The sequence below is a fragment of the Schistocerca gregaria genome, chromosome 5, assembly GCF_023897955.1.
Source record: "Schistocerca gregaria isolate iqSchGreg1 chromosome 5, iqSchGreg1.2, whole genome shotgun sequence".
NCBI lineage: Eukaryota > Metazoa > Arthropoda > Insecta > Orthoptera > Acrididae > Schistocerca > Schistocerca gregaria.
In genome coordinates this window covers 67,723,593-67,795,681 of record NC_064924.1, presented here as the reverse complement: position 1 = coordinate 67,795,681, position 72,089 = coordinate 67,723,593, and positions in this window count along the sequence as shown.

Sequence of the window (72,089 nt, the reverse complement as noted above, 5' to 3'; positions counted from 1 at the left end):
AGAGGTTCGAACGTCATAAAAATACATCTCTGACATCAGAGGGTACAATAACAAAAGCGTATTTAAGTCGACTCCGAACGTTGCGATTATCGCTGAATCAATTCAGAAATGCGAGTTATGTGATACTTGCACAGCAAAACTTTGAAAACAGACTGAAATTAACGGTTTTTCAGAGTTTAGTAAAACACACAGATACTTGAATTTCTCTTGCAGTTTGGTACCATACGATTTTCCGTACATGCATAACCACCTAATTGCATGTTAATTGTGAAAAAGTAACACAGTTTTGTTTCATGTTCGCTAAGAGATTTATGTTAGAGTACAAGCTGTAACGCTGGCGTTCGTGGATTAACTCAGACCTCGCATTAAGCCTTTAACAGAGAAAATGGTCCTGCCATCAGAACAATGATCTACATGTCATTGTGTGCTATTTGAGAACAGTGATCTGTGTAGCTGCTCAAATTATTAATTATTTCCAGTTCCATCGTGGGTTATGAACAGGTAAGTATTTATAGCAATGAATTAAGGGTACAAAGACATATATGCTAATTTCACTCGTAAGTTTGAAAACATCAGCAGGAAGCTATAAATGTCAACTTCCGTTAGCAGAAATATGCCCTCAGGAGGACGATGTTTCCCCAAGGAAAGGGGGTTCACATCCAGCTTTCGATCATGCATATATACTATTGGGCATTAAAATTGCTACACCACGAAGATGACGTGCTACAGACGCAGAAATTTAACAGAAAGGAAGAAGATGCTGTGATATGCAAATGAATAGCTTTTCAGAGCATGCACACGTTAGGCGCCGGTCGCGACACTTACAACATGCTGACATGAGGAAAGTTTCCAACCGATTTCTCATACACAAGCAGTATTTGACCTGCGTTGCCTGGTTAAACGTTGTTGTGATGTCTCGTGTAAGGAGAGGAAATGCGTACCATCAGGTTTCCGACTTTGATAATGGTCGGATTGTAGCCTATCACGATTGCGGTTTGTCGTATCGCGATACTGCTGCTCGCGTCTGTCGAGATCGAATGACTGTTAGCAGAATATGGAATTGTAGGGGTTCGGGAGGTTATTTCGGAACGCCGTGCTGGATCCCAACGGCCTCGTATCACTAGCAGTCGAGATGACAGGCATCTTATCCGCATGGCTGTAACTGATCGTGCAACCACGTCTCGATCCCTGAGTCAACAGATGGGGACGTTTGCAAGACAATAACCATCTGCACGAACAGTTCGACGACGTTTGCAGCAGCACGGGCTATCAGCTCGGAGACCATGGCGGTTAGCCTTGACGCTGCGTCACAGACAGGAGCACCTGCGATGGTGTACTCAACGACGAACCTGAGTGCACAAATGGCGAACCGTCATTTTTTCGGATGAACCCAGGTTCTGTTTACAGCATCATAATGGTCACATCCGTGTTTGGCGATATCGCGGTGAACGCACATTGGAAGCGTGTATTCGTCATTGCCATACTGGCGTATCACCCAGCGTGATCTTATGGGGTGCCATTGGTTACACGTCTCGGTCACCTCTTGTTCGCAGTGACGGCACTTTGAACAGTGGACGTTACATTTCAGATGTGTTACGACCCGTGGCTCTACACTTCATTCGATCCCTGTGAAACCCTACATTTTAGCAGGATAATGCACGACCGCATGTTTCAGGTCCTGTACAGGCGTATCAAGGCCGTGGTTGTTCTGAGTACAGATTTTTCAGGATCTATGCAGCCAAATTGCGTGAAAACGTAATCACATGTCAGTTCTAGTATAATAATTTTGTTCCTCGAATACCCGTGTATCATCTGCATTTCTTCTTGGAGTAGCAATTTTAATGGCCAGTAGTTTGTATATACTTTCAGCTACTTCTGTATCAGAGTCAGATTCATTAACACAGGCCTCTTCAAACACAGGTAAGAGCCTACGCTACCTGCTAAAACTGTAGTAAAGGTCTCATCCTCTGGTTCACGTGACAATATTACCCAGGCTATCATCAGTTACTGCAGTAGTATTTAAAACGGCAGAGCTACATCACATGCATCAGAGTCTCTTCCAAATTTTGAATTTTCTGAATGCTCAAAATGGTTCAAATGGCTCCGAGCACTATGCGACTTAACTTCTGAGGTCATCAGTCGCCTAGACCTTAGAAGTACTTAAACCTAGCAAACCTAAGGACATCACACACATCCATGCCCGAGGCAGGATTCGAACCTGCGACCGTAGCGGTCAATCGGTTCCAGACTGTAGCGCCTAGAACCGCACGGCCCCTCCGGCCGGCCTGAATGCCCATCTGTAATCTGTTCCCAACAGTTCAGTACACATCAGCCAGAACTTCATCTGTCACAATACTGACACGTCCGTAAAGTCGTCCTGACAGACCTAGCTCATGAATGTCAGTATTCTTCCTTTAACTATAAAAAATCAATAAAAGTGAGTAAATGGCATGTCAGTTACAGTCGAGTGTGTACATAATCTGTTTTCATCATCTTACATAGTTTCAGTAATTATCCTGTATGTTTACTGTCGCTGGAGATAATTTATATCTCAGCAGCTAACATTTTAGAGATAATTTCTGAAACAGAAGTATTTGAAACGTTCATTCCTTACTGTAAGCAACGTTTCACAGCATATAATCAGTGCAGTATTGGATGTAATTAGGGACTGAATTGACGACAATCTATTTGTTCCCCTATACATTGCGGAAGAAAAGTAGCCATAAATATGCTTACACACTGCTCCCGTATTGACTTTATACTTCATAATGTAGGAAATGTTCCTGTGAACTAAGCGCACCGTCGTTTATATCTCAGAAGTCTAAATCCACACGTAACAAAGGCTAACTGAATAACACAAGCCACGCGGGAAAGCCGGGTGGTCTTAGGCGTCTTGTCACAGTCCGAACGACTCTCCTTGTCGGAGGTTCGAGTCCTCCCTAGGGCATGGGTGTGTATGTTGTCCATAGCGTAGGTCAGTTTAAGTTAGATTAAGTAGTGTCTAAGCTTAGGGACCGATGACCTAGGCAGTTTGATCCCCTTATTACTTACCACAAATTTGCAAACAACACAAGTCAGGTCTGAAGACTGGTGCGTCAAAGGCCATTACAAAATACTCGTATTTGTACCATTACTCATTTGTCACCTGATATATCACGCGTGCCGACTTATAACAATACAGGTGGTTTCATACTTATCACAAAATATCTTATGAATACAGTAATGCCAATCAAATCTATTGTCAGTGGTAAATGAAGCAAAATGAAAGGCATTTAAGGCTGGTGGTATATACTTTTACCACTGACACTTAGAGACCTAACTCGAACTAAATGGTTCAAATGGCTCTGAGCACTATGGGACTTAACATCTGAGGCCATCAGTCCCCTAGAACTTAGAACTACTTAAACGTAACTAACCTAAGGACATCACTCACATCCGTGCCCGAGTCTGGATTCGAACCTGCGACCATAGCGGTCACGTGGTTCGAGACTGAAGCGCCTAGAACTGCTCGGCCACAACGGCCGGCAACTCGAGCTAACTACAGGACATGCGAAACAATAAGGTTAATTCACTAAATCTAGATGCTAATCAGTAAATATCATACATTCAGAAACTGCATCTCATAATATAGTATTTTTGTTACTATTCTCCATTTGTGCTTTGGTGTGTGTGTGTGTGTGTGTGTGTGTGTGTGTGTGTGTGTGTGTAAAGGCAGTGCAAAGCGCAGAAAGTTGTTGATCGAGGTAAGCGAAGATAAGTTAACTGGGCGGGAATCAAGCAATATATATATATATATATATATATATATATATATATATATATATATATATATATTGGATGACAGCAATTCGTTGAGCAGAATAAGCACTGAAGCTCTAACCAAGCTAGATTAGCTCAGTTAAGCTGACAGTAAAAGAGTAAAAGTCAAAAAACCAGCAACCCAGTAACGTGAAATAACAGAGCTTTATATTCCTCGAATAAAATGGCTGAGTCGTTTATCATAGTTTTAACATTGGTGAAAATATACGATAATGGCAGCAACATTCCAGTGAACAGTGGTCTGCAAACGACCCATTTGCGAGGTAATTGCGAATATGTGGTCACGACCCGCGACTGAAATATAGCCGCAGTTAATACAAATGTAATCGAAATGTAAACTTTTTGATTAGGTTCAGATGTCAGAAATGAAAGTTCACATCACACAAGTGCGCCTTCTTTAAAGGAATTATGTACTATTTCGTATATCACTCGTTATAGTGTTCTGTACCACCTTGCATTTGGATTCAACACTGCACTGGAATCTCTTCTCCCAGACATTACCGAATCATTTCGTAAAATCTGACAACAGTGTGCTCCAGCTGAACTCTTTACTTTTACGATGACTCCTCAAACGAAAAAGAAAACAGAAGATTGAGGTCAGTTACAGGGAAAGATACAGCCGCTGTTCGACCTATCCATCTTAGACCGTACTTGCTCATCAGACGTCGTTCTGTATCAGAGAATTACCTGTTACGTGCCCTAGAAAGCATGTACCGAAGTCCTCATCTTTGCGGAAAGAGAACATCCTCAAACAGCAGTCCTGGAACTTCCGTTCACAGACGTCGGAGGTACCGCCGTCCAGCAAGTTTTCTTGATGGAATGCGTGGCCCAATGAGACGACAGCTTGGAACATATTTAGTGAGAAAATTTTCTTACGTAGTGACTCATCAAAGTATAGGTTACCTTCATGTACAATGAAATTTAAAAGAAGAAAACTTATAAATATCACGCCGTATGAATCTCATTTTGTAAATAACATGTTACTTGTTAATAGTTGACTGAGGTCTACTGAATTAGCTAAAAAATCTCTCTCGAGTTAATTTTCCTACGAGATATTGAGCTCTAAGAAAATACAGGTACAGTAACCTATGAACTATGATCTATTTTCAGTTGGCCAATCGTAAAGGTTTTCTTACTTTCACACAGAACAGCATTCAGTGTTAAGAGTTATCTCTTGCAGATCGCTACTTGTCAGTTTCATGTCCCACGGATAATTTATCACGATAAATCGTCGTTTTACGTTTTACGTTCGCGTCGCAAACTGGTTTGTATGTATGGCTACATGATTAACATTTACAATTAATTTTTTTAAATATACAAATGTAAAAAAGTAATTTCTATCCATCAACTTTTACACATTAAAACAACAGAAATTCTTCTACTTAATACGAGGAGTTGTGAAGGTGTAACTTTTTTAGTTTGTCCGCAAGTTTTGCTTTGGTGCCTGTCAGACATTTTGTATTACCGGGTAAGTGATCAAGAAACTTTGTTGCAGCGTTTTGCACCCCTTTTTGTGCTGAAAATAGCCTTAAAGTGGAATATTGAATATCATTTTTCCTTCAGGTACTGTTACTATGTACATCATTGTTCCGTTTGTACTGTAGAGGATTGTTTACAACAAACGTTATGGGCGAATAAATATAAAGTGAAGCAGTGTTCAGAATAACCAATCTTCAAACAGATGTCTACAAGATGATCGTGGGTCATCATCGCACGTTATTATTACAGCACTTTTTTGGTTAATGAAGACTTTATTTCTTACAAATGAGTTACCCCAGAATATACGGCATTATTGAATCAAAATGGGTACTTTTCAGACACAGAAACTTAAAAAACTTAGCCAAAAAGCGACAACAAAGTAACGATGACATACAACTGACACCATGGAACAAACCATTCAGGCCTGCCAACACTGCTAGGAACCTAGGCGTGTTCATAGACAAACATTCCCCCAAGATTTGCAATGATTCTAAGTTCAAATGTGGCTGGTCTAAATTGCTATACAATTTGCAAAATGGGTTTTTTTCCCGATTAAATTCTCATCAATGCAAACAGCTAAGAATTTTGGAGTTTCCATCCTATTTATTATTTCCTCAACATGTGTTACAGTTATCATTGGTGTAGTACTTCTAGATGTGCAGAACACAATATATTTGTCTTTTTCGACAAATGGCAGGAAATCAGATAGTGACACTTTTAAGAAAGAAATAAGTTTGCGGATGTATAGATTTAGCGTCATTTCTGTTTTATTGTCGATGAAGGGAAAGAGGGTAGAGGGTGCAGCCCAGTTCCGACAAACAGGAAATGCAATCCAAAAACAAAGGAAGTAGGTTACAGTACGCTTGTTCGCCCACTGTTTGAATACTGCTCAGCAGTGTGGGATCCGTACCAGATAGGGTTGATAGAAGAGATAGAGAAGGTTCAACGGAGAGCAGCGCGCTTCGTTACAGGATCATTTAGTAATCGCGAAAGCGTTACGGAGATGATAGATAAACTCCAGTGGAAGACTCTGCAGGAGAGACGCTCAGTAGCTCGGTACGGGCTTTTGTTAAAGTTTCGAGAACATACCTTCACCGAAGAGTCAAGCAGTATATTGCTCCCTCCTACTTATATCTTGCGAAGAGACCATGAGGATAAAATCAGAGAGATTAGAGCCCACACAGAAGCATACCGACAATCCTTCTTTCCACGAACAATACGAGACTGGAATAGAAGGGAGAACCGATAGAGGTACTCAAGGTACCCTCCGCGACACACCGTCAGATGGCTTGCGGAGTATGGATATAGACGTAGATGTAGAACAGTCTGCTGCTCTCTGATACCATCGAGGGGACCACAGATCCTGAAGTCTTAAAATGACACCACCAACGTCATCAAATGTCACACGTCCTACCCCGTAAGCTAGTGCGAAAAAATATGCAATTTAATCAAGGGCGGCTGTGTAAATTGCCATGAACAAACATTTTTTCCTCCCCTCTGCAGCCACATAATGGCGATGATGCTTTTGTCCACCACCAGGATGCGAAACTACTACTACCGAGTAGAGCATCACCGAACAGCTCCGATTGACATTACCACTTATTCTTACATATCCTTTGGTCTCCTTTTCAAATCCCCATGAATTCTCTCAGAAACTCCTGGCTGCCACCAGATTTTCTCAGAGACTCGGACATCGGCCGGCGGTGCCACACATACTGAACCGCCAAAGAAACTGGTACAGGCATGCCTATTCAGATACAGAGCTGCGTTCGGCAACGCCTACATAAGACGGCAGTTTATGAAGATCTGAGTTTAAGTGTGGTGTTATAATCCGCGCACGAGCTATCGGATACTGTATCTCCGAGGTAGCGATCAAGTGGAGATTTTCCCGTACGACTATGTCACGAGTGTACCGTCACTATCAGGAATCCGGTAAAACATCAGACCTCCGACATCGCTGCGGCCGGGGAAAGGTGCTGCAAGAAAGGAACCAACGACGACTGAATAGAATCGTTCAACGTGATATAAGTGCAATCCTTTCGCAAATTACTGCAGATTTCAATGCTGGGCTATCAACAAGACTCAGTGTGCGAACCGTTCAACGAAGTATCATCTATATGGGCTTTCGGAGCCGAAGGCCTACTCGTTTAGCCTTGATGACAGGTCGACACAGAGCTTTACGCCTCGCCTGGGCCAGTCACTTACCGACATCGGACTGTTGATGGCTGGAAACATGTTGCCTGGTCGGACGAGTCTCATTTCAGAATGTATCGAGCAGATGCACGTGTACGGGTATGGAGAAAACCGCATGAATCCATGATCGCCGCATGTCAGCAAGGGACTATTCAAGCTGGTGGAGGCTCTGTAATGGTGTGGGTTGTGTGCATTTCTATGGAATGCCTGATAGTCTAGATACGACTCTGACAAGTGACACGCACGTGAGAATCCTGTTTGATCACCTGTATCCAGTCATGTCCATTGTGCATTCCGACGGACTTCGGCAATCCCAGCAGGACAATCCAACATCCGAAACGTCCAGAATTACCACAGCGTGGCTCCAGGAACACTTTTCTGAGTTGGCGTCCTAACTCCCCAGACATGAACATTACTGAACATCTCTGGGATGCCTTGCAGAGAGCTGTTCAGAAGAGATCTCCATCCGCTCGTACATTTAAGCATTTATGGACAGCCCAGCAGGATTCATGCTGTCAGTTCCCTCCAGTACTACTTTAGACATTAGTCGAGTCCATATCACGTCGTGTTGCGGCACTTGTGAGTGCTCTCTGGGGTCCTACATCATATTAGGCAGGTGTACCAGTTTCTTTGGCTCTTCACTGTATTTGCAATAAGCAGTGAACACGTGATTACCGGCCAGAGACAAGCCTTCCTCCACCTAGTCATTTGGGGTGATAGTGTGACCTTAAGAGTGGGATACAGCTCCCTGCACAGTGACGACAGCTCAGAATCGTATTCAGTGAAGATGTCTACAACATTGGCACTGACTGCCATATAGATTACGACGTACACTGTGATCTTGGACTTCGGTGTTTTGCTGCAATTCTTTAAGCAATTTGGCTTTATTCACACACTTGCAGCATTTCACAGTGCTCATCTCTTCGTAACCACAGCCAGCCGCAGATCGGAATTTACTATGTCCTCTAGTAAATACATCTTTAAAACAAAATAGAACTATACTCCACGAAGAAATTATCTGAATGGGACGTAAATCTGTGGACATGATTTACACGTACAGACAAACAAAGAATTACAATTGCAGAAAAAATGGACAATTTATTCAACTGAAAGTGCTTCAGAAATTAAGCAAGTCAATAACCTGTTGGTCCACCTCTGCCCCTTGTGCAGAGAGCTAATCGACTTGGCATTGGCTGATGTAGTCGTTGGATGTCTTCCTGAGGGATATAGCACCAAATTCTATCCAACCGGCGCGTTAGATAGTCAGAGTTGCTTGGAGGGTCCTACCCCTAATGCTCCAAACGTTCTGAATTGGGGAGAGATTCGTCGACCTTGCTGGACAAGGGAGGAATTGGCATGCACGAAGACCAGCAGTAGAAAATCCCGCCGGGGGTGGACGAGATTACCTTGCAGAATTTTTAAGACCAGGATGGTTTGCTACGAAGAGCAACAAAACGGGGCCTAGAATATCGTTGACGTACAGCTGTGGTGTATGAGTGCAACGGTACAGCAGGTGACAAACAAAGAGGTCATGCTATTATGAAAGGGAACGGGTTGTTGGGCCGTATGATGGGCTACAGTCGAGTTGGCATCCCCACCACTGTCTGGGACGTCTCCAGACACATCCTCGCTGGTCGTCGAGGTTCAGTTCGATAACACCCTCCAAAACACGGGGAGAATCTCTACTGCTTGTCTTCCTGCTTCCCAAACACTACCATGGTTAGAAAGGTCACAGGATCTCTCCCCAATTGAGAACGTTTGAGCACTACGGATAGGGCTCTCTAAGGAACTCAGGATTTTGGCCGTCTAACGCACCAGTTCGACAGAATTTGGCGGGATACCCCTCAGGATGGCATCCGTCAACTCTGTCAGCCAATGCCAAGCCGAATAACTACTTGCATAAGCGTCAGAGATGGACCAACACGTTATTGACTAGCTCAATTTGTGAAGCTCTATCTATTGAATATATAGTCCAATTATCCTGAAATTGTGTTCGTTTATTTGTCTGTGTATGTACCTCAAGTGTCCAGATTTCCGTCTCTTTCGGACAATTTCCCCGTGGAGTGTCGTTTTTCCTTTTTCTTTTCCTTTTTTTCTTGGAGTATAGAATTTGTGAAATCTTTTTACGGGTGATGTCACTGATATAATTAACAGTACTTACGGCAGCGTCTTAATTCAATCGTCGTCCGATCGGCAAAATTTAAGGTATCGATACAACTGACAACTGTAAAATCCAATTGCGTATGTCGACAGAGGAAAGGCAGGCACCTAGCCGTGATGGGAGACGATTTTTGCTAGTGTATTATTACCTTTTTAGGCACCGAAAATCTCCTCTGTACCAGTAAACATGGATTCCAATTTAAACTGCTCCTCTATGAAACCCAGAAGGCAGTAGAGACCGCCGCTCAGGTCTTGACTTCTGGAAGTCATTCGATGTAGTTGCGCAGTAAAGCCTGATGGGTAGAATGCAAACGTATGGAATATTAGGCGAGGTCTGAGATTCGACTGAAAAGTTACTTGCAATTTAAAAACAGCACGTCTTTCTTTAAACTTGAAGTATCTCCAGACGTGGCCTAAGATTGTTTTACAAACCATTACTATTTCCGAAATAAATAAATGACCTTTAGGATAACGCAAGTGCTCGCTATTGTTGCTCAAGCCTAGAAAATAGCAGCGACATCTTGGAGCACCAGGACAGGAATTTCCAGATGATGCTCAACATAAAAGAAAGTAACACACATGATAGGGCAGAAGTATCGATTACTGCTCGATTGCAGAATTGTGAAATTATCCATTTAATATCTGGGATAATAGATAAGTATAGAGGGATTTAAAATGAAGTGATCGCATAAAAACAATCGCAGTTGAGGGATACTCCAGGCTGAAATTCGTTTTGGGATCTTCAGTATGTGTAATCCATCCAGCAAGCAGGTACCTTACAGAACATTAGAGCGATACTTGAGAGTGCTTCTCAGTCTTGAACGCACCAGGTAGCTTTATGAGGGTAAACAGAGTCCACCCTCCTGGCTGAGTAGTCATGGCGTCCGAAAGCTTTGCAGCGGGCTCCGGTTCGATTACCGGCCGGATCGGAGATTTTCTCCGCTCAGAGACATCATCATTTCATCACCGTCAACACGCAAATGGCCCGATGTGACTTGAACTGACAAAACTTGCATTCGACGATCGAACTTCCCCAGATGGACCTACCGGTGATCAGTGCCTTACGATCATTTTTTTAAGGAAAACAGAAGATTCAAAAGAACAACAACAAGTTCGTTTATATCAGTGGAAACGATACGAAGATGGTCATCCAAATCGATCAGCAGACGTCACAAGGGAGGCGCTATCCACCACTGAGAAGTTTAGTCACATTTACGCAAGCACACGTTCCCGAAAGAGTCAACCAATATATTGCTTCCTGTACGTATATCTCGCAAAAAAGACCATGAAGGTAAAGTTAGAGAGAGATTGGAGCTCACATGCAAACTTACTGTCTTCTTTCCGGCGCAGCTTTAGCGACGTGGAACAATGATAGTCGAATTACCCGCTGCCACACACCACAAAGTGCTAGTATAGTATCGAAGTAGATGTAAACGTAGATCAAATCGAATTTCTTCGAGTGCACGAAAAAGAAAATTTCACGTGATGTATTTTCGTAGCCGTGTGTCTGGGATTTTGCCGGTTTCAATAGACGGGGGACACCGTCTGCAGGTTCATGCCACAAGCACGACCTTCTTCCCACAGCTAAGCTCTTCCTCGCCTCTGAAATCTAGTTACGACCACTGATGGAAAAACATCTTTTTCATACCTCAAAGCAGCCACTGGTAGGTATTGGTTTTGCTGCACGTAACTTTTTTCCCGTCTTTTTCGCGGACAGTAGCATGTGAAATATTGAAATTGTGCCGCGCGTGCTCGCGACATATATGGCGGTATTTCTGTGGCTCCGTAGGACGACCTTTTTTTCCTTCTTTTTTTTTAGGCAGCAATGTTGTATTACAGGCAGAACGCTGCAGGCGATGCCTTTTTTTTGTAGAGTTAGCGCTTCCCGCACGGAAACAAACGCGTCCCGGACACAGTTCGTTTGTAGCGCTCGGGTCGCGTAAGCGCCTTTATGTAGCCGGAGGTAGGACTACAGAATGGGTATCGTGCTCGCAAAACGTAACTCTGTATAATATACCAGCCCTGGAATGCCGCCTGCGTGACAGTAGCTTATTTGCAAGGGCAACTAGGATGCAAACTAGCCAAAATTTACTTATTGTGCGTATAAAGTCCTATTCGAAAAACGCACGATTAAATTTGTGCGTGATTTGTGTGTGTACAGTGCGCAAATTTTGGTTCGCAGAGCTCAATCTCAGGCAGCAACAATGTCTCTAATGCTGCTGAGCATCGAATCCGGCTGTTTGAAACCAGTGCTCGGTCAAACGAGCAATGCTTGAGTTGAGAGCTAGCCTTTAGTCCCTTTCGCGATACTTAAACGACCTCTTATTACAACTCCCAAGTAAGAGACCAGAACCAACAATCAACTAGGGCAATCAAGCGAGACACCAGTTACCGATCTGCAAGGCTTAACATTATACATGCTTCACAACTCACGTAGATATGCGACATTGTTCCGCTTCGTATACGCTGAAGTGCAACCTTATTTGGAGACCAACAACTAAATGTGAAAAGTTTACCGCTTTAACTGAAGTGAGATGTAGCAGGCAATAGCTCCTCTACAATTCAAAATTCTCTTAAGGCTCCTGAACATTAATCGCACGTAATAATCACTGAGAGTTTAAAAAAGGAAAATCACTAAACAAACTTCGTCTCAAACTGAATACCACAAGGCCATATTTAAATTTAAAAAATCAACGACATCCATATAAAGTTAATCTCGAAGCCCACTGCAGAACGAAGGTAAAATAATCCCACTCAATTTCTGAATGAGCTGCAATATAATCACGAGGAAAGTCATTCTTTTACCACAGTCTAGCACGTACAGACGCAACACTCCTGTTTATTTTTGTTATACTCTGCGACAGCAGCGCATCAAATGGACAGAAGGCTACACTTCTGAATACGATATCGGATGAGTGGGAAGAGTATAGTTTATACTAATTTGTAACATAGTATTTAGAATAGGGATCGTATGTAATGTCATAAAAATCGAAACTAACTAATATCCGACACCACATATACGAAGCATGAAATCGTACATTACACGACATGTACAGGATACGTAATCTCTAGATATTTAGTGAAAAATGTCGTCTTCTTTTAAGAACAAAAAAGACTGGTAAACAATGGAAGACCTGATCTTTTGTGAGAAGAAGTGATACACCACACTTCCAATAAAATCTGTGAATGTCGAACGTAGAAAACTTATAGGAATGTATTACCTTGTGTTATTTAACGTTTCAAATAAGCCACCACACCTGTAGATCACAGACGTGATAGTAAAACGCCAAAAGCAAGGAAACTGTATCCCGACACAGAAGAAAATGATTCCGCTATCGTCCTTACGTCTGAGCCATAAACGACAAATATCTTCAACACATTCAATTTTGAAGAAAAAATAGTAAATTTTACGAAAAAAATTCTTGCTTTGGAAAATCGAGAGAAGTGTAAGAATGCACGAGCCATTAGTCTCTATAGAAAACTATTGAGTGTCAAGGCAAGTGGCCATCACAATAAGGACAACAACAGACATACCTGTTGGTGTTTCTCATTTATGAAACATGTTTTTATATTCTCTTGATTTCAGAGGTGTAAGCTGCAGTTATACACATATTCGAAAGTGTTTCTTCCGGAATAGGTTGTAACTGTCACTGAATTAGTGAGATTAGGTTGTTTTTACATTTATTTCGCGATCAGACATGTCGTTCGATAGTTTATTAATGTTGGGAACGCAAAAATATAATGACTACTTCCTTATGTACAGAAATAAATAAAAACACACGTTAATCTTACGGCTGCCTTCTCGACGCTAGGGGCTCTTGTGTCGTTCCAACTGCCAGACTGTAACAGGTTTCTCAGCAGCAAGTGTCGTGACTGTGTATGGTACGGCAGTGCTGTTACTTTTAGCGAAGACGCAACTTAAGTAAATGCAACCAAAGGCAAGCCTCTCTAACGGATATACTTACACGGAAATAAAGCCGCTTCTCATGAGTATTACTAATACCGATGGACTTTCACACGTTAAAATGACATTGGCTTATTATCAGCATACCAGACGTTATTGGTGCCAGGCTAAGCGCCGATGCACTTAAAATCACGAAAGTATTGAAAGAACAACCCGAGCAACGCTAACCACATCTTAACAAACGTCAGACATATTCCCGTCAAAGAAAAGTGCGCAAACACAACAAAGTATCATCAATACGATAAATTCTTAGTGCCTCTTCGTGTTTCATTAACAGCAGCTAACACCAGGAGGAAAACACATCGTCATTGAACTCGCAAACATCAACAGCTGGAGGCTAATCGAGGTAATAAACGATCTCTAAGTAGCCAATTCTTCATGGTACATCCACCAATAACAAAAATCTCAACCGTCGTAGCAACTCTCAAAGACAACAAGTGTGGAAGACTTCGTCCGGCTGATTGCGTCCGTTCGCAGGGCCGCCGTCGGTGCTCCCCGGTCTATCACTAGAGGGCACTGCCCGCTTACCCACTAGTGTACGCAACAGTTTGAAACAGCGGGTTTTTAAAGGCGAAAGAAAGGTTCGCGGTAAGGACCATACAGCACTGAACTTCAGTGAGAGACGCTTTTAATAGTTTCCGCTCTCTCGAAATTGACAGAAAACCCAAAGAGATTCTGGTCATATGTAAAGTACACCAGCATCAAGGCACAATCAATGCCTTCATTGCGCGTTAACAATGGTGAAGTTACAAATGAGAGTCCTACTACAGAAGAATTACTAAACACGGTTAACCGTAATACCTTGATAAAACAAGATGAAGTAAATATTCCATATTCCAAATCAAGAACAACTGCCAACATTAGTAACTTAGAAACAGATGTCCTCAGCGTAGCGAAGTAGCTTAAAACGCTTAATAAAGGCAACGGGTCCGATCCAACTTGCATATGAGTCAGGTTCTTTTTAAGTATTCTGATACGATAGATCCATACTTATCAATCATATACAACCGCCCGCTCGTTGAAAGATCCGTATGGAATGACTGAAAAGTTGCACAAGTCACCCCAATACCCAAGAAAGTAAATAACAGCAGTCTGCTGAACTATAGACATATGTCACTAACACAGATTTGTATTACGACTTTGGAATATGCATGTGTTCGAATATTACCTCGAAGAAAACGATTTACGGATAAATAGCCAAAACTAATTCAGAAAATGTTCTTGTGAAACACGACTAGCTCTTTATTGTCACGAATTAGTGATTGATATCGACAGGGGCTGTCAATTGATTCCGTATTGTTTGATTTCCACAAGACTCTTGACGTTGTTCCGCACAAGCGACTCCTAATCATATTGCGTCCTCATGGAGTATGGTCTCAGTTGTATGACTGAATTAATGATTTCCTTTTAGCAAGGTCGTAGTTAGTAATAACTGACGGAAAGTCATCGAGTGAAACGGAAGTAATATCTGACGTATTATAGGCCCTCTGTTGTTCCTCACCTACATAAATGATTTAGGAGACAATATGAAAAGCTCTCTTACACTTGATTGGCGACTCCATGCAGTGCTGTGTGCACTACGACCATATATGTTAAATTAAAAGGAGGGTCACAGCTGGCGTAATATTGATGTTTTATTGATAGCAGAATTGATTTTCGATCACATAGTGATCATCTTCAGTGCTGTGATGTACAAATTAAACTCAGACACTGCTATCAAGTTATCAGTAACCAAAACTGCGGCACTTATCAAAGCACATGCTCTGATAATTCTCTCTCGTATATCGTACGAATACGGCGTATTCATCAAACGTGCTATTGACATGTAAACAGCAATCGATGCTTTCGAAATACAACACTAATAGGAATGGAAAAACTAGTACATAGAATCAAGCGAATGTAAATGATGTATTCCTTCGAAGAACAAGTCGATATGCTCCTCATTTACGTAGAATGTCAACAAAATTCAGTGAGAGCTAGAGACCTATATGCTGCAAGATATGCTCAACTTACTCACCCTACACGTCTTACACTTGAATATCTACATCTACATCTACATGACTACTCTGCAATTCACATTTAAGTGCTTGGCAGAGGGTTCATCGAACCACAATCATACTATCTCTCTACTATTCCACTCCCGAACAGCGAGCGGGAAAAACGAACACCTAAACCTTTCTGTTCGAGCTCTGATTTCTCTTCTTTTATTTTGATGATCATTCCTACCTATGTTGGTTGGGCTCAACAAAATATTTTCGCATTCGGAAGGGAAAGTTGGTGACTGAAATTTCGTAAGAAGGTCTCGCCGCGACGAAAAATGTCTATGCTGTAATGACTTCCATCCCAACTCGCTTACCATATCTGCCACACTCTCTCCCCTATAACGCGATAATACAAAACGAGCTGCCCTTTTTTGCACCCTTTCGATGTCCTCCGTCAATCCCACCTGGTAAGGATCCCACACCGCGCAGCAATATTCTAACAGAGGACGAACGAGTGTAGTGTAAGCTGTCTCTTTAGTGGACTTGTTGCATCTGCTAAGTGTCCTGCCAATGAAACGCAGCCTTTGGCTCGCCTTCCCGACAATATTATCTATGTGGTCCTTCCAACTGAAGTTGTTCGTAATTTTAACACCCAGGTACTTAGTTGAATTGACAGCCTTGAGAATTGTACTATTTATCGAGTAATCGAATTCCAACGGATTTCTTTTGGAACTCATGTGGATCATCTCACACTTTTCGTTATTTAGCGTCAACTGCCACCTGACACACCATACAGCAATCTTTTCTAAATCGCTTTGCAGCTGATACTGGTCTTCGGATGACCTTACTAGACGGTAAATTACAGCATCATCTGCGAACAGTCTAAGAGAACTGCTCAGGTTGTCACCCAGGTCATTTATATAGATCAGGAACAGTAGAGGTCCCAGGACGCTTCCCTGGGGAACACCTGATATCACTTCAGTTTTACTCGATGATTTGCCGTCTATTACTACGAACTGCGACCTTCCTGACAGGAAATCACTAATCCAGTCGCACAACTGAGACGATACCCCATAGCTCCGCAGCTTGATTAGAAGTCGCTTGTGAGGAACGGTGTCAAAAGCTTTCCGGAAATCTAGAAATACGGAATCAACTTGAGATCCCCTGTCGATAGCGGCCATTACTTCGTGCGAATAAAGAGCTAGCTGCGTTGCACAAGAGCGATGTTTTCTGAAGCCATGCTGATTACGTGTCAATAGATCGTTCCCTTCGAGGTGGTTCATAATGTTTGAATACAGTATATGCTCCAAAACCCTACTGCAAACCGACGTCAATGATATAGGTCTGTAGTTAAATGGATTACTCCTACTACCCTTCTTGAACACTGGTGCAACCTGCGCAATTTTCCAATCTGTAGGTACAGATCTATCGGTGAGCGAGCGGTTGTATATGAGTGCTAAGTAGGGAGCTATAGTATCAGCGTAATCTGAAAGGAACCTAATCGGTATACAATCTGGACCTGAAGACTTGCCCGTATCAAGCGATTTGAGTTGCTTCGCAACCCCTAACGTATCTACTTCTAAGAAACTCATGCTAGCAGATGTTCGTGTTTCAAATTCTGGAATATTCCATTCGTCTTCCCTGGTGAAGGAATTTCGGAAAACTGCGTTCAATAACTCCGCTTTATCGGCACAGTCGTCGATAACAGTACCATCGGCACTGCGCAGCGAAGGTATTGACTGCGTCTTGCCGCTTGTGTATTTTACATACGACCAGAATTTCTTCGGATTTTCTACCAAATTTCGAGACAATGTTTCGTTGTGGAACCTATTAAAGGCATCTCGCATCGAAGTCCGTGCCAAATTTCGCGCGTCTGTAAATTTTAGCCAATCTTCGGGATTTCGCGTTCTTCTGAACTTCGCATGCTTTTTCCGTTGCCTCTGCAACAGCGTTCGGACCTTTTTTGTGTACCACGGGGGATCCGTTCCATCTCTTACCAATTTATGAGGTATGAATCTCTCAATTGCTGCTGCTACTATATCTTTGAATTTGAGCCACATCTCGTCTACATTCGCATAGTCAGTTCGGAAGGAATGGAAATTGTCTTTTAGGAAGGCTTCTAGTGGCACTTTATCCGCTTTTTTAAATAAAATTATTTTGCGTTTGTTTCTGATGGACTTGGAAGAAACTGTATTGAACCTAGCTACAACGACCTTGTGGTCACTAATCCCTGTATCAGTCATGATGCTCTCTATCAGCTCTGGATTGTTTGTGGCCAAGAGGTCAAGTGTGTTTTCGCAACCATTTACAATTCGCGTGGGTTCGTGGACTAACTGCTCGAAATAATTTTCGGAGAATGCATTTAGGACAATCTCGGAAGACGTTTTCTGCCTACCACCGGTTTTGAACAAGTATTTTTGCCAACATACCGAGGGTAGATTGAAGTCCCCACCAACTATAACCGTATGAGTGGGGTATTTATTTGTTACGAGACTCAAACTTTCTCTGAACTGTTCTGCAACTGTATCATCGGAGTCTGGGGGTCGGTAGAAGGAGCCAATTATTAACTTAATTCGGCTCTTAAGTATAACCTCCACCCACACCAATTCGCACGGAGTATCTACTTCGACTTCACTACAAGATAAACCACTACTGACAGACACAAACACTCCACCACCAATTCTGCCTAATCTATCTTTCCTGAACACCGTCTGAGACTTCGTAAAAATTTCTGCAGAACTTATTTCAGGCTTTAGCCAGCTTTCTGTACCTATAACGATATCAGCTTCTGTGCTTTCTATTAGCGCTTGAAGCTCAGGGACTTTTCCAGCGCAACTACAACAATTTACAACTATAATTCCGACTGTTCCTTGATCCAAGCACGTCCTGTAATTGCCAAGCACCCTTTGACATTGCAGCCCATCCCGCACTTTCCCGAGGCCTTCTAACCTAAAAAACCGCCCAGTCCACGCCACACAGCCTCCGCTACCCGTGTAGCCGCCAGCTGAGTGTAGTGAACTCCTGACCTATTCAGCGGAACCCGAAACCCCACCACCCTATGGCGCAAGTCAAGGAATCTGCAGCCAATACGGTCGCAAAACCGTCTGAGCCTCTGATTCAGACCCTCCACCCGGCTCCGCACCAAAGGTCCGCAGTCGGTTCTGTCAACGATGCTGCAGATGGTGAGCTCTGCCTTCATCTCGTAAGCAAGACCGGCAGCCTTCACCAAATCAGATAGCCGCTGGAATCCAGAGAGATGCGTATGATAAATTGAGAACACCTGAATCTTTAACGCATCGGAAACATATCCGACATAGGAAAGTTACTAAAGGGGAAACGATACTCTTGCCACTGTGGTTCGAGATCCTTCTGTTAGTTCGCGTCAAATCGCAAGGGAATCTGGCATGAGCCAGAGTAGTGTTGTTGGTGTTATGCATCGCCATAAATGTCCGCCCCCTCATAGCTGAGTGGTCAGCGCGATGGAATGTAGCACCTAACGGCCCGGGTTCGACTCCCGGCTGTGTCGGAGATTTTCTATGTTCCTTATCATCGTCATTTCATCCCCATCGACACGCAAATCGCCGAAGTGGCGTCACCTCGAAAGACTTGCACCAGGCGAACGGTCTAACCGACGGGAGGCCCAAGCCACATGGCATTTCCATTTCCATTGCCATAAATATCATCCTCACCGAATCAGTCTCCAACAAGAATTATGTGGCACGGATTGTATGTGTCGCACTGAATTCTGACGATGGGGAAAACTTCAGATTCAGAGAGATGACACATTTATTAACTTTATTTTATTAGTGACGAGTCTACATTCATGAACCATGGAAATGTTAATTTGCATAGCATTCATTATTGGGCAGCTGAAAACCGATGTTGGCTGCGACAAACTGCACACCAAACACCGTGGTCGGTGAATGTATGGTGCAGGATTCTGGAGGACAGAATTTATAGGCCACTATTTCATCGAAGGAAATCTTAATGGTAGGAAGTACACCACATTCCTGCAAGAAACGTTAGGTATGTTATTGGAAGAAATACCTTTAGTAACAAGGAACAGAATGCGGCATCAACACTATGGGTGTCCGGCACATTTTTCGCTGATGGCTAGAAATGAGTTGCAGAGACAATTCCCAAATCGTTGGACTGGACGCGGAGGGGATGTGTCGTGCCCGCCTCGTTCGCCAGACTTGACGCCTCTGGATTTTTTCTTGTGGAGAGTCGTAATAGACATTGTCTATAAAGACGTTCGAACTACACCTGGATATATGCGAGAGAGAATTGTCTGAGCATGTGCTTCGATAAGTGCCAATGTGATAAAGAATAGCACTCAATCCATAATAAGAAGATTTTAGCACTGCATTGTTACGAATGGTCGTCACTTCGAACACGTTCTGTAAATGGACGTTCATGCCAGCTTTTTGACCTTCTCTGACCTTCAAAGACCTTACTGTTACACATCATTGGATTCGTCTCGATAGTCGCTATCAGAAAATAAGTACCAAACTATAACAAGTAACAACAAAAAAACAAAGTTGACCATATCTGTGAAGCGACCCCACCTAGCACCAAAAAACCAAGGTCATATTATGGCCTACGTTGTCCCATACAAATGTTGTCCCAAAAACTTTTCAGCTACTACCACACTTTCTCCTACCATACTTTCGGAGTTATTTTAGGTGGCAACTGTTAGTTACCCACGCTATATACTGAAAGACAGTAGACGGTGGTTGTGTTATACAAAAGAGCGAAGGAGACAGTGGCAGTGTGTGTGTGTGTGTGTGTGTGTGTGTGTGTGTGTGTGTGTGTGTGTGTGTGTGTGCAAGTGGCGAGAGAGAGAGAGAGAGAAAGAGAGAGAGAGAGAGAGAGAGAGAGAGAGAGAGAGAGAGAGGGACAGACAGACAGAGAGAAAGAGAGAGAGAGAGGGAGGGAGGAAGGGAGGGAGTTGATGGTAGATATTTCTCTTTCCTGCCACAAGGATTTACGCGATTTTCTTACAAACAATCAGCATTCAAAATTGATTTCTGAATGATATATCCGCTGTATACTATTTTCTTGTTTACTTAATTTACATGCTCTCCTACCTACTTCGTGCGGTTGTACTGAAGTGTTAATCGCTTGCATATCCAAGCTTGTGGTGCTCTTCACGCCAGTTTGATCTTTGTTGGATGCAGCCTTCATACTGTTGCAGTTTTAATGGACAGCAGTGTAAATAGACAATACTAATATTTTCTGATTCAACCGATAGTTAATAGTAAAAGTTTGCTCAGCGCCCTTTCGATGCCTTAACGATGTACTGTACAACAGCAAATAAATACTGATGTTATTTAATGCACCGTAGTGTCACTGTGTTACTACCACGGTTGGCTAAAATACACTCTAAAACTCTATATGGTATTATTACAGAAATAATAATAAGTAGTGTAAGATCTAATAATTACGTCCAGAATCCTTAGTGCTGTTAACATTCTGTATTGGGAAACTATGTGTATTTTAGACTAGCATACATACAGTAGTACCACAAAGATTAAAATGTGTTCAGAAAATATTATGTTTTCTAAATCCGATGGTGGGAGAATAGCATGTGGAGAATATCATGTTTACTTGTTTCAGTGAAAGTGGATTGGCATACGTTTACCTCTGCTTGCAGAAACTGGGGCACCAACGAGCAGGCTCCGTAACAGTTACTTCCGAAAATCATTACGTTACCTGCAACAAAAGTAAGTTATTGGCAGCAGGGAGAAATCAACAAAACTCTAATAAATTACGAACATGAAATGAAACACAAAACGTTCAGCTCGGAGCTGTTACTCTGTTTTAGCATTATTCCACAAAAATTCAGTGAAGGGAATGGACGTGACGTGACCTTCGTGAGTGCACATCGATAAGAGTTTGAATGGGAACTCACAAAGAACACAATTTCCTTACCGTTTCATTTCAAAAACTTTTACGTTATACGAAATAACACGCACTGGAGATGGAAGTGTTAAAATGTTCACCACACTCTCAGAAACAAAAAAACAACAAAAAAACAAAAAAAACGGATCACGAAGGAATTATCCAAATGGGATTGAAGTTGCTGTCTGTGACCTACATGTACAAACAAATGATTATAATTTCAGAAAAAATGGATGATTTATTCATGAGGAAGAGCTAAACAAATTGAGCAAGTCAATAATCCGTTATTCAGTCTCTCGTTCTTATTCAAGCAGTTATTCGGCTTTGCATTGGTTTATAGAGTTGTTGGAAGTCTTCCTTATGGATATCGTGACAAATTCTGTCCAATTGACGTGTTAGACCGTCAAAATCCCGAGATGGTTGGTGGGACTGGTTCATGATGTTCCGAACGTTCCCAGTTGGGGAGAGATCAGGCGACCTTGCAGGCAATGTAGGGTTTGGCAATCACGAAGGAAAGCAGTAGAAAGTCTCGCCTTGTGCGGTCCGGCATTGTCTTGCTGAAATGTAAGAACAGTATGGCTTGCCATAAACGGCAACAAAATGGTGCGTAGAATGCCGTCAACGTACCCCTGTGCCGTAAGGCTGCCTCAGACGAAAACCAAAGGGGTCCTAACATGCAATGAAATGGCACCCCGCCATCACTCTTGCTTATCAGACAGTATGGTGCGAGACAGTCAATTTGGTATCCCACCGCTCTCCAGGGCATTCCTGGATTATCAAGCCTCCGTTCGTCACTGAAGACAATTTTACTCCAGGTCTTAGAGGCAGAAGACGTGTTTGGAGACGCCCATGGTAGCAGTGAAATACCAACCCGACTGTCACCCACCATATGGCCCGATAACCAAGAGTGGCGTACAATTCGTCTTCATAGCAGGAGACATTTGGTTGACACCCGTGGCTGCCTTACATCACAGAAATACATCGACGATATCGTGGGCCCATTTTTGTTGCTCTTCGTAGCAAGCTTCCCTGGGCTTATATTTCAGCAAGTTCATCTCCGTCAGCAAACGCCAAGGAATTCTATTGTTTGTATTCGTGCTATCGAAGCTCTGCCTTGGTCAGCAAGGTCGCTGGGTCTCTCACCAGCTGAGAATTTTTTGAGCATTATCTGGAGACCCCCATTCAGATCGAGATCTTGATGATCTAATGAGCCAGTTGGATCGAGTTGGGGGCGATGTCCTTAAGGACGACATCCAGAAACTTTGTTAATGAATGCCAAGACGAATAACTGCTTGCATAACGGATAGAGGTGGACCAAGGCATTATTGACTTGCTCAATTTGTGAAGCTCGTTTTTTTGTCGTCCAATTTTTCTTAAATTGCAAACATTTGTTTGGCTATGTACCAATTTCCGTCCCATTTGGCTAATTCCTTCTTGGTATATCTTTTTTTTTTATTTTTTTGTTAGCGTGTATTTTCCCTGATTTCCTTCAGATTCAAGTCGCAGTACGAAAAATAATACAACAACATCACAGGACCCCCTCCAGCCTGAACTACACGCTCCACATATTGAGAGTAGAAGCCTCACTGGTTCACCGATGTACTCGATACTTTCCATTTTAAAAAGAAGGAAGGTAGCAACGCATTGTGTCGCATTTCCCATTCCATTATCTACCGTTTAGAATCCATGTTGTTGAAGATTTTCCGCTTTCCGTGTCACTATGACAAACGCTCCTTTCCGGAATACTCGACTCCAAATGCTCACCGCATGCAGTTTCGCTTACAATGTACAATGTCGGATTCGAAACGGATTGTCTTTCACAAGGCCTTACACTCATTTAGCCTGTTTCGCTCTTTCGACCACTGTCTATATGCCGTATTACATCACCGTAAGTGGTATACCACGTCTTGTAGACAAGTTGGACAGTCCGCGTTGATACGTCAATAAATCGGGAAACTTCACACACAACCTCGTCACCTCAGAGCAGCACTCGCACCAAACCTCCTCTATTACTCATACATTTCAATTTCTATCTGCCGCTACAGTTTTTACTCTCTACCCTCTACAATACGCTCTTGGACATGGGTAAGTTCAAACACGATAGTTCCTTTCTGTCATTCTATTCTGCCTCTATGTGCACCAATCTTCTGTGCTGATTTCGTACAACTGGCACACACACACACACACACACACACACACACACACACACACACAACTTCGCTGAAATGGTCAGCGGTGGAGGGTCACATGAGCAGCCTGTACCAGATCTACAGCACATGATCCATATCACTTCAAAGGACCACTGTGCTCTTTCAACTGGGTGACGAATACCTTTTCCTGTGAAGTTCGGTGGCAGGAGGAACAAGACTTTTTGGTCAGGTGAATACAGTGTTATAAATACAAAATCAAATAGGGGTAGTGCAGGAGTAGGTTTAATAATGAATAAAAAATAGGAGTGCGGGTAAGCTACCACAAACAGCATAGTGAACGTATTATTGTGGCCAAGATAGACACAAAGCCCACGCCTACTACAGTAGTACAGGTTAATATGCTGACTAGCTCTGCAGATGATGAAGAAATTAATGAAATGTATCATGAGATAAAAGAAATTATTCAGGTAGTGAAAGTTGACGAAAATTTAATTGTCATGGGTGACTGGAATTCAACAGTAGGAAAAGGGAGAGAAGGGTGAATATGGATTGGGGGGAAGAAATGGAGAGGAAGCCGTTTGGTAGAATTTTGCACAGAGCATAACTTAATCATAGCTAATACGTGGTTCAAGAATCATAAAAGAAGGTACTATACATGGAAGAATCCTGGAGATACTAAAAGGTATCAGATAGATTATATAATGGAAAGACAGAGATTTAGGAATCAGGTTTTAAATTGTAAGACATTTGCAGGGGCAGATGTGGACCCTGACCACAATCTATTGGTTATGAACTGTAAGTTAAAACCGAAGAAACTACAAAAAGGTGCTAATTTAAGGAGATAGGACCTGGATACTGAAAGAACCATAGGTTGTAGAGAGTTTCAGGGAGGGCATAAGGGAACAATTGACAGGAATGCGGAAAGAAATACAGTAGAAGAAGAATGGGTAGCTCAGAGGGATGTAGTAGTGAAGGCAGCAGAGGATCAAGTCGGTAAAAAGACGAGGGCTAATAGAAATCCTTGGGTAACAGAAGAAATATTGAATTTAATTGATGAAAGGAGAAAATATAAAAATGCAGTAAATGAAGCAGGCAAAAAGTAATACAGACGTCTCAAAAATGAGATCGACAGGAAGTGCAAAATGGCTAAGCAGGGACGGCTAGAGGACAAATGTAAGGATATAGAGGCTTATCTCACTAGGGGTAAGATAGATACTGCCTACAGGAAAATTAAAGAGACCTTTGGAGAGAGGAGAACCACTTGTATCAATATCAAGAGCTTAGATGGAAACCCAGTTCTAAGCAAAGAAGGGAAGGTGGAAAGGTGGAAGGAGTATGGAGGACATGGAGGAGATTAGTGTTTAACGTCCTGTCGACAACGAGGTCATTAGTGACGGATCGCAAGCTCGGGTGAGGGAAGGATGGGGAAGGAAATCGGCCGTGCCCTTTCAAAGGAACCATCCCAGCATTTGCCTGAAGCGGTTTAGGGAAATCACGGAAAACCTAAATCAGGGTGGCAGGAGACGGGATTGAACCGTCGTCCTCCCGAATGCGAGTCCAGTGTGCTAACCACTGCGGCCCCTCGCTCGGTGGTGGAAGTAGTATATAGAGGGTTTATACAAGGGCGATGTACTTGAGGACAATGTTCTGGAAATGGAAGAGGATGCAAATGAAGACGAAATGGGAGATAAGATACTGCGTGAAGAGTTTGACAGAGCACTGAACGACCTGAGTCGAAACAAGGCCCCCGTAGTAGACAACATTGCACTGGAACTACTGACGGCCTTGGGAGAGCCAGTCATGACAAAACTCTACCATCGGGTGAGCAAGATGTATGAGACAGGCGAAATACCCTCAGACTTCAAGAAGAATGTAATAATTCCAATCCTAAAGAAAGCAGTTGTTGACAGATGTGAAAATTACCGAACTATCAGTTTAATAAGCCACAGCTGCAAAATACTAACAAGGCCCCCGTAGTAGACAACATTGCATTGGAACTACTGACGGCCTTGGGAGAGCCAGTCATGACAAAACTCTACCATCGGGTGAGCAAGATGTATGAGACAGGCGAAATACCCTCAGACTTCAAGAAGAATGTAATAATTTCAATCCTAAAGAAAGCAGGTGTCGACAGGTGTGAAAATTACCGAACTATCACTTTAATAAGCCACAGCTGCAAAATACTAACACGAATTCTTTACAGACGAATGGAAAAACTGGTAGGAGCGGACCTCTTGGAAGATCAGTTTGGATTCCGCAGAAATGTTGGAACACGTGAGGCAATACTAACCTTACGACTTATCTTAGAAGAAAGATTAAGAAAAGGCAAACCTACGTTTCTAGCATTTATAGACTTAGAGAAAGCTTTTGACAATGTTAACTAGAATACTCGCTTTCAAATTCTGAAGGTGGCAGGGGTAGAATACAGGGAGCGTAAGGCTATTTACAATTTGTACAGAAACCAGATGGCAGTTATAAGAGTCGAGGGGTATGAAAGGGAAGCAGTGGTTGGGTAGGGAGCGAGACAGAGTTGTAGCCTCTCCCCGATGTTATTCAATCTGTATATTGAGCAAGCAGTAAAGGAAACAAATGAAAAATTTGGAGTAGGTATTAAAATCCATGGAGGAGAAATAAAAACTTTGAGGTTCGCCGATGGCATTGTAATTCTGTCAGAGACAGCAAAGGACCTGGAAGAGCAGTTGAACGGAATGGACAGTGTCTTGAAAGGAGGATATAAGATGAACATCAACAAAAGCAAAACGAGGATAATGGAATGTAGTCGAATTAAGTCGGGTGATGCTGAGGTTATTAGATTAGGAAATGAGACATTTAAAGTATAAAGGAGTTTTGCTATTTAGGGAGTAAAATAACTGATGATGATCGAAGTAGAGAGGATATAAAATGTAGACTGGCAATGGCAAGGAAATCGTTTCTGAAGAAGAGAAATTTGTTAACATCGAGTATAGATCTAAGTGTCAGGAAGTCGTTTCTGAAAGTATTTGTGTGGAGTGTAGCCATGTATGGAAGTGAAAAATGGATGATAAATAGTTTGGACAAGAAGAGAATAGAAGCTTTCGAAATGTGGTGCTGCAGAAGAATGCTGAAGATTAGATGTGTAGATCACATAACTAATGAGGAGGTATTAAAGAGAATTGGGGAGAAGAGGAGTTTATGGCACAACTTGACAAAAAGAAGGGACCGGTTGGTAGGACATGTTTTGAGGCATCAAGGGATCACAAATTTAGCATTGGAGGGCAGCGTGGAGGGTAAAAATTGTAGAGGGACACCAAGAGATGAATACACTAAGCTGATTCAGAAGGATATAGGTTGCAGTAAGTACTGGGAGATGAAGAAGCTTGCATAGGTTAGAGTAGAATGGAGAGCTGCATCAAACCAGTCTCACGACTGAAGACCACAACAACAACAACAGATGAGCAATGCATTCACCTTCTTCAATGCAGATGCAAAGATATCTCCGATCTTCCGTTGGCGACCATGGAGGAAATGGATGGGCACTTGTGGATAGGTGGCGTTCGGTGGGAATGTGGGTAGGCCGTGAGGCGCGTCGAGATAGTTCTCGCAGTTACGATAACACTGTGTGTAGAGGGCGCAGTGATTAACGTGGGAGATCTTGGGTTCTCGAGTCCCGGTGTGGCACACATTTTCACTCGTCACTGCTGATTCCGGGAAATGTCCCGATGCACCTGACATCAGCAACCGTTTTCCTTACCTCTCCTTTCTTCACCCTCTCCCACTCCACCTTCAATTTAAATAAAATATCAATTTTCATTGTACTGTTTGGAGCACATTCGATAAAACATTTTTGTCGTTGTTGGATGCTGTAGACGCTAGCGTGAATCCCAATGAAGGTTACTTTGAAGTGGCAAGATAATAACTTCTGCAGACGATTTCTCTGTGCCGGCCGAGCGGTTCTAGGCGCTTCTGTCTGAAACCGCGCGAGTGCTACAGTCGCAGGTTCGAATCCTGCCTCGGGCATGGATGTATGTGATGTCCTTAGGATAGTTAGGTTTAAGTAGTTCTAAGTTCTAGGGGACTAATGACCACAGCAGTTGAGTCCCATAGTGCTCAGAGCCATTTGAACCATTTGAAGCTTATCCATTACGGGTATTTTAGAACCCGCAACTGTTAACTGAATGTAAATACACAAGACTGTAACCAGTAACTTCTTTAATTGTTAATTATTATCCCATGAATCGGTTTTCGAACCTTTTTAAGGTTCATCTTAAAATGTAACTTCCGGAAAACCTTCTGAAAATGAAACTAAAAAGGTTCGAAAACCGTTTCATGGAATAATAAACAACATTTAAAAAAGTTAGTGATTGCTGTCTTGTGGCCGCAGCTCGTGGTCGTGTGGTAGTGTTCTCGCTTCCCGCCTCCGGGTTCCCGGGTTTGATTCCCGTCAGGGATTTTCTCTGCCTCGTGACGACTGGGTGTTTTGTGATGTCCTTAGGTTAGTTAGGTTTAAGTAGTTCTAAGCTCTAGGGGACTGATGACCATAGATGTTAAGTCCCATAGTGCTCAGAGCCATTTGAACCTTCTTTTTCAGTCTTGTGTATTTACTTTCTCTACTAGCAAGGATTCAATTAATAGTTAATTAACATAGATCGTAGAACAACAGAGGGAAGCTACAGACAAAATGCGTCTGTTCTGGTAATATGTGCTGTATTGTACCTCCAATAAATAACACATAGTGGATTGGGCGTGTAGCCCGATACACGAGTATCAGTCCTATGCTTCTTCTGCAGGACAAGAATATGAAACAGAAACCATTGAGTGGAGTGAGAGGCACTCAAAACTGTCCTGCACCTGAACTATGAGAGAGTCCGGGAGAAAACATGGAGAAACTTTGTGTACTGGCATGAAAGGTAACGGAAGCTCGGACACGGCACTTCAAACGATTGTTCCGGTATCATCTTAAATAGCACCCAGTCAACTGCGTATTGAATGACTTGTAGATTAACTACGAACGCTGCTGAATGTGGAACCTGCTGAATGTGGAACGACCCATGGCGGCAAACTTTGCACAAAGCATACTCACCGATGCTAAGATTAGGGCTCGTCCCGAACTCAATGACCATTGTAAGTGCTCACGACCGTTCAGCTCGATCAACTAGACACAGCTGAGCGATCATGGCAGCACTGTCACTCTGTGGCCGAGGAACCCTCGCCACAGCAAGCTTCCGCCGATAAGTAGAGGGCCGTATGGCCAACCTAATCAGCGCTGAGGATACCGTTACCTCCCCAGCAGCGGTAAGAAGTCACTGCCCAGAGGTTGGAACTACTGAGGAGACGGCAACTTCCGCGGAAACGGCGGGCACTATAGTGTCCTTCCGAGGCTGGTAGCCGTGGCCCGAATTTGAAACTAACGGCTGGCCAACCTCTGCCAGTTTTCACCTTGCGATGTTGTAGAATTAAACAAATTCGGAGCCACGAGTCCGCAGTCTGCTGATGAGGTACAAATACACTACTGGCCATTAAAATTGCTACACCATGAAGATGACGTGCTACAGACGCGACATTTATTCGACAGCAAGAAGATGCTGTGGTATGCAAATGATTAGCTTTTCAGAGCATTCACACAAGGTTGGCGACATCTACAATATGCTGACATGACGAAAGTTTCCAACCGATTTCTCGTACACAAACAGCAGTTGACCGGAGTTGCCTGGTGAAACATTGTTCTGATACCTCGTGTAACGAGCAGAAATGGATACCATCACGATTCCGACTTTGATAAAGGTCGGATTGTAGCCGATCGCTATTGCGGTTTATCATATCGCGACATTGCTGTTCGCGTTGGTCGAGATTCAGTGGCTGTTAGCAGAATATGGAATCGTCGGGTTCAGGGGGGGGGGGGGGAGGGTAATACTGAACGCCTTGCTGGATCCCAACCGCCTAGTATCACTAGCAGTCGAGATGGCAGGCATCTTATCCACATGGCTGTAACAGATCGTGCAGCCCCGTCTCGATTACTGACTCAACAGATGGGGACGTTTCCAAGACAACAAGCATCTGCTCGAACAGTGCGACGACGTTCGCAGCAGCACGGACTATCAGCTCGGAGACCATGGCTGCGGTTACCCTTGACGCTGCATCACAGGCGGGAGCGCCTGCGATAGTGCACGAATGGCAAAACGTCATTTTTTCGGATGAATCCAGGTTCTGTTTACAGCAATGATGGTCACATCCGTGTTTGACGACATCGCGGTGAACGCACAATGTATTCGTTCAAATGGTTCAAACAACTCTGAGCACTATGGGACTTAACAGCTATGGTCATCAGTCCCCTAGAACTTAGAACTACTTAAACCTAACTAACCTAAGAGCATCACACAACACACATCACGAGCGCAGAGAAAATCCCTGACCCCGCCGGGAATCGAACCCTGGAACCCGGTCGCGGGAAGCGAGAACGCTACCGCACGACCACGAACTGCGGCCATGTGTATTCGTCATCGCCATACTGGCATATCACCCGGCTTGATGGTATGCGGTACCATTGGTTACGCATCTCGGCCACCTCTTGTTCGTATTGACGGCATTTTGAACAGTGGACGTTACATTTCAGATTTGTTACGACTCGTGGCTCTACCGTTCATTCGGTCCCTGCGAAACCCTACATTTCAGCAGGATAATGACCGCATGTTGCAGGTCCTGTACGGGCCTTTCTGGATACAGAAAATGTTCGACTGCTGCCCTGGCCAGCACATTCTCCAGATCTCTCAGCAACTGAAAACGTCTGGTCAACGGTGGCCGAGCGACTGGCTCGTCACAATACGCCAGTCACTACTTTTGATGAACTGTGGTATCGTGTTGATGTTACATGGGCAGCTGTACCTGTACACGCCAACCAAGCTCTGTTTGACTCAATGACCAGGCGTATCAAGGCCGTTATTACGGCCAGAAAAAATGGCTCTGAGCACTATGGGACTAAACTGCTGTGGTCATCAGTCCCCTAGAACATAGAACTACTTAAACCTAACTAACCTAAGAACATCACACACATCCATGCCCGAGGTAGGACTCAAACCTGCCACCGTAGCGATCGTGCGGTTCCAGACTGTAGCGCCTTTAACCGCTCGGCCACTTCGGCGGGCTTACGGCCAGAGGTGGTGGTTCTGGGTACTGGTTTCTCAGGATCTATGCACCCAAATTGCGTGAAAATATAATCACATACCAGTTCTAGTATGATATATTTGTCCAATGAATACCCATTTATCATCTGCATTTCTTCTTGGTGTAGCAATTTTAATGGCCAGTAGTGTAGATGGTGATTTCAAACTGTCGGGAAAAATTTGTCTGAGGGTGAATAATTGAAGAGCAATTATGAGCGTTTTTGAGATAATTTCAATAACTGCAGATGCATATCAACCGATAGGTAATTTTCTGAATAACCGGATTCTGATAGCGGGTAACTTTCCGAATAACCGGATTCTGATTACGAAGCCATTGATTTAATTTAGTCAATGCACTCTGCCTTTGTCACTGAACTGGACAATGCTGCAGTAGAACCTGGTGGTCTTGAGGCCAGTCCATTACAAATCTGCGCTCTACATCATCATATAATAGCGAAGTCTGACTTCTCCTTGCAAGATGGCTACTTGAAAAAAGAATCTTTGAAAGATTTAATAATTACTAACAAGTCAGTGGAACAATATATATATATATCCGAGATTTTCTTCTTCATTACGCCAACTCCAAATGTTTCACTTCTGCAGACAATAAGCTATCCTTAATTAACTACCTCGATAGCGACGTCAGCAGGGATTTTTCATTGGGTGTGCGCACGTTAAGAAATACGCCCGTGTCTCAATTCCCTCCGTTACCCGGACCACCGAATATTCGGGAAGGGCCTTAATTAAAAACTGGGGACACATCGGCCGAGCGCGGCGCTGAGACAGCGGAACCGCATTGTGCTGTTGTTCTGTCTCTGCAGCAGCGCAGCCGTCGTCGCCGCCCGCGCGGGGCGTTCGCCCTCTGTGGTCGCCAGTGACAGAGGAAAATACGTCCGCGAAAGGGTTGTGCGGAATCCGCGCTCGCTGGAACGCGGCGCATCCCTCGGATATTTCTTGCAACCGCTACGTCACGCACGCCAATATTTTTAATGCACTGAAGCGCGGTAAATAAAAAGCAATGGAGTTCTACGCTCTTATTCAAAGCTTTTCAAAACGTACCTCAGAGTTATGCAGTGCGGACGCCACTGGTTCTGCTCTCTTGTACACTTTGGCATGTATTCGTCTGAGGGATAGCGCAATTTAAAACTTCAATTATTTGCTAAGAAAAAAAAAAACGAATACAAATATTTTACGAAATAATTTCACGAATTTCCTCAAAAACGTGTCTACGAGACGTGTATATGATGAAATTTCTTACTGATCCTTCATTTTTGGATGATTTATACAGGGTGGTCCACTGATCGTGACCGGGCCAAATATCTCACGAAATAATCGTCAAACGATAGAACTACAAAGAACGAAACTTGTCTAGCTTGAAGGGGGAAACCAGATGGCGCTGTGGTTGGCCCGCTAGATGACGCTGCCAAACGAAAGTTAACTGCGTTTTTTTAAACAGGAAACCCCATTTTTTGTTACATATTCGTGTAGTACGTAAAGAAATAGTTGGACCACTTTTTTCACTCTGTGACACATGGCGCTGTAGTATCACAAACGTATGGCTCACAATTTTAGACGAACAGTTGGTAACAGGTACGTTTTTTAAATTAAAATACAGAACGTAAGTACGTTTGAACATTTTATTTCGGTTGTTCCAAAGTGATACATGTACCTTTGTGAACTTATCATTTCTGAGAACGCATGCTGTTACAGCGTGATTACCTGTAAATACCACATTAATGCAATAAATGCTCAAAATGGTGTCCGTCAGCCTCAATGCATTCGGCAGTACTTGTAACGACATTCCTCTCAACAGCGAGTAATTTGCCTTCCGTAATGTTCGCACATGCATTGACAATGCGCAGACGCATGTTGTCAGGCGTTGTCGGTGGATCACGATGGCAAATATATTCAACTTTGCCCACAGAAAGACATCCGTGGAAGTCACATCCGGTGAACGTGTGGGCTATGGTATGGTGTTTCGACGATCAATCCACCTCTCATGAAATATGCTGTTCAATACCGCTTCAACCGCACGCAAGCTATGTGCCGGACATCCATCGTGTTGGAAGTACATCGCCATTCTGTCATGCAGTGAACATCTTGTAGTAACGTCGGTAGAACATTACGTAGGAAATCAGCTTACATTGCACTATTTAGATTGCCATCGATGAAATGGGGGCCAATTATCCTTCCTCCCATAATGGCGCACCATACTTTAACACGCCAAGGCCGTGGATGTCCCACTTGTCGCAGCCATCGTGGATTTTCCGTTGCCAAATAGTGCATATTATGCCGGTTTACGTTACCGCTGTTGGTAAATGACGCTTCATCGCTAAATAGAACGCGTGCAGAAAATCAGTCATCGTCCCGTAATTTCTCTTGTCCCCAGTGGCAGAGCTGCACACAACGTTCAAAGTCGTCGCCATGCTATTCCTGGTACATAGACATATGGCACGGGTGCTATCGACGTTGATGTAGCATTCTCAACACCGACGTTTTTGAGATTCCCGATTCTCGCGCAATTTGTCTGCTACTGATGTGCGGATTAGCCGCGACAGCAGCTAAAACACCTACTTGGGCATCATTATTTGTTGCAGATCGTGGTTGACGTTTCACATACATCGTAACACTTCCTGTTCCCTTAAATAACATAACTATCCGGCGAACGGTGCTGACACTTGGATTATGTCGTCGAGGATACCGCGCAGCGTACATAGCACATACCCGTTGGGCATTTTGATCACAATAGCCATACATCAACACGACATCGACCTTTTCCGCAATTGGTAAACGGTCCATTTTAACACGGGTAATGTACCTCGAAGCAAATACCGTCCGCACTGGTGGAATGTTACGTGATACCAAGTACTTACACGTTTGTGACTATTACAGCGCCATCTATCACAAAGCGAAAAAAGTGGTCCAACTAAAACATTCATATTTCTTTACGTACCATATGAATATGTAATAAAAATGGGGGCTCCTGTTTGAAAAAGGCAGTTGATATCCGTTTGACCTATGGTAGCACCTTCTAGCGGGCCAACCACAGAACCATCTGGTTGCCTCCATCAAGCTAGACAAGTTTCGTTCGTTGTAGTTTTTTCGTTTGACGCTTATTTCCTGTGATATTTTGCCCGGTCAGTAGCAATAGACCACCCTGAATACAACAAACAATCATGAATTAGAGCATTCGTTTCTACTTACAAACGTTACTTAGTGTCGATAACACGTACCCGTCTACAAAATCAAATTAAAGTGCAGATTGACCACATATTTCATTTAAACTATGGTAGCCACCAAGTCTGTTGGCACAGAGTGAGTCAGGAGGAAAGTGCATACTTTCAGGGCCTTTAATAGTGGTGAGTCTGAACAAAAGTTTCAAATGAAAATATGGCCTCTTTTTTGACGGCATACGACATGCAGCTGTTTAAAACCACTGGCGTCAGTCGCATGTACTTCACCAGCACTCACATGCGAGTACGACGGTGCTATATCAGGCTACGTATCGTTTTCTTTACTAACCATTTCAATTCGCACTGCACTTGCGCTCATCGGTCCAATTGCTTTAGATAACAATCTTAATGGATTGCTACCGCATTCAAAATGTGTTACCACAATATCTGGGGGATATTTCTTTGGCAACACCACGTCGTGTGCACTGAGATTATGACGGAGCTCCAGCACATTCCGTACGGCCAGTGACACAGCAGATCACTATAATGAATTCGGGGCTTTGAATAGATCGCCGTGATGTTGGCCACCGAGGTCACCCGATATTACTCCACTAGGTTACAATTTGTGGAGTTAACTTAGCAGTGAAGTCTACAAGCGCAGAGTCGACAGAAAGGAGGAGGCTCTAGCTCTTATTTTACATGCATGTGCTCAAGAAAAGGACAGTTCGAATCAGCTCAGATAAGATACACAGCAGCTGTCTACAAGAGTTGTAAAATAAGTTGCAGTTGATAGTGGAACCGTTAAATATCGTCTGTATGTACACATTAAAGAAAACTATAGATCACAACGTTTAACGTAATATTCCAACATTCATGGTGGTGTCTGTTCGTTCTATATCGTGTCTCCCTACCACTTTCGCGCAACGACGCTCTGAGCGTGTTTTTTAGGGAATTGACTAGTTTGAACCTGAGACCTGTTGCTGGTAAGGAGACGCCAGACCGCACATGACATGTAGAGTTCAGAAGAGTTCAGTGAGACTAGCGATGATATAACCAAATACTTAATGATTTCAGCGTCAGTTCCACTGCACTCCACGTAAAAGAATCTTAATACTAAGTAAATTTAGTGGAAGGGGTTCAAGGCTTTCCTATTTTTAGTTAGCTGGTGAAATAACGTCGAAAAAGCAGTTAAGTTTACCACTGGAAATTTTATTCTACTCACAAAACACTGCTTATACATTGTACTATTGATAAAAGGAAGTGTTTCAATACAGGATGGTAAAAAACCAACTGCGTTCAACAAAAATGTGAATGAATATTCCCTGAGTGGGTTTCCAAGTTCTACAATGGATCGAAGGATGACCTACGCCATATCACATCTGTAATCTAGGTGTAAATTAAGTTCCACAAAAGAGAAAACTACAGTGACCCTCAGTTATCTTTAATTACTTATCTAACTTGTCGTAAATTACAGTTGCTAATGTGGCTTCTCAATAATTATATAACAGAGAAATCATCGCGTTTTAGATTTTTACTTCAAGTGGCAAATGTGAACTCCATGAGCTTTAATTTACGATCGACACTAGTATTACGCAAAAAGGGGGTGTAACAGATGAGACTTCTGCAGTTCTGAGTGAAGCTTTATGCGCTGTTATGCGGCATCGCGTGCGTTCATTACCTTGTTGGTATTCGTCAGGGGGCCGCTGGCAGCACAGCTCCGCTCACCTCGTCGTCTCCGAAGTAACTCTCTTCCCCTAACTTCTCCTTACTACCATTTACCGAAGTTGGTTTAAAAAAAACTGTCTGGCTGTGTTTTCATCTGACCAATCAGGGTCTCAATGTTAACCTTAAGCTCCGCCTACAGAAATTCTGTCTATCCAATGAGAAACGTTATACTATTCGTGATGGGGCAATGTTTTTAAAGTTTGCAACGTAACAGAGACGCGAAAAGGTCTCACACTAAAACTTGCAGCTGGTGTGGTCCTTTTAGCGTTATCGTAAGATCCATACTGTTCTTCTGGACGGCTCTATCTTTTAACATGGGCTGGAGGGTGGTCCTAACGTAACAGAGACGCGAAAAACTCTCACGCCAAAACTTGCGGGTGGTGTGGCCTTTTTTGTGTTATCGTAAGATCTATACTACTTTTCTGGAGGGCTCAAGCTTTTAACATGGGCTGGGGGGTGGTCTTTGACATAACAGAGACGCGAAAAAGTCTCACGCTAAAACTTGCGGGTAGTGTCGTCCTAATGGTTAGCTGGCGACGTGGGTCTCCAGTCCGTCCCTTATCGTAGGGTCTTCTAGCTTAACACGGCTCTGCTCTCGGCTTCTGTTCTCGTTTCTCCCCTCGGAACTGCGTCTGAAGCGACCTAGTCTTGAATACTGCTCAAGTGTTTGGGATCCATATGAGGTCGGATTGAAGAAGGACATCGAAGCAATTTATAGCCTGGCTGCTAGCTTTATTGCTGGTAGGTCCAAACGGCACGTAAGTGTTACGGAGATGCTTCGGGATCTCAAATGAGAATTCGTGGAAGATAAGATACGAGAAGTTAGGGCTCATACAGACACATATAAACAGTCGTTCTTCCTCGCTCTGTTTGCGTGTGGAACAGGAAAGAAAATGACTAGAAGTTGTACAGGGTACCCTCTGCCACGCACCGTATGGTGGCTTGCGGAGAATGTAAGTAGATTCAGATGTAGATCTATATTTGTCCTACTCAGAACTGTTTTCATTAGTTTCCTCGGAACAGGACATACGTTCATACGATTTTTTCTTTTTCCCCGCGTAAACATAGCGTTCGGTTACTGACTCCATTTAATAAATTACCTTCTACAACTTCTGTAATTTTAATTTTTTGATGAAGGCACTGTTTTTCTATCAAGTAACCTTTAAAAGTTTTCTTAATACTTATACCACTCCTCTGCACCAAGTATGATGTCCACTTCCTTCAGTTGTCTTCTACTCTTCCTTACAAACGACGGGTACTCGTACTTTAACGTACTTTAAGGAGTCCTTTTGTTTGTCAATTCGCGTATGTGTGTGTGTGTGTGTGTGTGTGTGTGTGTGTGTGTGTGTGTGTGTTTGTGTGTGTGTGTTGGTTTTTGTACTCCTTAAATTCATAGACACTGCTGACCACTAAAACTGCAGCACCATGAATACGACATTTAACAACGTTATATCAAACTGGCATTAAATGGGCAACAGGCTTGGTTGTCCGGTAGTATGTACGAGCGTTTCAGCACACTTGTAACAAGTAGGTATGTATAAAACTTTCTACATTCTGTGCATAATAAAGCCGGGCGGTGTTGCCGAGCGGTTCTAGGCGCTTCTGTCTGGAACCGCGCGACCGCTACGGTCGCAGGTTCGAATCCTGCCTCGAGCATGCACGTGTGTGATGTCCTTAGGTTAGTTAGGTTTAAGTAGTTCTAAGTTCTAGGGGACTGATGACCACAGATGATGAGTCTCATAGTGCTCACAGTCATTTTTGTGGCGATGAACACTCTGAAGCCTTTTCCTCGATTTCCTGAGAGCAGCAGCACACACTTCATAACTGATCGTAGCACCAGAAGGGAGGGCATCAAACATAATAACCACGGTCCCGGCGGAGGTTCAAGTCCTCCCTCGGGCATAGGTGTGTGTGTGTGTGTGTGTGTGTGTGTGTGTGTGTGTGTGTGTGTTTGTCCTTAGGATAATTTAGGCTAAGTAGTGTGTAAGCTCAGGGTCTGATGAGCGTAGCAGTTAAGTCTCATAGGATTTAACACACATTTGAACATTCTTTGAACATAATAAGCCCTTCAGAGTCCCAGAAGACAGTCGGCATGACTTAATACAGGCAGACGGTGCCCCTAAACTTTTGCTTCAGAGGAGAGGTGGTGGGGTGTCACTCCATGAATTGCAGTTTTGTTTTGCGGTTGGAAGTGATGAACCCATATTTCATCGTCTGTCTCGATGTTCGACAGTAAATTGTCACCATCAGCCTCGTAACGCGCAAGCAATTCCACACAGGTGGTCCTTCGTTGTTCTTTACGGTCTTCTGTTAGGCGACGAGGATCCCAGCGGACGTATACCTTTGAGTACCCCAACTGATGGACAGGAGTGCCAACACTGCCAACAGAGACGTCCAGTTGAGCTGTGGAACGCTTGATTGTGATCCGCCGGTCGCGTCGTATGAGAGTGTGATACGTTCCATTACAAAAATTAGTGAATTAATGTGCTGGTAAACCCCTTACGTTATTTGATTTTCAAACAGCTGAGTAAAACTGTACCTACTCAGACATTTCTCTCTTTACTTACTCTAATCACCACTAAAGTGACACACAATACTTTCAGCGCAACGCAGTCCGACTTTCAACAATCCCTACAAAAGAGTGGCCTTGACTAACAATAACCTATACCTTTCATGAATCGCTTACCTCACCAAAAATCTTCGTTACGCGAACTACTGCAATACAGTGAGCGCCACTACTGCCAGCTAAATAAAAGATTCTAACTACTGAAGGCACTAACTACTGATAGGCATAGTTAGCAAATGAAAGATTTTAATAGAGAACAAACAATGTATTTACCTTAATAGCGTTCAATAGTCATAATATGTGTATCAGTTCATGGCATCCAGTCTTACAAATGTACCCTCTCTGATGGACACACGTCCAGATCATCCGCTCTCAAAACTCCGCCATCTCTCTCCCCACATCCACGACTGCTGGCGGTTCACCTCCAACTGCGGAACGCTACGCGCTGTTTACAGCCAACTGCCCAACACTACAATACCAAATACCAACAATGCAAACCAGGCACAGACTGCACACAGCACAGTCAGTGATTTTCATACAGAGCGCTACGTGACATTACCATCATAAGAACCTAAACAGCCTAGTTACAAGTGTCCACACGTTCCAACACTGCAGGGTCACAGTTACGTGCCGCCGGCCAGGGCGCGGGAGATCGGTCATAGCGACGTCGTTGCGACGGTGACAGAAGCCCCAACCAACGACTTATCGTGCTTTTCTTCATTGCTAGGTGTCGGTAGACATTCTGCAAGCCGCTATGCAGATCTGCGATTTTCTAGTTTTGCACCAGAAGAAACTCACTGACAGCTCTCTGGGATGCTCTCCGTTACAGACTCTGTTTTGAAGAGTCTGTATATCCCACAACAAATTCGGCATTGTTAAAACCAAAATTGGCCGAGAAAAGAAATGTGTTGCATTACTTATTGAACGCCCCTCGTCTAATGAAAATAAAATTATGTAAGGTGAGGAAAGCTTGCTGGAATCCACGGGGCACTTGTGTAAGCAACATACTGGAAAAAGAATGAGCCAAGTAGAAGGGCGTGATATTCGAGGCCTCGGGAGGGTGGCTACGACACTGGAGAAGCCCAGAGTTTTTCTCGCTCGGTAACGGATCCCCCGGGGATTCCCCATTGGGGGAGCCCTGGCGGACACCGGACACCTCCGGAGGCGGCGGGCGCCTCCCTCCCTCTCGCCCCCGCCCCGCCCCCACGTTCGGTTTCCGATATGCGTGCGAGGGCCGCGGGCGTCTGGTGCCGGCCCGCTGTCCAGTGTTTCAACAGCGCGCCGTGCTGTATCAATAGGCGGCCGGCCAATATCCGGCCAGCGCCGGCGCTGTGTCAATATTAATCACGCGAATGGTCCACACCCGCTGAGCCACGGCTCTGCTCGCGGGGCACGCGCGCCCGCCCCCACCCCAGGCGCCGTCAGCTGGGGGCGGCGGGCCGCGGGTGACGTCCTCCACTGTGGCCCACGGGCTGGAGTGTCGAGGGGCCGACGTCTTCGTCGGTGCGGAACACGTCCTGTCGGTCCAGTCGTTCATCTGCCGAAAGAGCCAAACACACTGTCGTGCACTTATCGTTCCACATTCTCAGTGTCTACACAGATTCACGATATACTACCGTAGCAGTCATAGAGTTGCTTAGGGTATCTCGATCTTTGTGCGACTGGATTCGTGATTTCCTGTCAGGAAGGTCGCAGTTCGTAGTAATAGACGGCAAATCATCGAGTAAAACTGAAGTGATATCAGGTGTTCCCCAGGGAAGCGTCCTGGGGCCTCTACTGTTCCTGATCTATATAAATGACCTGGGTGACAATCTGAGCAGTTCTCTTAGACTGTTCGCAGATGATGCTGTAATTTACCGTCTAGTAAGGTCATCCGAAGACCAGTATCAGCTGCAAAGCGATTTAGAAAAGATTGCTGTATGGTGTGTCAGGTGGCAGTTGACGCTAAATAACGAAAAGTGTGAGATGATCCACATGAGTTCCAAAAGAAATCCGTTGGAATTCGATTACTCGATAAATAGTACAGTCCTCAAGGCTGTCAATTCAACTAAGTACCTGGGTGTTAAAATTACGAACAACTTCAATTGGAAGGACCACATAGATAATATTGTCGGGAAGACGAGCCAAAGGTTGCGTTTCATTGGCAGGACACTTAGAAGATGCAACAAGTCCACTAAAGAGACAGCTTACACTACACTCGTTCGTCCTCTGTTAAAATACTGCTGCGCGGTGTGGGATCCTTACCAGGTGGGATTGACGGAGGACATCGAGAGGGTGCAAAGAAGGGCAGCTCGTTTTGTATTATCGCGTTATAGGGGAGAGAGTGTGGCAGATATGACACACGAGTTGGGATGGAAGTCATTACAGCATAGACGTTTTTCGTCGCGGCGAGACCTTTTTACGAAATTTCAGTCACCAACTTTCTCTTCCGAATGCGAAAATATTTTGTTGAGCCCAACCTACATAGGTAGGAATGATCATCAAAATAAAATAAGAGAAATCAGAGCTCGAACAGAAAGGTTTAGGTGTTCGTTTTTCCCGCTCGCTGTTCGGGAGTGGAATAGTAGAGAGATAGTATGATTGTGGTTCGATGAACCATCTGCCAAGCACTTAAATGTGAATTGCAGAGTAGTCATGTAGATCTAGTCCAGGGTGGCGCAGTTCGTGTCCCCTTCCGGCCATTCGCATTTAGGTTTTCCATAATTTCCCTGAATTGTTTAAGCGAAATGCATGGATGGTTCCTCTGAAAGGTCACTGCGGAATTCCTTCCCGACTCCTCCTTGGGGGACACATGCAAAACTGGTCAAAAATGAGTTTTTTGCCAGCAAATAGTTTTGAAGCGTGTTAGAAATATCGTCTCATCTTATGAGCTTAATCCGTGCTACAAATAATGTCATAGACGTTTTAACCAACGCCCACGCCCCCATTTGTACACTACTCTATCCTATTAGCATCAGAGAAGACATACGCAACTGCAGTCTTTCTTGGTGTATTCCAGTGATGAATTCTTCTCGGGTTATCAGACGAATGGTGGTGTAGTCTTGTCGCAAGGTTTCGATGAGTTTCGTACCCATCATCTTCTGGCGAACACGATCGATACGAAACTCATCGAAAAGTTGCGACAAGACGACGACACCACTCGGCTCATCACCCGAGAAGAATTCATCATCAGGAAGACGTCTGCAGAGTACAGACGGATGTGAGTCCATTTACGATAGGATTCATTGCGATTTATGAAAGAAATGCACACATGGTTGGAACACAAAACAATTGGAAGAGACACTCAAAGACAACATTTTGCTCAATAAATATTTTTAACATTTCATCATATCAGGTTTGTTTGATGTTCAATAGCGGTAACACTGCAAGGCTAGGATCGGATGCAGCTTACTTCACTGAAAACCTTTTGAAGAAGCTTGATGATGTGCCTATTCATAGTTATGAGTCGTCAGCGAAGGATACTGCCGAAAGGACCAGACTAGAAGAAAAGAGCTATATGAAGACGAAAAAGGTCAACTGTATGTGTATAGTCAACATCGAGGCACATTTTCTTGGCATAAATGCTGATAAAACTTTTTCCTGTATTTCCCGCAACTTTCATTTTTCAGTGTATAAGGAACATTTTCTGCTGAACCATTGCGGATAAAAACATGAAATTTCCTACAGACTTTGTGAATATTGTAACACAACTTCCCATGGTACATAATTTTTCAAACTACGTTACTGTCGACTTTATTTGAATTTTCGAGAAATAAAATTATTATTCCGATAAATTTAAAGAATTTTTGCCAGTTTTCTAAGACTGATATTGAAAAACTGGTACACAGATTTGTTTATCTAATTACTAAGAATAACCTACCACATTTTGAAAGTAATAAGTGCAGTTATTTTGAGAAAATGTCCCTCATGTGATAGTATGTCTTCTTAAAGTTTCCGGCAAGGTGCTGATCAAATTATTTGACAAAACAATTGAAAAATTCTTAAAATGTGATTCTATTATCTCTCAAACAGTAAAAGTTGCATTAGCTTGTATCTACCCGTGTATTTTCTCGAACATACCTCTTGATCTGAGCTCATGCTGCTTCTCTGACGACCTCGTTGTCAACGGGGTGTTACACAATAACCTCTCTTCTTTCTTTCTTTCGATCTAGTCGATCAGTGAAGAACCCGATACACCTGTGCATTTGGAACCTGCAACTTGTCACATCAGAGACTGACAATAACGTACGATTTCATATAGACAGGCGACACGTTTGATTAATAACCTGACTATTTTGCTTTGTGACAGCTATCCCATTATGTGAAATGTGAGAACAGATCTGTAAAACTATGTTAACAGCGCATTGGCAAGGTAAGGTACTTAGTGGTGGATCATTCTGTAGCCACCGACTTAGACGGATAGGCTATGTGTACGTTCCCACAATCGGCAGCGCCAATATACACGGAGCAAGCTGTGACCACATGGCAACGATCTTGAGACACGCCCTCCTCCACCATCTTATATCACATGGTGTGATCCAGTGGCCCGCGGAGCGGGACAAAGATGCCTACACAGTGACAAGAAGTCACTGTCGGAAGCACACTTTATGCTTACAGCATTCGTTTCTGCTGCCCTCTTGTTGATGACCTGCTCTATAAGATTTCACAATGTTTAGCTTTTTACTCTGTTTATTCATGGACTTGCCGTACTTTACAGCGTTCCAACAGTCATAGCACAGCGATGTTCACACGATGATGCCTTCTCGAGACCACTTCAGTTGAACTTGTAGAGGGTTACTGTTGTATTCGGGTGAATTTAGCTGTTTATAAACGTTGGTTGGAATTTTCAAATTAGTTTCTTATTATTTTACTCTACCCCTATTTTTCTTCTTCTCTCTTTTTCTTTCTGAACAGATCATCTGGTGATGACTTGTGGAATTATGCGACACTTGGGTTCTCTGTATCTTTTCTCCTTTGTTCGATTAATACTTTCTTCTCTTTTCTCGCTGCGACCCACAGCTTGCTAAATTAAGGATTAAATAGTGCTCCTTTGCGAGTCAGTTGGTAACTGGATTATAACGCAAACAGATAAGTCGAGGATGAGATGGTTGTCACTCGGCTATTCTACCTACAATACAAAGAGGTAATTGATGTTATTTCTTATGTAAGAGCAAGTGATCAACCTTCCAAACAGAACATATTGTTAAAAGGAGGAAGTTCACCACACTTACTGGCAAGTTATGATGATAATGTCATACCGTGAGGCACTGTCAGACATTTGTCGACATTTGATTTAAGTAAGTTTCTTCGAATGTTTTCATTATGAAAGTACTGAAGGGCCATCTGTTTTAATTGTGAAAAACCATTCAAAAGCCAAGACCGTACTAAATTTTTTTCTTTCAGGACAACTGGTTTCAAAAGTCTTCGCTAACATCTTCAGGTCTTAAACATATTTTCGTAGTAAAACGTTTATTTTATGCTGAACGTTATGCACCAGATATCAAGTGGATAAAACTCGGCATATTATAAACATTTGTCACCGCTAAAATATTAAAAAAAAAACAAAGCATTTTGACAAGATTCCATGTCCATAAATATACTGTTCAAAGTAACATGTAACAAGCATCTGTGAGCAATAGATATATGGAAAGCCTTTTGGACAAGGTGTTTCGTGTTTTTAAATATTTTAGCGGTGACAAATGTTTATAATGTGCTGAGTTTTATCCACTTGACATCTTGTGCATGAGTTTCAGCGTAAAATGAACATGTTTTACTACACAAATATGCTTAAGATCTGGAGATGACAGCGAAGACTGTTGAAACCGGTTGTCTTAAAGAAAAAAATATTTTATGGGAACTTGAATTTTGAATTGTGTTTAACAAGTAAATGTGTTGTCAAAAGTACACTGGAACATGCTGTTCTGTAAGCAACACAGACAGCAGCAGAACAATCAATTCTGCTGTGGCTATCCTACAATAATTATATTCGCTTACGTTCTGCTTGCATCACTTATTGCATGTACTGACAAACTCGTTCTCGAAATACTGAAATAAGTAGGCAAGTGGCACTTGGCTACTATGTGCACATCTAAGCTTATGTAGTTCTCCGTTTGAACTGCCACATCTTGATGGAACTTTTTATTCCTCCTCAACACCAATCAGTTAATCTCATGTAGCACCTCGGATACGTCCTCCTCCTACTAAGATGGTAGCGAAGAGTGAGGTTCTGGGCAGCGTGTTAGCAGTTCGAATACACGCTGCACTCAACTGTACGATTTTGGATCGAGTAAGTCAGCGTCGGTTAGTTCCCTCACTAAACGTCATACCCATTTTCCTTGTTGCAAGTACTGCTTTGTTATATGTACGTATCTCGTAATAGGAATATTTTTAATTCTTTAACTTGTTGTTACCACAGATCGCTCACTGCAATAACCAGGAGACTAACACCGGTCCCACGACGTCTCTTTGAGGAAAATACACTTCATCCAGTTGGAATGTGCCAAACGTCTGGTCGAGTAGACGGCCCCTAAGCAATCCCTCCTTCCCCCAGCTGTCACAGTCGGCTTTGTGTGCTCAAGGAACAATCAGACACTGTAGTTTTCTTGCAAACTACTGCCATCTTACAGACTTGCTAATAAGTTGATGCCACTCGTGATACAATTTGTATAGGGAAGCTATTTTGCTTACAAGATTGTACTATGTTTGCCTTTGTTGGTGTACCTGGTACCTATTCCAGCTGTGGCTAGTTTTGGACAGCACTTTACGAAGAGACCACTTTCCACAGCTTAGGCAAAGTGAACAAGCACATTTGAGTATTTGGGGGAATGAAATAATCGCGCCATGATCTAGAACGAGACTGAATGCGAAACTGTGAAGCTACATGATGAAGACTGCTACCTGCTGGTCTTTTTGCTTTAATGCACATACGATTTACTTCATTCCTACAAAAGCTGGAAAACTTTGTCATCAAAACTCCTTCATGGAACAGTTTTGCAACGGAATGGAGCGTCAACAAAATGCAAACATAATGTCCTCCTTTCTTACTTAGTCATTTCTTAAACACGTCTACTGTATGTGGAGAGATGGTGCTGGCATTCGCAAGTACCAGATCAGACGACTGGAAACGTCTTCTTGTCGGAGGTTCCCCTCTTCATAGTTTGGAAGGAAAGGCTAGGGACGTAACTACTGCAGCCTACATTCACTTTGTATTGCTATTTGTCGTCAAGCTTTGGTCACCCTCTACAGCTTTTACCCCCTACAATTCATTCCATTATGGCTTTGATGGCTCGAAATATGTCCTATCAACCTATCACATATTTAAGCCAAGTTACGCCATAGATTTCTGTTTCCCCAATACCATTCAGTACCTCCTCGTTAGTTATTCGATCTACACATGTAATATTCAGCATTATGCTTCTATTCTGATCTTGGTTTCTATATATGGCTATTCTTCACATAAATTATTTCAGAAATAAATTTCTTACACTTAAATTCATATTAGATGTTAATAAATTCCTCTTCTTCAGAAATGCTGCCCAAATAACGAACTCATGCACTACTATTAGCGCCTGATTTTCTAATCTAATTCTCTCAGCGTCGCCTGATTTAATTTGACTAAATTCCATTACTCCTAGTTTTGTTGATATTCTTCCTGTAATCAGCTTTCGAAGCACTGTCCATTCCAATGAATCTACCTTCCAAATCATTTACCGTCTCTGACATAACTAAAACGTCATTGGCAAACTGAAAGTTTATATTTCTTCCCCCTGAACCTCAATCGCCTTTCCATATTTCACCTTGCTTTCCTCTACCGCTTGCTTAAGGTACAGATTAAGTAATATCGCAGGTGGTTACAACTATGTCTCCCATCTTTCTCAGTCGCTAGTTGCCTTTCATGTCCTTCGTCTTTCGCAACTGCTATCTGGTTTCTCTAACAGTTTTAAACAATGTTTCGCTCCTTGCTACCTTCACAATTATGTAGAGAACATTTTAGATTAAATTTTCATAAGACTTTTCGAAAACTACTAATGCTGTAAACGTAACTTTGATTTCTTCATCTCAATTCCAAATTGCATCGGTAGGTCAATACTGTTATGAGTGCTAATGTATTTCTCTGGAAGCCAAGATAAGTACTTCCCCAGATCGTCTTATCCTTCTGTAGGTGAATAGTGTCAGTGTTTCCGATCAATGACTTCCCAAGTTGTTAGTATGGCAATTCTCCAACCAGTCAGCTCGCAAATTTTTGGTATTACGAGTGCCAGGCCCTTCTTGAATTCTGAGGTTTTATTTTGTTTTAAGAAACTTGAAAATGGTTACATGACGTCGAAACATGTATTTTAACAAATTCTCCTGTGTAGTAAATTCTGTTTCCCCATCAGTTTATGTAGCTCCATTCAATTATGGCAGAAATTGCCAGTTTTAACTTGTCACTCGTAAGAATCACTGAACACGCCGGTGTACGTACGAGGGTCACTCCAAAATAAATGCAAACTATTTTTGTAAAAAATACAGTTTTCATTCTGTATGTGTAAAAGTTTTACAGTGTGTAGATGCATCCTTCCCCCTTGTTTTCAATTTTAGTTCAACCTGCCCCCGTGAGTGACGCCGTCACAGCATGTCTTCATGATGGCTGCTACACTTGACGTTCGTCAGAAGCAACGTGCTGTGATATAATTACTGTGCTGTGAAAAAGAGACAGTGGGAAACATCCACAACAGGTTGAAAAATGTGTATGGAGATGCTGCTATCGATCGCAGTACAGTTAGTCGGTGGGCAAGCAGGTTATGTGATGAAAGCGGTACGAGGATTGTCGTCGCAGCGGCAGGCCTCGTACTGCACACACTCCAGACAATATGCAAAATGGTTCAAATGGCTTTGAGCACTATGGGACTTAACTGCTGAGGTCATCATTCCCCTAGAACTTAGAACTACTTAAACCTAACTAACGTACGGACATCACATACATCCATGCCCGAGGCAGGATTCGAACCTGCGACCGTGGAGACAATGTGCAGAAAGTTAACGAATTGGTGACTGCTGACAGACGCATCACAGTGAACGAATTGTCACGCTACATTGGGATAGGGGAAGGAAGTGTTTACAGAATACTGAAAGTGTTGGCGTTAAAAAAGGTTTGTGCCAGGTGGGTTCCCAGGATGTTGACAGTGGCTCACAAAGAAACAAGAAAAACGGTGTGCATCGAACTTTTGGAACAGTACAAGAATGGTGGAGACGAATTTCTTGCAAGAATTGTGACAAGTGATGAAACATGGCTCCATCATTTTTCACCAGAGACGAGAGGCAATCAATGGAGTGGCACCATGCAAATTCACGCAAGGAAAAAAAAATTCAAAGCTGGTTAAGCTATGGCTACGGTTTTTTTTTTTTTTCGATTCCGAAGGACTCTTGCTTGTGGACATCATGCCATGTGGAACTACCATAAATTCTGATGCATATGTGACGACACTGAAGGAACATCAAGCTCGACCACATCGGCAAAAGCAGGATGTTTTGCTGTTCCACGACAATGCACGGCCACATGTCAGTCAAAAAACCATGGAAGCGATCACAAAACTAGGATGGACAGCACTGAAACACCCGCCGTACAGTCCTGATCTGGCTCCACGTGACTATCATCTCTTTGGGAAACTCAAAGACTCTCTTCGTGGAACAAGGTTTAAAGATGATGACTCCCTTGTGCACGATGCCAAACAGTGGCTCCAACAGGTTGGTCCAGAATTTTACCGTGCGGGTATAACGGCGCTCTTTCCAAGATGGTGTAAGGCAGTTGAGAGGGATGGAAATTATGTGGAGAAATGAAAATATTGTCCCTAAAGGATGTATCTATACACTGTAAAACTTTCAAACATGTAGAATAAAAGGTGGATTTTTTAAAAATAGTGTGCATATCTTTTGGAGTAACCCTCGTAATACAGGGATCCACCTGGTACTTCACTGGTCCACTTTCCCAGTTTGCGAGTTTTGCCCTGTAGCGGAACCACAGCGTTAGGCATGCGGCTGATTTTCAGTGGGACGCCTGGCTCTGCACGTGCCAAAAGAACTTTCTGTTTTACGCGGCAACCGAAGCAAGGCGGAAGCCGCGAGTTGAGTTCGCCTTCCTCCTCCCACAGCGAAGCTCTGCTCATGACAGGAAGCCGATTACAGACGGGGCTCGGCCGGCCATTTTGCTTTACACTTCGTGGCCTCCGAGTTCACTCAAGCCGACCGTTGCAGCTCCGATTGTTCTCCTCACAGTCTCATTTGCAGATGACAAAAGTCAAAAGAACTTCTCGAGTTCGCTGGATGTTTTATACCTTGGTAGACGTAGATGGCAGCCTTCTTCGTAAAAGAGCTACTCTGCGTACCTTTACTACTTATGAAGTCTGCGTGAAATGCAGGCACTTTTCAATGTACTTGATAGACGACATACAAGCCCATGAGAAATTTCATTGTACGACTCCTCGTAGTTTTTTGCACAGTCGCCACCAGTCCTGATGACGGCGGCGACGGATCGTGACAGGGACTCTGGAGTACTAGGGAAGCCGTGGTGAGCCATCCTGACCGATAATTGCTCAACAGTCGTCTTGAGATTGATGAGAACCCGATGAAGATTGCATACACTAGAACTCAGTAATTACTATTTGAACACACTACCGGCCATTAAAATTGCTACACCACGAAGATGACGTGCTACAGACGCGAAATTTCACCGACAGGAAGAAGACGCTGTGATATGCAAATGATTAGCTTTCCATAGCATTCACATAAGGTTGGCGCCGGTGGCGACACCTACAGCGTGCTGACATGACGAAAGTTTTCAAACGATTTCTCATACAAAAACGGCAGTTGACTGGCGTTGCCTGGTGAAACGTTGTTGTGATGCCTCGTGTAAGGAGGAGAAATGCGTATCATCACGTTTCCGACTTTGATAAAGGTCGGGTTGTAGCCTACCGCGATTCCGGATTATCGTATCGCGACATTGCTGCTCCCGTTGGTCGATACCCAATGACTGTTAGCAGGATATGGAATCGGTAGGTTCAGGAGGGTAATACGGAACGCCGTGCGGGATCCCAACGGCCTCGTATCACTAGCAGTCGAGATGACAGGCATCTTATCTGCATGGCTAAAAAAGATCGTGCAGCCACGTCTGGATCCCTGAATCAACAGATGGGCACGTTTGCAAGATAAGAACCATCTGCACGAACAGTTAGCTCGGAGACCATGCTCAGGTTACCCTTGACGCTACATCACAGACAGGAACGCCTGCGATGGTGTGCTCAACGACGAACCTGGGTTCACGAACGCAAAACGTAATTTTTTCGGATGAATCCAGGTTCTGTTTACAGCACTGATGGTCGCATCCGTGTTTGGCGACATCGCGGTGAATTGGAGGCGTGTATTCGTCATCGCCGTACTGGCGTGTTGCCTGGCGTGATGGTATGGGGTGACATCGGTTACACGTCTCGGTCACCTCTTGTGCACTTTGAACAATGGACGTTACCTTTCAGATGTGTTACGACCCGTGGCTCTACCCTTCATTCGGTCCCTGCGAAACCCTACATTTCAGCAGGATAATGCATGACTGCATGTTGAAGGTCCTGTACGGGCCTTTCTGGAAACAGAAAATGTTCTACTGCAGGCTTGGCCAGCACATTCTCCAGATCTCTTACCAACTGAAAACGTCTGGTCAATGGTGGCCGAGCAACTGGCTCGTCACAATACGCCAGTCACTACTTTTGATGAACTGTGGTATCGCGTTGAAGCTGCATGGGCAGCTGTACCTGTACACGCCATCCAAGCTCTGTTTGAGTCAATGCCCAGGTGTATCAAGCCCCTTATTACGGGCAGAGTTGGTTGCTCTGGGTACTGATTACTTAGGATGTACGCACCCAAATTGCGTGAAAATGTAATCACATGTCATTTCTAGCATAATATATTTGTCCAATGAATACCCGTTTATCATCTGCATTTCTTCTCTGTGTAGCAGTTTTAATGGCGAGTGGTGTATTATTATTTGCTTCTATTTTGTATGTGACTCTGGTATTGTTATCCGTTTTGACTAATGACATCGAATAGTGTGTAACTATGCAAACATTTGTAACACTAACATTATATGAAATTCATTATGTGAAGGGCTATGTTAGGAAGTGATCATCGTTATTAGCTAGGGGGCCAAACCTATAATTGTTTGCCTACCTAGTGTAAATATTTCTATTTGACGCCATTTCGGTGACTTGCGCCTATTTGTAATGATAATGAAATGAAATGATTAGGGCAACAGACACAGCCACTCTTCTACTGAAGATACACTCCGTACCCTGATATTTACAGGCAGCGAAGCTACACCACAGTTCTGTACAACAGATAGTCATGCAAAGAATTGATGTAGCACATGCACAGAAATCAGAAAATTGGACAGAATGCCCCAAATTTTTGGTTGCGCTCATCGCTGAATACTTGTAGCGAAACTGAGCTTCTGAAACAGTCAAATTCAATTATTTTGCTCTTCGTAAAATTGCTAAACTTGCATACAAGCTTATCAACTTCCTGACACATTTTGTATATTTCCACTCAATAATGTCTTACGGAATAATTTTCTGCTCTGACTCACCTCAGAAAGAAAATATTGACTACACGAGAGCGAGCAGTAAATATTAAGGTACGTGTACACCTCTGCATCTTGTAGCTAGTATTCGTGCGTCTGTGCTGGCCGCAACGCCAGAAGACACACGTGTGTCCCCCTCTGGTATGGGGAGATTACTGCCGCCCCGTGCGAATAATTCAGAGGCAAGCGCGACGTCGCACCGTTGTATGCGGGTCCTTGCCTCATCGCGTGACGGCTGTATGCGCCTCGCGTTCGCGGAAAGTTGCACCCTAATATGTGTTTCTCACCCACAGGCGTCACGTAGGTATCTCCTCAAGGAGCTGGGAATTTTAACTGTTCTGTTTTTGTTTATTCATTAGTGAAATTCGTCGTAGATAATTCGTCACAGTTCGAAAAGAACAGTGATGTTCATCCTTTCAACACTAAAGTGAAAAATGATCTTTGTTACCCACTGTTAAAGCTACCAATTGCTCAGAAAAGAGTTCAATCGGCAACAACAAAAATTTTTGGTCGTTTACCTAATAATGTAAAATGTCTGACGGCTAACAAATCCTGTTTTAAATCTAATTTAAAATAATTTCTACTGGACAAATCATTCTATTCCAATGTCGAATTTCTGATTAAATGGTTCAAATGGCTCTGAGCACTAGGGGGCTTAAATTCTGAGGTTATCAGTCCCCTAGAACTTAGAACTACTTAAACCTAACTAACCTAAGGACATCCTTGCCCGAGGCAGGAATCGAATCTGCGACCGTCTGTTTAAAATACTGGCAGCCGGAGAAAATAATTACAGCTCCATGAAAATTGTAATGTGTTCATCATAGCTCCATAGAAAATTGTAATGTGTTTATTAATGTTAACACTAATCATGTATACATATCCGGTACATATATTTCACATCATTAGATGAAAGAATCGGGCAAAAGATCAATGGAAAATGTAACCAACTAATTAACTAACTAATCAACCATTGGATCACGAATTGCAGACACTCTGTTAGAAGATGCATTGGCAGTGTTCGCGACGTAGTGTAATGTCAATTGCGAAATTGAGTGGTAGCTCATTCTGTAGCCAGCGACTCAGTGAGCACGTCCCGTCCTCCTCCACCACGTCGCACCACTTGGGGTGATTCCTGTGGTCTCCGGAGCTGGATTAGCCGGCCCGCAAAGTGACCACAAGCCAGTATCGTATTCAGTCCACATGCTTACGACGTTCGTGCGGCTGCCTTCACTGACGACTTGTGAAGCAAGTTTGAACTTTTTTTGGTGTTCCAATTTAGCTGGATTTTTCAAAGCAGTTCGGAGGACCTGGGCTTCGTTTACGGACTTGGGGTATTGTACACTGTTCATTCTTTGGGTAACTACAGCCAGCCAGAAGTTTGTGCTGTTCGGCGAACTCTAAGCCTGTGCCGACTTGTAATAAGTGTTTTCGTTCACATAAATTGCACTGGTCCAGCAGATCAAAGCAGACTCTTTGGCGATATAAGTGGAGATGTAATGAGTCCTTGCAAAAGTGGTGTGGTAGCCATCGAGAGGAGCAGTGGTGGAAAGGCAGAAATAATGTGTGTTCGAAAGAGAGAGACATGAAGAGGGACAGGGACAGTGACAGTGGTAGGCAAAGGCGGTGTGGGATAGGATGCAGATTTGCGCAGGGGGCAACTTTGCCCATAATAAGGAAGTATGATGTTCACTAATCCTTGATGCTGATACAGATTTTATCATCGCCGTCTGAACATCGAAGGTGGATAATAATCGACCCCAAAAGATCATTGTATTTAGCTTCAAATGATGAACATTTGTTGTTGTTCTTGTGGTCTTCACTCCTGAGACTGGTTTGATGCTTCTCTCTATGCTACACTATCCTGTGCAAGCTTCTTCATCTCCCAGTACTAACTGCAACTTACATACTTCTGAATCTGCTTACTGTATTCATCTCTTGGTCTCCCTCTACGATTTTTACCCTCTACGCTGCCCCCCAATGCTAAATTTGTGATCCCTTGATGCCTCAGAACATGTCCTCCCAACCGGTCCCTTCTTCTTGTCTAGTTGTGACACAAACTCCTCTTCTTCCCAATTCTAGATGAACATATAGCACGGCGTAAAACTGAAACAAAAAATACATTTAATATCAAATTTTTAATCACTAAATACAGCAGTAATTAACGCTGAATATACTGCCACTTTTTGTCTGCAGTCAACGGCGCCTTTTTATTACCTCTTGGTAGTTCCATTAATGATCAGGGTATAGACTATTCATATAACTTACGGGAATGCAGCCGGGTGATGTCGTCGACAACCGTCGGTATTTCGACAAGGCATATCTTGCCACATCCAAGGCAAAACTGCAGCAAGCACGCCCTGTGCAAGCGAATTTATAAGCTCGATTTTCACAGAAACTCCGGAAAGATAACGCTCACACACACAGTAAACACTGGTGCCGTCACAAACCAAAGATGATCTACGCAGAAGTTATCGACAGAGAAATTTATAATCAACGAATAAGGTAGCATAAACTCTGTCATTCCGTTTTATTACTAAGGAGACACCCAGAGTCCATGAGTTGATGCAGTATTGAAACAGAAAATACCATAATGAAATTTTCACTCTGCAGCGGAATGTGCGCTGATTTCAAACTTACTGGCAGATTAAAACTGTGTGCCAGATCGAGACTCAAACTGGGGACCTTTGCCTTTCGCGGGCAAGTGCTGCACCAACTTTTTTTCCCTCTTTTTGCATCACGTTCCTGATTGTTCGTTGTATTTGGTCGTAGCGGACGTCACGTGACATCCATTGAAGTTCGTTGCTCCTCCCTTCACTCTCAGGATAACTGCTTTAAAGCTTGGAAAAGTAGGAGACGAGATACGGGTGGAAGCAAAACTGTGAGGGCTGGTCGTGTGTCGTGCATGGGCACCTCAGTTGGTGCAGCACTTGCCCCAGTAAGGCAAGGGTCCCGAGTTGGAGTCCCGGTCAGGCACGCAGTTTTAATCTGCCAGGAAGTTTCAAAACCACCGTCTATATTTATAAGGCTGCTTGCTAATTTCATTTCAACAGCTCCCTTTTTAACACTATCCCAATAGCTGGAAATGCATGCCAGAATCTTTGCGTTGGTACACTACATAGGATTTCCGGTGCCAAGACAATGATCTACAATGGCGGATTTGCTCTGCTGTTTGGAGAGTGTGTGCCGCTTATGGTCAGTACGTCGGTCCTCCACAGTCCTGACAGTCTGACAAATATGTGATATTTCACAACAGCAAGGAAAACGGCAGACACGCACCTTACGCAAACCAAGATCATCCCTCACAGAACTTGAAAGGACCCTGGCCATTAGATGGTGGTCGAAACATACACTTAAAGATCATATTTCCGCAAAATACTATCAATTCTCTTCGAATTGCACCCTCCGTAAGTCAAAAACGGCGTAGACTTTGATTCCAGCTCGGTATTATCGTCACTCGCCCGTTGCACCGTTCGTCGAAAGCTTAACACATTTCTGATCTGTCTTTCGCTATAACCACTCCGACGGAAGCTGATCTGGAGATGGCTTAACTTTCTGACAGCATCTCCGGGTCCGAGATGACATGGGCCCTGTGAACCAAGGTACCAAGTACCGCTTCACGTTGAGCAGGATGGTGACAACTGCCAGCCTGCAGATACTAAGCAGTGTGAGTAGGCTTTCTATAACGGTACGTCCCAAAGTACTGGCCACCTTTCTTCTGGCCAGCACATCAAGGAATAGAAGACAGCCATGGTCTTTCACCTCTAACGCGAACAAATATTCGGGGACAAGAGTAATAACAGAAACCAACAGCTGTATTGTAATCCAACGTCGTTTATTCAAAATTTGCTACCAGTTTCGACTTCAGGTAACATCATCTCCAGGCCCCAAACGTTATCTGCTATCAACGTACGAACTAGCATGACAGAAACCAACGGAGTCTTCAAATGGAAACAGTACAACTGAAACACGTTATGCCAGCGTGTGCAACCAACAGCGTCGTGTGCAGCCGGGCCAAAATCAACTGCATTCCATATCTTCCTGTGATTAGCCCACCAGTGGTCAGACCAGAACCAGGTACCTACGATAGTTCAAGAGATACAACTTCATAAACAGTGACATGCGAGAATAATTTTCACATTGTATCACGTTTAAATTTATACTTTTTTGCTACTAGCTCTGTTCGCAGCACACTTTACAGACAGTATCCACGTATGCCACTGAATCTACCCACACAAATATGCCAATGTACGAAACAGTTCAGGCAACTTAAGGAAATCCCTGACACCGCGAAGCGTGTTTGCCTGCTTTCAACAGCGAAGCGCAAACGGCTGCAGGCAGGAACATTCGCCATCTATAGAGCTGTGAAGGGGTGTTGCGATAGAGAAGTCTACAAAATCACGTTTGAGACACGCGGAACAACTGTGCCAGCGCACAGAAACCATCCGAGATATTACTCTACAAACACAATTCACTTTTTGTTTTCGTTTCTAATAGGAAATTGGCAAAATGAATACCCCAGAAATGCCGGGTTTTTCCGCTAGTAAAGAGAATAAAGAAGGAACGGAGAAACATAGCTTAAAGTACATCGCAAGGTTTTACCACTCCATAAAGGTGCAGAAAAATTGGAAGAAAATTTTATATTTAGATATAGTTGACAAACAGGTTGTCAAGGGCTAACACACAATTTGCACAAGACACACATTCTTCATTTTACGTTCTCACTATTGTAGTAGTTGACGTTATCCACTGCGGTACATTTTACATGATTTTTGTTTTGTGAAATAAGGTAGTGTTGCTTTGGCTAATCCTTTGTTTATACCTGTACACAGATTTCAGATACCACATTGTGTTCACCTATCACGCAGTGGTTGCTCACTGCGGAGCAACCACAGTTACCATTGACCTTTCCCTTAACAAATTTTCTGAGCTAGTATGTGACAAATTATTTTGAGGGACTCTAACCACACTGATAAAATCCAAAAATATGAACAGAACAATGTTTATCAGAAGACAGAATGGTGTTAAGGAGTGTATGATAAATATTCATTTCTTGATGGAAGGTTCGGGTATGGACGCATTACCGTATTCGGGAGGACGACGATTGAAATCCGTGTCCAGCCATTCAGATTTAGGTTTCCCGTGATTTCCCTAAATACCTTGCGGAAAATGCAAGGTTCGTTCTTTTAAAGGAAATGGGCAGTTTCCTTCACCATACTTCCCTAATCCGAGCTTGTGCTCTGTCTCTAAATGACCTCGTTGTCGACGGGTTCCCCTCCTCCTCCACAAGACACTCTTTTAGTGCGTCAGTCTGGTGTATGAGAGGTTCGCATGATGACCAATGTAATTTTGTTAAATTGTAGTAGTAATTCCGTAATTATGGCGTATTTTTGTACATGAACAGACAACTGAGTATCGTCTGTTGCGCCAATGACACCGGTAGCTCCAGTAGAGTATAAAGAGATGCAGCTGTATGAACAGTTACTTCCAAGACGGGTTCACAGCCGCTACAAAGTTATTAAATGGAGTTATTGTGCCTGAACTGGCTGTACTAATTGTACAGATGTCTACACTGTATCAACTATCAGGTGATTTTCGTTTCACCGAACATAGTGGCGCGGAGGTAAGAGGTCCATTCGCATTGCGGAGGATGGCGGATCAACACTCCTTCTGGGCAGGCCGATATAGGTTTTCAGTGTTGAAATGTTCAAGTGTTCGTCAAAGTCTAAGGGACCAAACTGCTGAGGTCATCGATCCCTAGACTTACACACTACTCAAACTAGCTTAAACTAACTTATGCTAAAAACAACACACACACACTCATGCCTAAGGGAGGACTTTAACCTTCGGCGGAAGGGGCCACGCAATCCGTAACATGACGCCTCAAACAGACGGCCTCTCCACTCGGCGGTTTTCAATGGATTCTGTATATCACTCAAGCTTAATGCTTGTATTTTTCAAACGAAAAGGGTGACCTAAACAGAAAGTTCCGATTTTTCTTATCACTCTTGACAGGGGGAAGTGGTACCATCAGCATCTTAACTTGAAAGTAGCCCCATGAAGTACCGCCGAAGTCTTTTCATGTCTAACACATACACTAAAGCGCTAAAGAAACTTGTAAAGGCACGCGTATTCAAATACAGAGATATGTAAAAAGGCAGAATACGGCGCTGCAGTCGGCTACGCCTATATACGACAGTAAGTGTCTGGCTTAGCTCTTAGATTGGTTGCTGCTGCTACAATGGCAAAATATCAAGATTTAAATGAGCTTGAACGTGTTGTTATAGTCGGTTCACGAGCGAGGGGACACACCATCTCCGAGGTAGCGATGAAGTGCGAATTTTCCAGTACAACCTTTTCACGAGTGTACTGTTAATAGGAGGAATCCGGTAAAGCATCGAATCTCTGACATCGCTGCGGCAGGAAATATATCCTGCAAGAACGGGACCAACGGCAACTGTAGAGAATTGTTCAACGTTACAGAAGTGCAATCCTTCCGCAGATTGCTGAAGATTTCAGTGCTGGGACATCAAAAAGTGTCCGTGTGCGAACCATTCAACTAAACATCATCGGTATGGGTTTTCGGAGCCGAAGGCCCATTCGTGTATCCTTGATGACTGCACGACACAAAGCTTTACGCCTCGCCTGGGCCCGTCAATACCGACATTGGACTGTTGATGAACTGAAACATGTTGCCTGGTTGGACGAGTTTAGTTTCAAATTGTATCGAGCCGATGTACGTGTACTGGTAAGGCGACAACATCATGAATCCATGGACCCTGCATGTCAGCAGGGGCCGGCCGATGTGGCCGAGCGGTTCTAGGCACCTCAGTCTGGAACCGCGTGACCGCTACGGCCGCAGTTTCGAATCCTGCCTCGGGCATGGATGTGTGTAGTGTCCTTAGGTTGGTTAGGTTTAGTTAGTTCTAAGTTCTAGGGGACTGATGACCACAGATGTTCAGTCCCTTAGCGCTCAGAGCCATTTGACCCATTTGTCAGCAGGGGACTGTTCAAGCTGGTAGAGGCTCTGTAAAGACGTGTGCAGTTGAAGTGATATGGGACCCCTGCTACATCCAGATATGACTCTGGAGGGTGACACGTACGTAAGCATCCTGTCTGATCACCTGCATGCATTTATAGGGAGAAATGATCATTATGATGAAATAAGAGAAATTAGGGCTCACACGGAAAAATTTAAGTGCTCGTTTTGCCTGTGTGCCATTCGAAAGTGGAACGGTAGAGAGACAGCATGAAAGTGGTTCATTAAATCCTCTTCCAGACACTTTATTGTGAATAGCAGAGCAATCATGTAGAACAATGTCCATTGTGCATTCTGTCGGACTTGGGTAAATCCAGCAGGACAATGCGACACCGCACACGTCCAGAGTTGCTTCAGAGTGTTGTAAGGTGTCAGGAAAACCCAACACCTTCCATGAAAACCCTGACATGATAGCAAATCCGACAATATGTCACATAGCCCCGAATAAATCCTGACATTAAATTAACCAAAGTAATACGATCAACGAGTGAGCAAATGGAATACCACAGACTAACCCAGGAACACCTAAATGCATGTCATACCTTCCCACTGTGAAACAGACGCAGTTCCGAGGGGAGAAACGAGAACAGAAGCCGAGAACAGAGCCGTGTAGTCTAGGAGGCCCTACGATAAGGGACACCCACCCCACATCGCTGGCCAGTCGCCGGGAGGTCCACCCCCAGCCCATGTTAAATGGTAGAGCCCTCCAGAAGAACAGTATAGATCTTACGATAACACTAAAAGGGCTACACCAGCTGCAAGTTTTAGTGTGAGACTATATGCGTCTGTGTTACTGTTGCGTACATAGTTCTGCGTAGTCAGTGCGTACACATCTTTCCCACTAGAGCGCGCCCGGCTAAGCACAACAGTGCAGGTGCAGCGCTCGTCTGTCTCCGCACTACAAGATGGCGCTGCCTTAGAGACGGACCAAATTCTGGTTCCGCCGATCCGCGTATTAATATGTAACGCAGCCAATGAGATTGCTGCTAACATAGAACCTTTTCCCCTCGATGATCACACTCGCGCAGTGATACCTGAATGCGCAAGGTATTATTACGAGTGTACAGACCTCCGATTAGCCAGTCTGCATTAGTCTGTACCAGTCTGTACGAGTTCTATATTTGTCTGTACCAGTCTATAGTCAAGTTTCAGTCTGCGCCTAATAAGATTATCATATTCCTGCGCATAGCCATGAAGATAAATGAATAGACACTTTGCCACGTATCAGAGATATGTGAGAATAAGATTAACGTACCAAGACCAAAGGAACTTCAGATTGTCAATTCTAAATAGCATCCACAACCAAGTTAATTAAATTTAATGCTTGTTATTATTTTAATAATTGTGTGTGAAAATTAATCAAGCTCTGTTTAAAGTTGGTCACCGTCAATCTGCTACTCTAAGCGTGCAAGTGGCATTTCTATCGTCTGACCTAACGGCAGATAATAAACACGCCACGATAAGACCACGGGACATATTGCTGACACTCACCTACTTCATTAGAGCGACAAGTCAAACAATCTGATGGTGTGTGTGCCGAAGGTCTTACACTACGCACACCACAGTTACGTAGCAAAAATTAAAAACATTGCCCCACCACAGAAAGTATAATGTTTCTCATTGGATGGACAGAATTTTTGTAGGCGGAGCTTCAGGTTAACGTTGAGACCCTGATTGGTCAGTTGAAAACACAGCCAGATACCATTTTCTTAAACCAACTTCGGTAAACAGTAGTAAGGGGAAGTTCGAGAGAGTTGCTTCCGAGACGGCGAGGTGTGTGGAGCTGCGCCGCGCGCCGCCCATGGCGCTGCCTAACCACCGACAAGGTAATGAACGCACACGATGCCGCAAAATAGCGCATAAGGCTTCACTCAGTACTGCAGAAGTCTGATCTGTTTTACGTAATACAAGTCTCGATCGTCAATTAAACTTCGTGGTATTTACATTTGCTACTTGAAGTTAAAATCTGAAACGTGATGATTTTTCTGTTACATACTTATTGAGAAGCCACGTCAGCCACTGTAATTTACGACAAATTAAATAAGTAATTAAAGATACTCTAGACCATTTTTGAAAGTTTTCTCTTTTATGAAACTTAACTTAAACCTAGATTATAGATCTGATATGGCATAGGTCATCCTTCGACCCATTATATAACTTAGAAACCCATTCAGGGAATACTCGTTCATAATTTTGTTGAACGCAGTTGGTTTTTATCCTCCTGTATTAAAATATTTCCTTTTATCAGTAGCGCAATTTATAAACAATGTAGGGCCGGCCGGAGTGGCCGAGCGGTTCTAGGCGCTACAGTCTGAAACCACGCGACCACTATGGTCGCAGTTTCGAATCCTGCCTCGGGTATGGATGTGTGTGATGTCCTTAGATTAGTTAGGTTTAAGTAGTTCTAAGTTCCAGAGGACTGATGACCTCAGAAGTTAAGTCCCATAGTGCTCAGAGCCATTTGAACCATTGGAACCATAAGCAGTGTTTTGTAAGTAGAATAAAAATTCCAGTGGTAAACTTAACTGCTTTTTCGACGTTATTTTACCAGATAACTAAAAATAGGAAAGCCTTGAACCCCTTCCACTAAATTTAGTTAGTATTAAGATTATTTTACAGAGAGTGCCGTGGAGATGACGCTGAAATCATTAAGTATTTGATAATATCATCGGTATTCTCACTGAACTCTTCTCAACTCTACATGTCATGTGTGGTCTGGCGTCTCCTTACCAGCGGCAGATGCCTGATTCAAAACAGTCAATTCCCTAAAAAACACGCTCTGAGCGTCGTTGCGAGAAATTGGTAGGGAGACATAGAACAGACACCACCCAGAATGTGTCTCCAGGAACGCTCTTCTGAGTTTAAAGCTGCTGGCCACTAAACTCCCCAGACATGAACATTATTGAGGATATGTGGGATGGCTTCCAACGTGCTGTCCTGAAGAGATCTCCACCTCCTCGTATTCTTCCGGATCTATGGTCATCTCTGCAGGATTCATGGTATCATTTCCCTGCATCATTACTTCAGACATTAGTCCAGTCCATGGCACATCGTGTTGCGACACTTCTGCGTGCTCTAGGAGGTCCTAACGCTATTAGGCAGGTGTCCCAGTGTCTTTGACTCTTCGGTGTATATCGTACCATCCTGCGCCTCTTCTTGCCAGTGTTTTGCACAGGTTACTGTTCTCGCCGATTCTGCGAATAAGCCCCATATTAAGTGTCTTACTTTTTTCTGATTTTCAAAATTTTTTTATTGGTCTAGATTAAAAAAAGCATCTATTTCTTTCTTTTGCAGGTTTCTGCACAGTCTATAATTACTTTCCACGCTGTGTTATGTGAAAAGTGCAAATTCTTAGGTATTTCTTCATCAGATTAAGTCATATGTCTCATACTAGTAGACTTCTTTCCGTTAAGAATCCACTCCATGCATCTGATAGTCTGGTTCTTCTCAAAATTTCAACCTTGCTTAATCACACTGTTTAGTGATTAGAACTATCTTAGATATTTCGATTTTACATAATTTTTGAAAGATTAAATGGAAAATATATTCACAGTATCATTAGTGAACAAATGGTTACATTGAATCCGCGATAAGACTGAAAGGTCTATGGAGAAGGCGTATCACTTATAAAAGCCTTCATATCAAATCAGAAACTATTTTATATTCTTCGCATCACCAGCTGTTGAAAGGCACGATGTTAGGAAGAATTCCGCTAACAGCTAGAAAAACTGTTGTTTATTGAAACACAAGCGGTTTGGTGGTCTAAAGCCACATCATCAGGTGCAATCTACATGGTAAAGATCAATGCACAATGTCACTACTTTGTAGGTATTAAAAGTAATAAAGGAATGTCCAGATTGTACTCACAGCAGTAAGAGGTCAAAGGCATACCTAGCGCTCCGAGTCATGAGTATATGACGTCATATTGTCTTCGTGGACGCCTTCTCTCCCACCTGCCAGCTAGTCTCTCTTTTAGTCGTTAGTGCCGGCCACTTTTGCATTGCCCAACGCCGGGTTACCCAGCCGTCGCACTCGTAATACACTGCCACCTGATACATTACACACACTTTTTTTCTTTTTAAAGCAGGCAAATTTTGGAACGTGGCTCTGTAACTGCAAGCTTCACGTACCAGCAGTTTGTTCTAAATGGGTGGAGCACGTCTTTGTTATGTTTAGTTCTTTATTGTATTGACACTATTCAATGAAAAATAAATGTTGACTAGGAGCGATGCGTATGCCTACGACCTTTCAAAATTGTGAGTATAATTTAGACATTTCCTCATTAATTTTAATATTCACAAAGTGATGACATTGTAAACTGTTCTTTAGCACGTAGGTGGCATCTGATGACGCGGCTTTAGGCCGCGAAACTGGGTGTGTCAATAAATAACAATTTTAGCAGCTGTTAATGAAATTCTTCCAAACGTCATGCTTACATATTGAAAACACTGCATAGACTGAACCTATGAGTTCATAGAATATAGTCATCTGTTATGAGCAATAGAGAAATGCAGTCTGATTCATGATAATGCGTGTGATCTTAAACGAAGTCGGATAAAAGAGGGCGTTATGATGCCAATAGTCTGTCATTTACATATTGTGATTTTACAGATATGTGTAATGAATTAAATAAAGGTTAAACATCAAATGATTTAAAAAACAATTAAGTGTGCTGTTAAAGACAAATGTGCAAATTTAACAGGAAGATAGACGGCATTACTTATGAAAAATAATTTCAGAGTGTACGTACGATTCACATTAACAGCTATTCTTTAAAACATCCTCCACCTACATTAATTTAAAATATATTTAAAAACTCGTCTGATAAAAATTAACGAATAATAAAGTAAGTGATGCTATATTACACTCTTAATGCGACTAACCCAGGACGTAAAAGCCTAGTCTTTACAAAGCATTAAATACTGTAATTTATCAGTCAATACTCCCCATGACAAGCCGGCCGCTGTGGCCGAGCGGTTCTAGGCGCTTCAGTTCAGAACCACGTTGCTGCTCTGGTCGTAGGTTTGAATCCTGCCTCGGGCATGGATGTGTGTTATATCCTTAGTTTAGTTAGGTTTAACTAGTTCTAAGTCTAGAGGACTGATGACCTCAGGTGTTAAGTCCCATAGTGCTCAGAGCCATTTGAACCATCCCCATGACATACGCATTCTACAATAATGGGCATATGCATGTATGAACGTAGATGTTTACATGCATGCTATAAGGACCATGTGCAGATTTAAATAACACAAGGGTAATCGGTGGCAAGTGAAATAGCTTATTCCAAGAGAGTGGGGCGGAGATGGAGAAGGGTGAAGCATGGAAGGAAGCCGTGGGGGTGTGGGGAAGAGGTAGATAGGAGATTTGAAAGAGAAGTATTACACTATTATTCCCGGAAGGCAATGAAAAATGTTGATGGAGTGGTGACGGAGGTGGGGGGAGTTAAAAAGAATGATGTGGATATTAAAAGAAGCGCAGCTTTGTGAATTAAATAAAAGATTTTTTTAAATTTCAGTGCAATTAAAAAAGTGCTTACGTCTCATAGCGGGAGTATTAATGGTATAATAAAAATCGTAACTGCCATTACAAAATTTAAAGGAAGCCTTAAAACTAAAGTCTGGCTTTCTAATGTCATTCAGTGTGTTTAAGGTAAAACATATATAACACTTTTTCCTTTATTACTTTAGAATAAAGGCTGTACTACAAGTAACAGTCATAATGTACTCAGTTTCTATGAATGTACTGCTGTTACACAAGATGAAACTGGCTGTACCCAAATAAATAAAGGAAAACTGTTTTAAGCAATAAGATGATGGGATCGCCATATGGTTGACTGCTTGAATCAAGTGCAAAAGATCACATACACGAAGCAATAATATAATAATGCCATTTTACGCTGTTCGTACAACATTTAATGCGTTGAATATAAGATCCCGGTGATATATCGTTAGTGGTCTATATACCACAGTAACTTTTCATTCCACAGCTGTACTATAATTATTTTTTCACAAGCAATGCCACCTAGCTTTGCCAAAAGTTTATGCTATTATATCCATGGTCAGTCGTATGAACAGTGTAAAATGACATTAATCGCTCTGTATTTCAGTCCTACTGTTTAACTTTTGTTTCATTTGCGTCGTTATTTATCGGATGTGTAGACTGATCGGTAAGGGTGAAAGACTGCATCCCTGCCTTACACCCTTTTTGGTCAAAGCAGTTAGTTCTTGGTGGTGCATTCATGTTTTTACCTCTTAGTTCTTGTACATATCCGTTTTTTCCCTATAATTTACACGTTTGCTTGAAAATTTCGAAGATATTGCATCATTTTACTTTGTCGATTACTTTTCCTAGATCGACAAATCCTATGAACACGTCTTGATTTTTATTATGTCTTGCTTCAGTTGTGTTTATGTCCTTAAACATATACAAGCTGTCTGATATATTCTCAACGTAAAATAGCACTAAACAGTTCCCATGGGTACTCAATAATTGTAGGGGAATCTTGACGGATAAACTGCCTAAAAATTAACGAATGCAGCACCCAACTGTTTTACGCAACGCGAGACCGTTTATTATTATAAACTGAGGCCATCCGCATAAAAATACCATGCTGCTGAAATTGGTTCATTCTGCTTGGGAAGCCATTAAAATCTCACGGCTCCAGAATTGGAAACAGCCGTGGGATTGGAGCTCACACGGTTTTAATTAAACGCGTGAACGGTTTAGGAGACTTAGATACAATAACAAGGTTTTAATTTAGCGAAAATTGCATAATTTACGAGGCCGTAACTCAGGGTCGGCTGCACCTGGCGCGCACACACTCTACCGCAGGCCATTAATTGGATTCAGAAGCAGCTGACGCGCTCCGAGCAGGTGGCGAGCCACTACTGGCTAACTAGTTCCGCCTGCGGCCGAGATGGTGCGGCGTCGCCTCCGTCGTTTGTAACTAACATTTTACCTGTATTTTATCCATACAGGGTGCAAATTTTAAGTTGACCAAACAGGATAACTCGAAAAAATAAGCTTCACACAAAAACATGTGTACAATACAAAGTTGATGATTTTCGAGGGGAAAATCTGCTGGTGCTAAAATTATCCCGCCACCCGAGCCCCGTGGGGGTGGGGTGGGAAGTAACTTTAAAATTTCAAATGGGAACACCCATTTTTTACTGCAGAATCAGATTGCACATAAAAAACTATGTACATTTTGTCTCAAACATTTGTTTTGTTTCTTGATAGTTGGAGCTGTAATTGTAGAAAATCCATGTTCTTGTTTTTGCGTGGAAAATGGTTACAGATAAATAAAAAATACTTATTAACTTCGTAAATGTTAGTTAGTTTCCTAGTCAGATGATTTGTTTGATAGTTCAAAGTTGTGTGGCCTCATGATCACAAACAAGAAAACTTATCCGAATCTACGTGAAAAATTAATATTTGGGTCAACATTTGGAAAACTCTAATTCCTCTCTCTCAAACCCCACCCTATGTGGAGAGAGGGAGAGTTTTAGTTGTAGCGAATCAAAATTTACGAAGTAAACAAGTATTTTTTATTATCTAACGTCATTGAAAACCTTTGAGTAACGAAAGTACTGACTAAATTGCATGTTACAGAAAGGGTCAAAGCACAGTCTTCTTTAGGTTGTGCTTCACGGCTCTGAATAAACATAACCCCAAAAATTTTCTCTAAAAGATATTTTTGTGGCAACTGGATTAACCTATTTTGTCAGGGCCTAACAGACTTTAAAGCTTAGAATGGTGTTTATTACATGCCCATTACTGCAAAATATGTTTCAAAATTGGAGGGGGTGGTGGCAGAAAGTGATAACTCTCAACTTGGTTATGATTAGCCTGATCATAGTTGTTGTGTACATAGGCGCTACAGCCTGGAACCGCGCTACCGCTCCAGTCGCAGGTTCGATTCCTGCCTCGGGCATGGATGTGTGTGATGTCCTTACGTTAGTTAGGTTTCTGTAATTCTAAGTTCTAGGGGACTGATGACCTCAGAAGTTAAGTTGCATAGTGCTCAGAGCCATTTGAACCTCTTCATACTCAAGAACAAACCTAGAAGCAAAGCGAGTGCTCCGGACTTAGCTGTCAGTTTTATCCTACTGTTACCAGTACCATTTTAGAAAAGATACATATGGTAATTCAAATATATTAGCAAAATTCATTACATTTAGACTAGGTCAGTTTGTAGACTTGCAATATTTTTGACTGAGTTTCGTCAACGAGAATCTTATGAATTAGGTAGTACTTGAGCAAAATTCTACACAAAATGGCAAAAAGTTTATGAGAAAGTGGTGTTTAGCAGCTATCACATTCAAAACCAGTTTAACTTGCCAATAAGAAATTGTGAATCTAGTGGTGGCTAGTTTGCACCACAGGGATTGTAGTTATATCAGGCTATCGGAGAGAGCTAGCGATACAATTCCCGCCACCAGGGACCCGCCGAAATCCTGTACATTCCCGTTAAGATGGGGCTGTGCCGAAACTACCCCGTGATGTGGCCATTTTCGCTGAACGCGAACCAATATACGCTTACAGGCTGCCGTTCCGCCGGGCTGAGCGTTGAAATACGGAGCTCGCAGCGCAGCCACGCAATCGCAGCTCGCCCCTGCCGCGACCAGCCATTGCTGGCGAGAAGTGTTAAATGGGGCTGCCAGCAGCATGCGGCGCGGCGAACTGTTTGTCGCGGAAGGTTGGCAGGCAGCTGCGACACCTGCTACTGTACGGAGCTGGCGCGGAACGGCGCCGCGGGGTTAGAGTGCTATCCACCTGCTCGACAAAGTTTGACTCATTTCAGTTTGCTAGCATAAAAAATTGTCTCTCAGATATGAGTGCGGCAGCTTTGTCAGTTGAGGCACAGGTGCAGTGCTTCTCAAATTTACAGAGATCAATGACTCCAACAAACTTTACCACTTAACAAATAACATTTTCATTTAACACATATTCTCAAGATGTGTAACGATAAATAATATTAATTCTAATATTTATTACTGCAGAATAGTGCCACGTTTGTCTATATTGATAGCCAATTTCGTTTAAATTCTAAACATCTTCAGAACTAGTAAAATAAATAAACATCTACAGTTTCATCTTGTTTTGTATTGCATTGTATTGAACTGGGGGCCTAGAAACAACGGAGAGGCCTCGTCATCACCACAGCCTCAGTGTTAACACAACCCCACTACAGGCTACAGCAGTCCACGTGACTCGTGTTGCAGCTCATGTTTGTGCCGCTGGTAGGCTGGCATCGTGTAATAGAGATAGTGGCGTCTCTTCTTGTGTTTACTGGCGCCACTAGCGTTGTCTGTCCGCGAGCAGCAGCAGTTATCGATATCTAGTACGGAGGTACTATCTTTGGAGGGATATCAGTTTTTCTCCGGGTTGAAGTGTGTTGGGGAGTTCGGTTCGGGCGGAGTAGCATTGAGGTCCGTCAGCGCGGAGACATGCCGGGACCGCTGGCGGCGCGCAGACAGTGCCGGATCGAGGGGCTGTAGTGGCGAGGGCCACAAGCTCGTTGTCCACTGGGCCCAGGACGTCTGAGTTGAACATTAACCCAACAGTGACACCTCCACTACTCTGAGATCATGTAGTTTGTTTGCACATTGCTGCTAGCAGGGTCACTGAGACGAAGAGCAAAGAGTGGAATGTTTGGAGTTTGCGAAATTAATTAGCCGCCCTCCACTTCTTCTTATTAATCATTGAATTCCTTGTGTTATTATTGGTGAAGTTCAACCAGCGATATTTTTAATCCTAGTGACCGCCAACACCCCAGTTACCTCCCCTGGAGGTTGATGTATTTTCGCGGCAGTGTACCTTTCCTCGCCTTGCCGCTGCTGCTGCTGTCTGGTAAGGAATTTGATTCGACGGCCTCCTTGATTGTGGTTCGGATACTTTGTTCCTTTTGGACTACTTTGGTCGCAGTGGTTCCTTCAGCTTCTGTATGTTCTAAAAACCAGATTGTGAAGACGCAGTGCAGTCCGCCGGTTCCGCCTGGCCTGGGTTCTTCCATCGTTGTATTGGTTATCAGACGCTAGGTAGGTTTTGCAAGAGTGTTGATCTGCATTTAAACTGTCACTAGTTTGAGTTGCTATCTGGTTAAGTGAATACAATTCTCGGCTGCCTGTCTCATCGTTTACAAAGTTTAGCGACTTCCCCAGTTCGATCGTTGGAGCACTGTCTGAGGCCCGTTTCTCCCTTGATTTGGTCAGATTGATATGATTGTTTTTCTAAAAAAAATTAATTTTGTGTTAATGCTGTTTGTTCTTCAGCAGACAAAACGTTTAAATTTCTTGTTAATAAGGCCTTCAGCCACGAGTGTGTCTTAAGAAATGTTAATTAGACAAAATATATGAAGGTAGTATCGCTTCCCAAAAGAACAGATACCTTTTATGACCATGCAGCTTCTCTAGAATGAAATGATAACTAAATCGACACTCTAGCTGCAAACAGGCGTCCATATACATCATTGGGAACATTTTGAAAATGTGTGCCCCGACCGGGACAAACTCGAGATCTCCTGCTTACATGGCAGACGCTCTATCCATCTGAGCCACTGAGTGCACAGAGGATAGTGCGCCTGCAGGGACTTATACTTTGTGCGCTTCTAGAGAAGCTGCATTACCTTCTTCTGGCTATGCCCCAACTCGTACAGGACTCAGATTAATCTGCCACAAGTAATGAGTGTGAGGGGCAAACATCTATTAGGCGCAGTACGAAGTGGTGGTGTGGACATGTTGGGAATGTGGGTCTCACGGGGAGCGTGCAAGGGGTAAGACCCTGCAGGTTCGCTATCCTCTGTGACTTCAGTGGCTCAGATGGCCGGCACGGTAGCTCAGCGTGGTCGGCCAGAGGGTTAGCTGCCCTCTGCAATTAAAAAAAAATGAGTTCATGGATCACCGACGAATTTAAAAAAGCATCATGGTACCTTTGACCCCAACAAATAAAACGTACACTATCAAACAAAACGGATAAAGCGTCTGCCATGAAAGCAGGAGATGCCAGGTTCGAGTCTCGGTAGAGGCACACAATTTCAACAGGTACCCAGTGATGTATATCAACGTCTGTCAGCAGCTAGGGTGTCGATTTAATTATTATTTCATTTTGAGACAAAATATCTTAACGCTGAAATGTTGATGATTGTTCTTTAAATATGTCTCGAACAAGTTTAATTGCTTCTCAAAATTTGCTATTCAGGCCTTCAGACATCAAACAGTTCTTTTAAAAGTTACTACTACTGATGCCTTCACCCAACAAATAATTTGGATTTCTGGTCATGGTCAATAAGGCCTTCAGCCGTGAACGCAATTGTAACTAGTTCTTAAGAATTTGCTATCCAGGCCTACAGCCGTCAAATTGTTTTTTGAGTTTTTGCTACCGTTATTGGGGCCTTCAGCCGACAAATAATTTGAATTTCTGGTAATAAGGCCTTCAGCTGTGATTGCAACTTGCCTAAGAATTTTTTAAATTGGACATTGTGTCTTAACAGCCCAAGTTGATAATTGTTTCTTATTGTCAACTTCATTTGAAATTGTTTCCAAATAAAGTGTACGTGAGTTAAAAACAAAAACTGAGCGACCAGCGGTAACTGATAACGGCCCCGTCCACACCGAATCCTACCTTTCGAGAAGTACTAGGTCTCATCACGCACCCCACCGCCGCCCCATACCACAGACAAAGATTCTGTGCCCATACCGAACCCATGGTTATTTTATGATTCGGCCCCCAGTGGATCCCCCCCCCCCCCCCCCCTCTCCCCGCTCTCCATAAGTCTTGTATGGACGACCTCTGCTCAAGTACTGGCCATACAGAGGAGACGTCAAAGCAGACTGCATATCGTAGGGTGTAGTTGACTTGTCCTTGTTGACAGCGTGTTTCAGCTTTCTCCACAGAGAAAAACTCTGCAGGCGTCAAATCTGGGGAAGGGGCCGGCAAAGGTAAGTGTCCAGTGCAACGATTTAGGAACAACTCGTGAAGACATTCTACAGTACTTCGTGCACTACAGACATTACAGTCATCACGTCGGTACCACGGGTTCCTCATACTGTGCAGAGGAACGTCGTCTAGCATTCCTGGAAGGTGGTCTGCTAGGAGGCTGCGGCCGTCTGCGGATCTATGAGATGACGGTTCACTATTCCACACCACACGTTTACAGTCCATGGACGCTGACGCTCCACCTGACGAAGCCAACGGGGACTGTCAACAGACCAAATAGTGCGTATTTCGACGGTCTGCCTGGCCATGGTTGATAAATGTCATTCATCTCTAAACAAGGTACCTAATACATCTGTAATATCATGTTTCAATTCCCGTGTAAAGAAGTTAACACGAGTCTCATGATCTTCTCCATGCAGCTCTTGATGGAGAGGTGTGAGAAGGATGGAAGGTATGTTTATGTAGAATTTGTAGGACTCTTGGCTGACTGATGCCACTTCCTCGCGTGGTTGTGTGTGATCTCAAGTGCGTATCAAGTGCAACAACAGCAAGAACATTAATTTCCTCCTCTTCTCTTGTCATTTATTTCCTTCTGTTACGTTGTCTAGGTATCACACTACCACTTCTAGGTAACTGGTTGAAGAGGTAGATAAATCACTGCCGAGATGGTTGACATCGACTGGGGTATGTTGCCACATGCACCATACAAGAACGAACTGCATTCTTCCTACACTCTCCATACACCATCAGCACGTAGATTTCTCTGCATTGGTAAATAGCATCGTCCACTCACTACCTATTGTTTGGACATCACACACTGAGGAACTAGCAAGTCGCAGTGCACTCAAGGAACACACAAGTTCATGGCAAGCAGACATAACACTTTATCTAGCAACTACGCAGGTTGAATGGTACAAACTAGTGTCGGTGTGGGAACTTTTTACAATACGATGTCTCGTAAACGACTCGGACTACTGCAACAAACACCACTGAAATTCTGATTTACCCCACATTTATTTTGTTAATGTCAATAGGCACTGATACATTTAAAAAAAGTGTAACTTTGAACAAAAAATGTACTTTCTAAGTACTAGTACAATCTGTAGATTTGGATCAACATGCCTTATACGGTATAGAAAACCCGTTGGCATTCAAAGTAGTTTCCAGTCGTCTCTAACTAGGAATTACAGCTCCTGCGCTGTTTTTAAGGGAATTGTATAACATTCTTCTTCCAAAATAGCGGCCAGTTCAGGTAACGACGAAGGAGATGAATATCCATCACATACCGTTCCCTTCAAAGTAGACACAAAGGCTCTATAGTAATCACATCTGGTGACTGCTGGCCAGGGGAGATGCGACAATTAATTCTTTGTAGAGCACTTGCCAGCGAAAGGCAAAGGCCTCGAGTTCGATTCTGGGACCGGCACACAGTTTTAATCTGCCAGGAAGTTTCAATTAATTCTCGTGTTCAATAAACCAGTCCTGGACCACGCCATCAACATCGAGGAAAAATTATTGCACCACAGGATGGACCTGATCAGCCAAATGGACAGAAAATCCTCGGCAGTAATGTGACCTTGTAGAGCAGCTATAGGGTCCATGGAATAACACGCTTTGGCTGCAAAAACCATGACCGAACCCCCACCGTGTTTCACTCCTGAGAGGAAATGAGATGGTGCGTTTCTGGCGCCAGTTTCCATCGATCGTCATTTTGATCTCTGAGTCGACTTCAATGCTTATTCGTCTTCTGCTCATCTGTGGAGGGGCGGATTTAACAGCAGCGTGTGCGTTCTACTGGGGAGGTGTGTCGGGATCGGCGGTTACCGAGAGTCACGCTGGACTGTGTACGTCGGCAGGACGGCAAGAGGACGAGTCGGACATCAAAGGAGCGGGGCCAGCGGCTGCGACGTGTGAGCCGTGAGGGCAGATCCACCGTCCATGCTGATTTGGTTTTCCTAGAGGTCGGAAGGACAAGCTCCTTCGAGTCTGTTATAAGCTACGCCGGCCTTTGAACTGGAGTCGCCGAGTTGCTTTGGTGGCTTGCGTGTGGCTTAATTGAATATGCCAGTGTAATAAAAACCCTTGGGAATTGTTCCAGTTGTTTATCACCTCGGCGTCGTAACTTTCTTGAAGGCAGTTGAGGAAGTGTGGCTACGCCTAACCAACCGTCATAAAGCGTGGTTAAAGACGTAGCTAGAAGTGCAACGAGGAGTGATTAAGTCCGGCTCTGGGGTTCCAAGACACGCCGAGATACGTCCTCTATTCTACCTTGTGCTTCATTT